Source organism: Stenella coeruleoalba (assembly GCF_951394435.1).
Source record: "Stenella coeruleoalba genome assembly, chromosome: 1".
NCBI classification, from domain to species: Eukaryota; Metazoa; Chordata; class Mammalia; order Artiodactyla; family Delphinidae; genus Stenella; species Stenella coeruleoalba.
The window spans coordinates 112,909,122-112,972,308 of record NC_137169.1 but is presented as its reverse complement, the minus strand read 5'-3'; the positions used below and the strand labels follow the sequence as shown (position 1 = coordinate 112,972,308).

Here is a 63,187-nt window from a genome sequence, read left to right as displayed (position 1 = left end):
AGGCATGAGCGGAGTGTGCATGAGTCTGTGCGAGGCCGTCTCTATGCTAACCACAACTCAGACACTATCCTGTTAGGGTCCAGGTGGGCAGCAAGGACCACGTGTCCCACCGCACGCGCCCCTGCCCTTCCCTGTCCCTGCCTGTCATTGCTGGCTAAGGCAACAGTGACCCCTAATGGTTGCTGGCGGAACCACAGCTTAGGGAAAAAAGAGTGGGGAAGGTTGTTGTCTCCTCCCTCCCTGAGTTGCTGGTGTCAGGCCACCAGCGAGTACAAGGGAGGAGAGACTCCACACATAAGCCCTGGATCTGAGACCCACACACTCGCACAGCAGACAGGCACACCTGCACTTGCACAGGCCCAGAGGGCAGCACTGGGGTCAAGTCCTCTCCCCACCACCCATGTCCCCTAACCTCCACAGGATGGGACATTGTGTGCTCAGGAAGCGCTGGGCACGTGGATGTGGAAGGGCTTAAAGAAGAGACTGGGAGTTGAAGAAAAGAGGGCTTCAGAAAAACACTGCCTGTGCTTCACCTCCAAAGATGAGCAGGTGGTGACTGGCCCAAAAGAACATTTTGGAGAAAGATGTAGGGATGCTGGAAGACAAACTCTACTGCCATCTATGTCCTAGAAAAAAAGTGGATGTACACTGTAAATCAATTATACTCCAATAAAATTAAAGGAAAAAAACTTGATGTAATAAGGTAGCAAGAAAGATGGTGGTTAGACTTCAGAAGGGACTTCCCAACTATACAGAGAAGCTTTGTGGAGGGAAGAAGTGTCCTCTCTCAGAGACAGCTAAATACAGACAATAGGTTGGCCCGGGGAAGGAGAGTGATGGACACCTACCACAGAGGCAGAAGGATGAGGGCAGTGACTAAAATAGTCCAGAAACAACTTTCTTGATTTCCTCCTCCCCCACCACCACCCCGATTCAGACAGAAGTCCAGAAAAAATAACCTGCAGCTGGCTAGGAAGGGTAGAAAATGGTGTGGAGACAGATTAGCATAAAAGAATTACATGTTTATCATCTACCCCCTTGGAACTGTTCTTGTGCCTTCTCGTCAAGTCCCCCACCTGGGCAAAGGGATGCTGGAGGCTCTAGGTCTCATGTCCCACCCCCTCCCAGCTCAGGAGCAACTGATGCGTCTTTGTGGGGAAGAGATTGGCGTCCTCCATAGTGAGAGGCCCAAAGGCCTGGGGCAGGAGGCTTCGAGGTCAAGTGGTCCGGGGTCAGGTGAGCTGTGCCACTGGACCAGGCCTTGGTTGAGGCAGGACAAATAGGGGTGTTCACAGTTCCTCTTCCTCTAGGCTCGGGGTACAGAACAGAAGGCTGCAGCCAGGGTGGTTCCTGGCTATCATCACGTAGGAGGAAGAGCCAGGTACGAAGACAGGAGAGGTCAGCGTGCTGCTCCTGGGTCAGCCCCACAGCCTCATACTCCCTCCGAGTCCCAGGGAGCTTGGATGGCAGGGCACCAGGTCTTAGATGCCCAGCCAGGGGGCAAACCTGGAGTAGAAACTTGGACCTTCCCCTTGGCCTAGTGTCAACAATGCTGTGGAAGCCCCTCCCCTGGTCCAGGAGTTGTTTGTCATCTTCTCCAACCTTAGCTGAGGTGAAGGACAAGGGAGATGTTAGTCACAGCCATTACCCCACAGCAAGGGTCTTCCTCCTTCCAGCAAGAGGCTTCAATGCCCAACTCCTCAGGCTACCAGTGCCCGCCCCCAGGGGCACAAAGGAGAGTTTGGGGGTCCTCTCATCCCTGTGAGGCCGATGGGCAGTGTGCTGGCCCCTCCTACCCACTCCTGACCTTTGCCCAGGAGTCAGAGGGCCTGAACACCTGGGGCTTCTTCCGGCTGCTTTCCATGAACAGGAGCTCCTCTGGGTCACTCATCTAAAGGCACGACTAGTGAGTGGACACTAGGGTGATACTGAATGTGCCAACTCAGGAATCCAGGCTGTTGGGGTTGGGTTGGAGCCAGAAGGGAGGGCATTTGGTGAGCCCCTGGGCACGTGATCAGGAGCTTGCGATCAAGTGCTCAGATACCCCTGACGCCTGGCTGAAGGAAGGGTCTCAAAGGGGCCACACAGCTAAGAGTTTTGATGTCCTCGCTGTGGAAAGGAGGCCTAAGGGCCATGGGGCAGGCGTTCAGGGTGGGTGTGGTGAGGGGTGGAGTGCCCCCTGGGCCCGAATATCTGGATTACCCAAACTCAGGGGCACTTGCCCTTCTCCAAAGCCAGGAGAGGTAGCCCCCTGCCCAGGATGGTAGCTGGCTGAGTAGATACTCTGGTCCCTGGGAAGGCAGAACATCTGAAGAGTTTGGCGTCTTGGACTGAGCAGGCCAGGAGCTCCTCTTCCCATCTTCCCTTCCACCACAGAGGGGAGATAGGAGAGATGGGGCTGCCGGTCAGGGTGGGGGTGGGCAGAGGGAGGCACTCCCAGGATAAAGATGTCAACTGAAATCCTAGGACAAAGAAGGAGGGGCACAAGATATTCCCTCCTGTCTCTCTCCCCGGCCCCAGTGGCTGCAGCTCTCAAGCACCAGGGACATTGTCAGATGTCAGGCAGAGGGAAGACAGGAAAGGATGGGGATGCTGGGGAGGTAGTGAGGAGGGAGAAACAGGCAGAGGAAGGGGGTGTGGGAGAGGAGACCCAGAGAGGCAGGGAGACAGGAGTTCAGAACCCCTCTTCACACATGCACTGGAGGCTCTGAGGACACCCCAGCCTGCCCCTTGGCTCTCTGTGGGTCTGGCCCCCACCCATCCCCACTCATGAGCAACAACAGGGAAACTCTGTGCTTGGTTGTATCTGGAGAGGAAGAGGGGTCACATCCTGAGGGAGTAGAGGGTCACGCAGGTTCCCACTCTCTCAGGTTGTGTCAAGCTGGTCCTCAAGCAGAATTGGACAGGAGAGGGGAAGTGGGCAGAGGTGCAGGGGGAGAGAGGGGAAGGATGGCTAGGGTGGCAGTTGGGACAACATTATGAGACTATGCAGAAGGATTTTTAAGCAAATGAGACAGAGGCCCCTTCCTCTCTAGGAGGCAGAGAAAGGAGAGCATGTGGACAAAAGGACAGAGGTTGACAGCTGGGTCAGGCAGGAAGAAGTAGAGATGAAGGAGAGGGGTCTAGCCAGCATGCATCTCTCCAAACGGCAATTGGAGTAGAAACTGCTGCTGAAGCAGGAAGAATGGAGGTGGAGCTATATAAAGACTTCCGGGGGGCTTTCCTGGTGGCGCAGTGGTTGAGAGTCCGCCTGCCGATGCAGGGGACACGGGTTCGTGCCCCGGTCCGGGAGGATCCCACATGCCGCGGAGCGGCTGGGCCCGTGAGCTATGGCCGCAGAGCCTGCGCGTCCGGAGCCTGTGCTCCGCGACGGGAGAGGCCACAGCAGTGAGAGGCTCGCGTACCGCAAAAAAAAAAAATTGTTTAAGACTTCCGGGGAACAGGGTCGGGGGGCAGGGGGCAAAGGAGGCAGGGGCGGCCTCTTTTGGCAGCAGAATTACCTAAGGGAGAGACCTCCATGAGAGAAGGCCAAGGGCTGAAATAAGATAATGGACACCAAGTGCTTGGTAAGCTATAGAGCACTACACAAATTATAGTTGTTGTTATGTAATTGTGATATCATTTAAAAAGATGCTGCAGAAGTACATTCAGTGCCATGGAAAGATGGCCATGATGACCTGCAGAGTGAAAAGAGCAGGTTGCAATTAATATAAATGCCATTTTTTGCATTCACATGTACAAACCCAGAGAAGTATCTGAAAGTGTAAATATACATCTGGGAGATGGGGTTGTGGAGGATTTATATCTTCTTTTTGCTTATCTGTATTTTCTCTTTATGTTTTTAAAGAACATACATTATTTATGTTGTGAAAAACAAGCAGTTTGCTTTGAAAGGAATGAGACTTCCTCCCAGTTGGTCGAGGTTCTGGGCTCAGAAAGGGTGAGGTCAGAGTCGGCCGGGGCCCTGGCTCCGCCCTCTCTCTGCCTGGTGGTTTACCTTGGGGTCTGACAAATACATATCCTCCATGAACATTTTTTTCCTCTGTGCTCTAGGCTGGGCCAAAGTTGATTTGCGTGAATTTAGAATTGGCAGCATGTTTTTGTAACCCCACGACGTTTCTGGCTGGGAAGATATAAAACAGGAGGGAGGTAGAGAAAAGCAGACAGAGATCCCCAGCAACTCTGAGACCACCCACAGGGAGGCCCACAGCCCTCTGCTTGCAGTGTCCTTGGGACCACCTTCCCCAACCAGCCCTGCAGGATCAGCTTCCACCTATAGTGGCTTCCAGGGCCTGTGGCAACCTAGGTTCCCACCCCTGCTCATTCCTCAGCCTTACCCACGTACCACGCCAACACCCAAACGTGGCTTCCTTTTTTATCCCTTCCCCCACCCTCTGCCTCCCAATCTGAGTGTGGACCACCACACCCTTGGAGGCCTCCCCCAACATTCTTCCCCACTGGGCTCCCACCTTGTCTCTTTCCCAGCCTGAAAACACCCTCCTCCCTCCTATGAGCCCCTCCCCCAGAGCTACTTAGAATAGTACCTAATATCGATAATTCCTTATGCTGACAAAGAGCTTTCTGTTTCCAAAGTGTATGGCAAATCCACTTAGAGAGGATGGCATCAGTGATCTGAGAGGCCAGATGACTTGCCTACGGTCCCATAGCCAGTTCCTGGAGGTCCAGCCCCTTCTACCATGAACCCAGCCTCAAGGGCTGAGAGTAAACTGATTTGTCCTCTCTGTCCTTCAGTCCCTCCTTTATCTCTAAATTGCATCTTCCCTGGCATGTAAGCCTTCCACTTCTAGCTGCAACTTGCCTTTCCAGCATCATGATCTGCCCCACCCTAAAACAAACCTCATGTTCTAATCAGTCGAGACTCTTCCCTATCCACCAGCTTGCACCATGCTGCCCATCACATGACCTGTGCTCTGTGGGAATTGCCTCCACATCTGCCCCACCCCCTGCCCCATCTTTGGTCTCTGAGGCTGTTTCTGAACTCTGCACCATCACAGGGCACTGAGTACCTGCTGCCTTATATAGCCATGATGTTAGTGTCAGGACTCCCCTTAGGAAAATAGAAACCACGCTAGGTATTTCCACAGAGGGTATTGAATATAAGGGGTTGGCTTTACTGGTGTGGGAGGGCTGAAAAGCAAAGAGGGAACACTAAGTACCACAGAGAAAACCACAAGAGGAAGCTCCCACCCCTAGGCTGGGAGAACAAGCAGGTAAGGTTGAGGTTGTCAGAGTATAGAACCTCAGGGAAGGAATACCCCAGAGGTGGGATCCAGATCTTGGAGGAGGTAGTGCTGCCCAGCTGGTGCTGGAGCAACGTTGAAAGGAAGCAACCGGAAGAAGCAAGTCCTCCCCTCTCTCCCTGTAGGCAACCTCCCTGTTGGCAGAACTTAATAAGAGCCCACTGGCAAAATACGCTCTGCAAAATATGGTTTGCAGAGTCAGCCCCAGCCTCACAGAGCAGAGTATAGAAGGGAGGGGTTAGAGCTGAGAGACAATAGGTAAGTGACCAGCACCCATGAGGGTCATTATTTATTATGATTATTAGACCTAAAATGTACTGAGCACCTTCTACATATCTACACTTGACATACACTCGAACATAAAGAATAAAGTGGGGACTTCCCTGGTGGTCCAGTGAGTAAGACTCCTTGCTTCCAGTGCAGGGGGCTGGGTTCAATCCCTGGTCGGGGAGCTAGATCCCGCATGCATGCCACAACTAAGAGTCTGCATGTCGCAACGGAGACGTCCGAATGCCGCAACAAAGACGTCCGAATACCACAACTAAGACCTGGCACAGCCTAAATAAATTTTTTTTTTTTTAAAGAATAATCTGGGGCGTCCCTGGTGGTGCAGTGGTTGAGAGTCCGCCTGCCGATGCAGGGGACACGGGTTCGTGCCCCGGTCCGGGAAGATCCCACATGCCGCGGAGCGGATAGGCCCGTGAGCCATGGCCGCTGAGCCTGCGCATCCGGAGCCTGTGCTCCGCAACGGGAGAGGCCACAACAGTGAGAGGCCCACGTACCGCAAAAAAAAAAAAAAAAAGAATAATCTGGTGAGCTTCATTATATCACTGACATCGTACAGATGAGGGAACCGTGCCTTCAGGAAGTGAAATAACTTGCCCAAAGTCCTGCAACTAATATATGGCAAAACTGGGATTGAAAGTCCACGATTTTTCCACTCTATCCTGTTGTCTACAAGGTGCCCCACACCGGGCTAAGAGGGCTCCGGAGAGGGGTGGGCATAAGTCCTTATGGGCAGGGATGGCAGACTGTACAATGGTCTGACTGCAGCGCCAAACCTCCTTGAGCATGTTGCATGTGCTAAACCGCTGCTTACAGTAGTTCCTGCCATGGGTGAAGGAGCCACAAAGATGGACAAAAGCCAGGCCCTACCCTTGCAGAGCGCACTGTCTCCTGGGCAAGAAGGCATGCAGACAGATCACTGCAGTGCACCATGGAGCCGTGCAAGAACCAGGGCTCTGAGAGCACTGTAACTGAAACTCAGATCTCATCACTTCCCTGCTGAAAGCCCCTCCATAGCTCCCCGGTGCCAACCAGCAAAGGCAAAGCTCCCAAGCAGGCTGACCTCAAGCTCTCTGCCCCTCACACCCGTGCCACCCCCAGATGGCACTGCAGCTCTAAGCCTCCACACCTGCACTCATTTTGCTCCTTCAACCCAGAACGTCCTCCACTCTCTCCACCCTCCCCTTCCCGTGCGTCCTGAGGATCATCTGCTCACCCTTTAAACCAGCTCTCTCCACTACCACCTCCTCTCGGAAGACTTCACTGCCCCTTCACAACATTATCCTGGGCAGCATGGACCACTCCTTCCTACACGCCCCCTGAACCACAGGCTTCTAGTTTAGCGCCTATCACTCTGAATTATCTGGGTTTGTTTACCTGTGTATCTTCCCTGCCCTCGAGTCTTATTTATCTTTGTAGCCCTCGAAACTATCACACACTCCAGTACATAATAGGTTTTTAATAGATGCTCCATGAATTCATGATAACAAACCAGCCAAGGGCAGGGAGTGCAGAGAGGAAAAAAAATACTGCCTTTGGAGCCAGACCTGAACTGAATCTTAGTTAAACATACTTACTAGTTTGCTTGAGCAAGTTGTTGGTAATTTAGTGCTCCCGGCCTCTGTCAAACGGAAAGTCCACTGCACTCCTCACAGCACAATGCCTGAGCCCAGACATCTGCAGGGCTACCTGCGTTCTCCTTCAGGTGGTCGTGGGTGAGGGCCAGGCCACATATGAGGGCCTCAGCCCCAAGGGCTGCACCAGGGAGTCTGCAGGCCTGACTGCCATGACTCCTTCCCAGCCACAAAGTCTACACGCTGGACATGCTAGAGGAGAGAGAGTGGGAACCCTAAATCTCCCCAGCCGCCCTACACCTCAAGTTCCACCCCCCAGAGTCTACGAGATCCCAAACTCCCTTGAACATCTTCCTGTGCTGACCCACAATGCCCTTGGTGCCTTTGGTGCCCCCAGCTTCACAGGCACCTCAGCACATCTGGACCTTCCTCTGGTAGTCTGGAGTCCCTAGAGATCACCAGGATCCTCTACACTTCTCCACAGCTCTCCCTTCCCCAGTACCTCCAAGCAGTCCTGGAACCTGACTCTCAGTCACCAAGAACCCTCTCCGCAGCCTCTCCAGACTCCCAGGGTCCCGCGGTCCTTGCAATCCCTCTCCGCCCCCTCCAGGCGCTGCCAGCTCTAACCCTGCACCATCTGGACGAGCGGCCAGCCAGCTGGCGCAGGGGCTCAGGCTGCTGCAGGATTCCTTCCGCTGCACTCCTGTCACTGCCGCCCAGCCAGCCCTTTCCTTTGCCATGTTGCAATTCACTCTAACAGCAAATTCAGCCTGAGGAAACTTCTGGCAGTACACACATTCCCAAAGTACCCACAGCAGGGGAGAGAAGCAGAAGAGAAGGGGGGACGGCAAACTGATCTGACCCGGCGTGCTCTTCACATGGCCCCAAGTATTTGCCCAGACTTCCCCTGGGCCTGGGACTACCCCTCTGCCCACAACTTCTTATCAAGGCCCAGCCCAGATGCCCCTACATTGCACTCTCCTCTGAGACTCCTTCTTCCATCACCCCAGCCAGCAGAGAGCTCTCTCCTCTCAAGTCCTGGAGGATGCACATGGCTCTGGGCATGACCACTTCTCCACTGTGGTCCTAGCTACCTTAGAACTTGAACTCCTTGAGGGAAGAGGACAGGATTGACATTTGGTGTATGGACTGAATTGTGCCCCCTCAAAATTCGTATGTTGAAGCCCTATCCCCAATGTGACTATATTTGAAGATAGGGCCATGAAAGAAGTCATTAAGGTCAAAAGAGGTCGTTAGGGTGAGGCCCTAATCCGATAGGACTAGTGTCCTTATAAGAAGAGGAAGACACACCAGAGATATCCCCCTCTTCCCGACATGAGCACAGAGGAGAGGCCATGTGAGGACACGGTGAGAAGGCAGCCACCTGCAAGCCAGGAAGAGAGGCCCCACCAGAAACCAACCCTGCTGGCACCTTGATCTTGGACTTCCAGCCTCCAGAACTATGAGATAATAAATTTCTGTAGTTTATGCCACCCAATCTGTGGGTTTTGTTATGGCAGCTTGAGCATACTAATACATTCAGGAACTCAGGGAAAGCGTTCTGGGAAGGGAACACCAGCAGACAAGCCATCTCACATGTGCTCTTGAGCCCTTCCCGTTATCAGCCCCAGCAGCTCACAGGACAGAGGGGAGGGACCAGACCCAGCTGCTACAAGCCCAGCCAGAGGGAAGACCTGAGGTCTAACCCTCTGCCCCGGCCCTGAGGAGACAGTGGTTAAATGTTCCCATCACATTGCTAGGAACTTATAGGAAAGAAGGGAAAAAAATTCCTGAGCTCCTCCTGCAGATCAGACAGACCCTCTGCTGGACTCAGCACCCATTTGCTGATGGAATCCCACAACTGCCATTCCAGAGAGGTGTTCTCCCACGTTCCAGACCAGGCAACCAAAGCTTGGAGAGATCAAGCAACTTGCCCAGGTTGACCTTGGCACAAGGGTGGAGGGGGATGAAAATACAAATAAGGGTGAGAGATAGTCACAGCCTCAAGGTGCTAGAGCTCTTCCAAGCGCACCTACCTGACAACATGCTGAGGCACACGCAAGATTTCGGCAGCAGGCCCGGAACCCGGTCTGCATTTATGGACGGGATCCGCTGTACCTGGGTCTAAGAGAGTTCATTCCTTGCCAGGGCTGCTGGCCTGGGCCCAGGCCTCCAGACAAAGAGAGTGAGTAATTCCATTTTAAAGGTGAAAAGTACTTCCGTTGCAATTATCACACAGTGTATCAAAGCAGTGGGCACGGTTTCCAGAAGCGGGGGGGGGGTGGGGGGGGGAGGTGGGGTGTGGTGGTTGCTGTGCACACAGAGCAGCCGGAGCAGAGTCATGGCATTTGGTGGAGCTGCACCAAGCCTGCCACCTCCCCGCCCACACCCCCAACTTGGTGATCAATTAAACGGCACGTTTGGAGAAGATGGCAATCAGGTGTTTGACTACTGATCATCAGACTTGAGGCTCTCCTGTTCGATTCTTCTCTCTCTTGAAAAGGAGACAACGGGGCTTCCCTGGTGGCGCAGTGGTTGAGAGTCCTCCTGCCGATGCAAGGGACGCGGTTTCATGCCCCGGCCCGGGAGGATCCCACATGCCGCGGAGCGGCTGGGCCCACGAGCCATGGCCGCTGAGCCTGCGCGTCCGGAGCCTGTGCTCCGCAACGGGAGAGGCCACAACAGTGAGAGGCTCGCGTACCGCAGAAAAAAAAAAAAAAAAAAGAAAAGGAGACAATTGATGGGAGGGGAGGGTGGCGGGTAGATACTTAATACCAAGCAGTTCTCATCCTCATGGTGTCCTCCTACTCAGCGGGGTGGAGAGAGAGAGTCTATCCTCAGGGTCCTCCCTGTCCAAAAGGCAGAATCCCAAGATGGGGGTGACCAGGATTCTGGAATTCTCTGCAGAATCTGGGATGGGTAGACAGACTTCTGGGCTGGAGAGACCATTGCAGCACCTCCACACCCCTCCTTTCTGCCTCCTTTCTTTGTTTCCATCTTCCCCAACACCTTTCAGGCCCTCTCTGCCCTGCCCCAGGCCTGGGCCAGCCCTCCCTACTTCCCAAGGAAAGACTATTACGGGAGGTTGTAACTGAGCCAGTGCTGGTGTGGCTGCTGTGGCTGGCGTGGCTGGCGTGGGAAAGGCCTGCGAGGGAGCCACACTGGCCCCAGCTGCGGGCGGCTCTCAGGAAACGTCAGCAGCCCACAGGCAGGCAGCTGCTTTGGGTGCCTGGCCCTGTGACTGTCACAGTGCTCTGGGTCTTTGTACTCTTGTTCCCCCTGTTTGGGACACTTTCCCCAGACCCTGAAGGGCTGGCTCCTTCTCACCTGGTCAGTGGCTTACAATGTCTGTCACCTCCTCAGGAGCGACCTCCCAAAGCAGCATCTACTCTACGTCTAACATCCTGCAGTATCATCTTATTACTCGTATCACGATCTGAAATTATCTTTCTGATTTGTTACCTGCTTCTTTTCCTCTCCCCTCACCAGAATGCAGGCTCCCAGAGGGCAAGGGCCATGCACATCTTTGCTGCTGCATTCCCAATGCCTAGGCTGCCTGACACATCCTGGGAGGGCTCAACTCTGTTGAACTGGCCAGCTGGATGGATCTCCATTTCTATTTTTCTTTTTTGCGGTACGTGGGCCTCTCACTGTTCTGGCCTCTCCCGTTGCGGAGCACAGGCTCCGGACGTGCAGGCTCAGCGGCCATGGCTCATGGGCCCAGCCACTCCGCGGCATGTGGGATCCTCCCGGACCGGGGCACGAACCCACGTCCCCTGCATCGGCAGGCAGACCACCAACCACTGCGCCACCAGGGAAGCCCCAACTTGAGGTTTCTTAATGAACATGAGTTTAAGTTTCCAGAATAACTTAGTCAATTGTCTCAAAAACTAAAAGCCACCTCTGAGGTCTAACCAGTCAACTAACCAACCAAACATATCCCCTTAACTTTTTTTTCAAGCAAATGTCTTTTATTAAAAATTTTTTTAGAGGTAACAAATTTTATCTCTCTATATAATATGTATGTGTGAATAATTTTTTTTTTTTTTTTTTTTTGTGCTGTACGCGGGCCTCTCACTGTTGTGGCCTCTCCCGTTGTGGAGCACAGGCTCCGGACACGCAGGCTCAGCGGCCATAGCTCACGGGTCCAGCCGCTCCGCGGCATGTGGGATCCTCCTGGACCGGGGCACAAACCCGCGTCCCCTGCATTGGCAGGCGGACTCTCAACCACTGCGCCACCAAGGAAGCCCCTCCATTTCTTATTATTGCTCTATTGATATAATAAATAAAATAATGATACAGAAACACAGCAGACTTTTCCAGTTGACGAAGCATTGCATGAGTCACAGCATATTTCCTACATACAACAGCTTAGTCTGGGTTATCCCCATTTTACATGTGAGGCAACTGAGGCTCAGGGGGACTGCAGGATTTGCCCCAGGTCACAGGGCCGGTAGGCGGTAGAGCAGGAGCTCAAACAGACCCAACTTCTATTCTCTTTCCACAGCCCTAGAGTCTTCTCTTCCTCTGACATTCTCATCCACGCAGGTGCCCACAGCAGGCACAAGTGTGCATAGGGAAGAAGAAGTCTGCACCGTGACAGAGGCTGTCCTGCAACTGTGTACAAGGAGACATATGGAACTGCAGGACAGTGGCCTGTGGAGGGGACTGTTGCACAGCATGAGGAGATGGGGAGGCGCCAACATGGAGCCACCTCTGCCTGTAGGGGCTTTTTTTTAAATTGAAGTAGAGTTGATTTACAATGTTGTGTTAGTTTCTGGTGTACAGCAAAGTGATTCATTAATATATATATATATACACATATATATTCATTATACATATATATACACATATATATTCATTATAGATACACATATACACACATATATTCATTATACATATATATACATAAATATATACACATATATATTCATTATACATATATATACACATGTATGGTCATTATACATATATATACACTTATATATACACATATATATTCATAAGAATATATATACACATATATATTCTTTTTCATATTATTTTCCATTATAGTTTATTAGAGTATATTGAATACAGTTCTCTGTGCTATACTGTAGGACCTTGTTATTTATCTATTTTATATGTAGTAGTGTGTATATGTTAATCCTAAACCCCTAATTTATCCCTCCCCCACCCTTTCCCCTTCGGTAACCATAAGTTTGTTTTCTATGTCTATGAGTCTGTTTCTGTATTGTCAACATGTTCATTTGTATAATATTTTATTTTATTTTTTATAAACTTATTTATTTATTTTTGGCTGCATTGGGTCTTCGTTGTAGTGCGCGGACTTTCTCTAGTTGCAGCGAGCAGGGGCTACCCTTCATTGCGGTGCGCGGGCTTCTCATTGTTGTGGCTTCTCTTATTGCGGCACGTGGGCTCTAGGCGCCCGGGCTTCGGTAATTGTGGCATGTGGGCTCAGTAGTTGTGGCACACAGGCTTAGTTGCTACGTGGCATGTGGGATCTTCCCAGACCAGGGCTTGAACCTGTGTCCCCTGCATTGGCAGGTGGATTCTTAACCACTACGCCACCAGGGAATCCCCTGTATCATATTTTAGATTCCACATATAAGTGATATCATATGGTATTTGTCTTTGTCTTTCTGACTTACTTCAATTAGTATCTCTAGGTCCATCCATGTTGCTGCAAATGGCATTCTTTCATTCTTTTTATGGCTGAGTAATATTCCATTGTATATAGGGCATTCTTTCATTCTTTTTATGGCTGAGTAATATTCCATTGTATATATGTACCACATCTTTATCTATTCATCCGTCAATGGACATTTAGGTTGCTTCCATGTCTTGGCTATTGTAAATAATGCTACCATGAACATTGGGGTGCATGTATCTTTTCACATTCTTCAGGTATATACCCAGGAGTGGAATTGCTGGATCATATGGTAACTCAATTTTTAGTTTTTTAAGGAACCTCCATACTGTTTTCCATAGTGGCTGCACCAATATACATTCCCACCAACAGTATAGGACGCTTCTCTTTCCTCCACACCTCTTCCAGCATTTGTTATTTGTAGACTTTTTTTTAAATTTTATTTATTTTATTTATTTATTCTTGGCTGTGTTGGGTGTTCGTTGCTGCATGCGGGCTTTCTCTAGTTGTGGAGAGCGGGGGCTACTCTTTGTTGCAGTGCGCAGGCTTCTCATTGCAGTAGCTTCTCTTGTTGTGGAGCACGGGCTGTAGGCGCGTGGGCTTCCGTAGTTGCAGCACATGGGCTCAGTAGTTGTGGCGCACGGCCTTAGTTGCTCCGTGGCATGTGGGATCTTCCCAGACCAGGGCTCGAACCCGTGTCCCCCGCATTGGCAGGCGAATTCTCAACCACTGCGCCACCAGGGAAGTCCATTTGTAGACTTTTTAATGATGGCCATTCTGAGCGGTGTAAGGTGGTACCTCACTGAAGTTTTGATTTGTATTTCTCTAATAATTAGCAATGTTGGGCATCTTTTCATGTGCAGAAGGGCTGTTTTTAATTCTCTAAAAGCTTTATTTTCTCCGTTTAAAAATGTTCTCAACATGTTAATATATGTTGACTATCTCTGACATGCCAGCATTTTTCCAGGCACTGGGAATTCAACATAAATAAGAGAAGATTTTCACCTTGGAGTGGAAAAGAATGAAAAGAAACTCAGAAACCTATCTCTTCTGCCATTGATTCATTGCTTCCTTTTTTTATTTTTTTTTTTTCCCCTTTCCTCCTACTCAGTTACATGGCGATCTTTCTTGTGGCTCTAGTTGTATAAGAGATCTTCTGCCAGCTTTCAGCTGGTATTCTGTTCCACATGAAGATGTAGTTTGGATGTGTTTGTAGGGGGAGGTGAGTTCCATGTCCTCTACTTGACCGTCTTGATCTTCTCTATCTGATTCATTGTTGACTCGAGGAAATCGGATGCTCTTTGAGCTCTTTTACTATTAAAAAGTAAGAAATTGATCTAATTTATCAGTGTTAATACTAATATTACATTTGCAAAAGGCCTTATAATTTTCCAAAAAATTGTAAATATAGTTATTATGTATATTACTTTATAGAGGAAGTTTTTTTCATATCTTCATAAGAACAAGGAACAACTTTACTAGGCCTGGCTCATTAAAAATTCATGTACTAATTCTATAATAAAGCTATGATCTAGGGCTTCCCTAGTGGCGCAGTGGTTGAGAGTCCGCCTGCCGATGAAGGGGATACGGGTTTGTGCCCCGGTCCGGGAAGATCCCGCATGCTGTGGAGCGGCTAGGACCGTGAGCCATGGCCGCTGAGCCTGCACATCCGGAGCCTGTGCTCCGCAACGGGAGAGGCCACAACAGTGAGAGGCCCGCGTACCGCAAAAAAAAAAAAAAAAAAAAAAGCTATGATTTAGAAACGCAACCAGACACATGCAGACCCACGGGGAAAAGGGTCTGTTGAGGGGAGGGCTAAGGGTGAACATTTCAGTTCACAGTCCCTCACTTATAGCGTGCTTCTTTTGTTACCTACTGGTTTTCAATAAGAAGTAAGAGGCACTAAAAGGTTAACATGCCGTGGGCACTTCTCTTCACCCAGATGTGAACTCCAAAAGAACAGGTTGTTGAGTTTTTATTTACTTTTGCATGCCTAGCCCCTAGCATGTTTGGTATTCCGTAGGTAGAGAATACTTGTTGACTAAATAGATAGAGCAAGAGTAACTATAAAGTAATGCCTTTGGTCCTGTAAATGCCTAGAGCTGTTCAGAGAAAAGGCATTATGTGAAATCTGAAATATCACTGCTCCTTTCCATAGCGTTGTGGGAGTGTGTCATGATCGCTTGTGATGTCAGCAAAGCACATTCTGCTGGATGAAAATCTACATTCAAAGATACTATGGCTTTGCAAATGAGTCCATGTTGTGAGTTGAAATTGCAGCAAAGCATAGGTTACCAAAAGGGTACAGTTATGACCTGTGGTTAGAAAAGTTTCCTGGACTCTGATTTTTTAGTTTGAACATTTTGGTCTTCACAGGCAAATTCCTCAGAGGGCTTTTTGTTCTAGAGATAGTTAAAGTCTTGGAAAGTCTGCACCTTTTCTGCTCTTCTCAGGTATCTTTAACATAAAATCATTCAGTGGGAAAGCAGTGAAGCAGGGCCCACCCATCCGTATGGGGTTATGTCCCTAACTTCTTGCCATCTGTATTGGTTAGCAGTTAATCAGATCTGATCCCAAGATCTGAAGCCAGACCACCTGGTTCTAATGCCCACTTCCTGACCGTGTGACCTTGGGCAAGTCCCTTGACCTTCTTAAGTCTAGATTCCCTGTCTGTGAAGTGGGGATGATAATCAGAGCATCTCCTTCATGGGTCTGTATAAGGGTATAAGAGTCCATGCCTGTAACGCACTTAGCACGGTGCTTGCTAATGGCAAACACTCAAGACTTGGTGGCTCTAATCTCCCTCCCCACCCCCATACCTAGAGGTCCCAAGTTGGAAGCTCCAGGTTAAGACTAATGTTCTCATTGTGTGACTGAAGCTAAGTCTCTTGACCTTGATCTCAGCTTTCTCACCTGTAAAATGATGCCAGGTAGCCCTCAAATAAGGCAAAGCCTGCCCTTGACAGTTATTTATCAAGTAATAACGGATTATACAAGGTAATGGTGGGCCGTTGGTAAAGTCTGAACACAGGGTAGGATGGTACACACACACACACACACACACACACACACACACACCAGTTTTGTTCCCTGAATGCAAATGTTAGGAACGAAAAAGTAAAGAAAGATATTTGTGTATATTATCCTTGTTATGCTAGACGCAGATCTCCTCAGATTCCCTCCATTGCCGCCTCCTTTCCAAAAGCCCTGGTCTGGAACTTGCTATAAAGGACAAGAGGTTGCTCCTTATACTTTCCAGCACTAAGACAGAGACACAGCATTTATTTGGACTCTAGATTTGGAGGCTAGGTGTGCTGCACTTGAGAATATCACCTCAAGCTAGTTGTGAGGTGATTCAGAAGGCTGGCAGTTTTAAGTGAGTCCCAGAGCAAGACAGTCCCCTGCAGCAGGTCCAGGCTGCAAACAAGCTGCCCCGCCTCTCGGGCCTTGTGAGCCAGCACGTTCAGTGGTGCTGGAAATCCCTGTTGTGACGGATAAGGATGCTGTGTGGAGTCTGGCAAGCTCTGATGGGGAACTGCAGCACATACCCTGGGATTCTGGAACAAGGTTATGCCCTCTCTGACAAAGAATTACATCTGAAAAACAGCTCCTGGTTCGATAGTGGGCCCTAATAGAGACTGAGTGCCTGACCAATGGGCGCCAAGTGACCATTCAACATGAGCTGCCCATCATAACACTGAATGTTATCTGATCCACGAGTCCTAAAGTTGGACAGGCAAAGCAAGTAATTTCATTCTGTGGTGGGCGTGATACATCTGTACCAGTCTTGAACTGATGCAGAATTCAAAAGTAAATTGCATGAGCAGGCGGCCCAGACTGCCAATCTCCTGCCTCTATTGCTACTGCTGCTTCTTCAACCACACTTGTAACCTCATAGGGATTCCCTATAACCAACTGATAGATGTGCCAGGATGACATGTGGGCACTAGCAGCAGTATGGCCTCACTCAGAGTGTCCCTGAAAGACAGTGCTAAAGGGAAATCCTCCCAGAGCTGCAGCATACGTCCGTCATCCTCTTTGCACATAGGGAAAGATGGTCCAGAGTAAGGATGGGCATGGACTACTAGGGAGTGGCAAACAGCTTGGCCAGTTGGTCAGAGAATGTCTGGGACACCTCTTAGTACTTCCTTGCCTGGCGATGACTGTTAATGGGTAGCTACAACCACCAACAGGGGCAGGGCAACTAGGGGTCTATACCTTGGGGGAATGAAGTTCTGGATCACCCCACCAGAAAAACAACCCAGACCAGATGAAATGCTGACTAAAGGTGGGGGCATCTAGAATGAGTGGCGGAGGAGGGGGATGATGACTATCAATCAGAGCCTCTGGATCAGTTACAACTACAAGGATTGTAGCTTTTCTCACTTATCCTCTCACCTCAGTCTTTGAGAAAGACACCCTTGACCTCCACCTTGAAGGGGGTTGTGTGACTGAGTGTAGCTCCCTTCTCGGAGAGTAAGGATGTTTCTGTTTGTACAGAACAAATGTAAGCCCTGTCTTGTAGTATAAGATCTGTGTATGACGGGAAGGCACAAGGGGTAGACTGTGTTGGACACAAAACTTGTACACCTCCTTACATTCTTTTCATTGACTCCTTGGCTGGCTGCCTCCCAAACCACTTCCGCTTTTATCAGAGCCCTTTTTCGGGACCTGAGCTGGCTAGAGTCCACGCTGAATCCTAGGAATGCACAGTCTTCACACCTCACCTGTTGAACCTCTCTCTCTGAGTCACCTCTCCATTTCTGATTAACATCAGACACCACACCAAGGACCATGAGATCTGGCTTCCTGAGCGGATATCAAGGTACAGGGGATGCAATCTCTAAGTCGGTTCCTGTGGGACCATCTTGATCAATGGGAAGTGGGAAGTACGAGGGAGCTGGGAAGATAAGTTCTTCCTCCTTTCTCCCCTCTGTGGGTTATTCCAAGTTGTGGTTTCAGCTTGCACCCTGTCTGGAGAAAGTCCTCAAGTGAAAATACCTGTCAAGAAACTGGATGTTTCTCTTTTCAGCTCATTTTGAAGTGATAACCAATGCAGTAATATTATTCTACTTTTTTTTTTGCTTCACTTCTCTTCTCCTTATCCTCACCACCCTGAGCTTGTACCTCCCAAATAAAGTGTCAAACTTTGAGTCTTGCATTGAGCTCTACTAAGACACTTGCTAAGCTTGTTTGTCCTCAAGACTAAATCCTGAGCTGGGATGCTTCCTCGCTACAGGAGACATGATTGGGTTCATCAGCGTAGCCTTTGCTCCTCCCCATCTGGGCATGTGGAAGAATACACATCCCTGGGAGTTCCCTGGTGGCCTAGTGATTAGGATTCTTGGCTTTCACTGCTGTGGCTTGGGTTCAATCCCTGGTGAGGGAACTGAGATCTTGCAAGCCACCTGCTTTGGCTAATAATGTGTTAGCGGAAGGAGCATGTTTCACTCCCAGAGATGGGGAGAGCATTTAGGAAAGAGTGGCTAACTCTCCATACTCCTCTTCCCGTGCCACAGTGACTGTGGGAGGGTGTGTAGCTATGGAAGCACCGTAATGTTTAGGCAACCTGGGAGGCTGAGCCACCACCTGGGCAACAGCTGCCCTGAAGAGATGCCCAGCTCTTCAGTGTAACTTGCATAGGTAAGAAACGAACTTTTGTTGTGTTAAGCTGCTGAGATTTTGGTGTTCTTTGTCACCTCAGCATAACCTAGCCTATACTAACTGATGTTCCACTTCCAAACCATATGAAGGAGAGGTGTTCAAGAGAATCACACACCATCATGGGAGGAGGGCTTCAAGAAGAGGACAGGGGCATCTTGCTCCCTAGTTGGCGTCTGCTGAGCCCACTCTGCTTTCGGTGCAGAGCGTAGTGAGGGAGATCATTCATCATGCCTTAGTCTCGATCCCATCCCTGGGGGCTGGGATCAAGGCTAAGGCAACAGTTTTTAAGGAAGGGAAGAGGGCTCAGGCAGCTCAGGGGGAGGCAAGGCTTTGGGGTATGGGTGTGGCTGGGCCAGCCGTGACTCCTGGGGGAAGTCTTTCCCTCTCAGAGCTGCTGGGGAAGTAGCTCTCCAGGCTGTCGGGACTCCAAAGTCCTTCCTGGGTGCAAGGCAGTGTGTACTCTGGCCCTGGCCCCTCCAGCTGCATAATTCACTGCTGGCAGCCCCCAAGCCAGCTTCTGCTCCAGTCATTTCCTTTTTCCATGCAGTTGCATACGCTCATTCCTCTTCTGGAAACACCTTTCCCCACCTTCCTCAACCCTGCTCATCCTCCACAGCTCAGCTCAATCCCCTCTTCTGACATCCCAACCCCCTGTACACGCAGGCATGCACCGCACACATGGCTAGATTAGGAGCCTCTGAGGTGGGCTCCCGTAGCACCAGCCCACACCACTAACTCACCACAACCTTCTGTAAGTACCTGTTGGCAAGTCGTTTCCCCCTCTTGACATCTTGAGACAAGATCCTTTTTCTCTCTGGGCTCTCAGCACCAAGAACAGTGCCTGGCACATAGCCATGGACTGTTGGCCTAAATCACAGTGAAATTTGTAAAAGAAGATCTAGTTTCTAGTCCCAGCTCTGCCGTGAACATCTGAGACACTGACAGCCCTGGACCAAGGCACTCAACTTCTCTAAGCTTCAGTTTACCCGTCTGGAAAATGGGGATAATGTTCCCTGACTCCTTCTCATTTGTGAGGATCACACAAGAGAGAAATGGGATTGGTCCTCTAGGGTGGCAGCAGATGTAAGCACACTGCAGGTTTAGGACATCAGCTCTGAAGTTATTAATAACAGCTGCTAATAACGACCTGCTTACTTGAAGGAAATTTCCCCTCCCTTTCTGTGGGATGGCCTGGTTTTGTCCTAACCCAGCTCCATTCTCTGCTTGACGATGAAGCCAGGTTCCCTCTTCCCTATCCCCCTTGTCTCACAGGTTTCATATGACCTCAGAAAATCCTTCAAAAGTCTGACCCACATTCTTTCTGTTGCAGCTCTGCCCCCCACCTCGTGTGTCCTAAGAGCACAGTCCTGTCTGTGAATCTCCGATGACCCCGAAGCCCCATCACCTTATAAGGCTTATCCTTCTGAGGTTGATGTCCCCACTGCCACTGCTCAGACAGAGGGAGAGAGATGGAGAGAGAGACAAAGAGAGAGGGAGAGAAAGGGAAGCCCCAGTCTGGAGTGAGGGCGTGGAGAGAGAATCACCGGAGAGATGGAGATAAGACAGCAACAAGGACTCCCCAACACCCAGACACACAATGACACAAATACTCACCACACCACCACCACCTTCAGCTGCCTGGCTTCCGGGGGAGGGACAATTGTCTTACGGCTTTCCATGACGTGAGTCCTCCGCGAGGGCTAGGGCTGTGGGTGAGGCGACATTTCCTGCCCCCGGGGGCTGGGGTGAAAGGAGAGATGAGTCGCTGAGTGTGCACACCTTTTGAGAGCCCAGACACACACCCTGCTCCAGGGGCTCCTTTCCTAGGCTGCCCCCATGGAGTTCCCCCTGGCCCAGATATGCCCTCAAGGTAAGTGTGAAGTTGGGGAATGTGGGTGGGAGGGAACATCAAGACCCCCATGATGCCTGCTCTCCTCCCTCTGGGCCTGAGCTCCCACTTCAGGGGTGACGGGCCACACCTCAAGCCAGAGCTGGCGGGCAGGCGGCCCACAACCCCTGCTCCCCTTCGGGGGCTCCAGGTCCACGCATCCCTGAGGATAAGGGTGAAAGGGTCTTCTGAGGGCTTCTTCGAGTGGAGAGAGGAGGCAGCAGGAGGATGAAGGGGGCTGGGAGGTCGAGGATCCTGGGCCAGCAGAGGGACCTGCCCTGAAGAGATCTGCCTCCTTTCCCGGATTTCAGGACTTCCGGACCAGCCGAAGGCCAGCTGGCTTACCAGCGCTCCTTCCTGGGGCCCAGTTTCCCTGAGAAGCCCCTCTGCGCCTCCTTGGCCCCTTACTCCTCCTCCCTGAGAAATCGTGTTTGCCATCCCTCCTGCATTTCTCCTGCTGTCACAACTGTCCCTGTCCTCCAGGTCCCCAGGGAGAGGCCTATGGGGCGCCTCTGAGCCTGGGGGAGGGGTGGGCGGCAGAGGGAGAGGCAGGCCCTCACTGAGAAACTTCTCTGTGCTAACAGGGAGTCAAGAAGCCCCCACCATAACCTTCAGCACCTGCCAGCCCATAGACTTGAACCGCAGGAGCTGCCAGAGCCTGGGCTTGCTGCCGGGACCCAGACTCCAGGCCCTGAAGGCCCAGGAAGCCCAGCCCAGCCCCAGGGCCTCCGCTGTGCACCCTGCGGTGAGTGGGAACCTGGGGGGTGTTGCTCCCTCCTCTGCTCCCACCGTCCCACGGGTGAGGGCTTGCAGGGGGACAGAGGCCAAGGCAGGAATGAGCTGGAGGCTGCCGACAAAGCCAGCGGCCCAGAGGGAGGGTCTGCATCTCTGTCCGTGGCCTTCATTTGCCCAGTGCATCCTCATCTCAGGCCTTCTCACTCACCCAGTCATTAGGAAATCCTCCCTGTGAACCAGCTCGGTCCCTCTTACTGTAGGGTGAGCCCTCCCTCATTCTGGCCTCTGGCGTTCCCTTCATCCCTCAGGCCAGGGAATGCCTTTCTGTCCATCTGGAAGGCCTCACTCCCATTTAAGCACAGTTTAACAGTTCACTGCTACTGGATCAAAGGCCCACGGACCCAGACGGAAGTGGAAGGAAATTCCCTGGAAACAAAAACAGTTTGACCTAAAGAAGAGATTTAAGTTACACTTTGGGAGGGACTTTCTGAGCAATTATACCCTAAAATAGGCAACAGGGATGGGGGACGGGGAGCTTCCTCCACATGTCCAGGAGGGGCTAGGTATGAGGATGAGAAGGGAGTAGCTGGCTTGAAGTCAGAAGAAGGACCACTAATCATGGCTACTTCCCCCTCCTTGAACTCTTCCCCTATCCAGGCACCTCCCCAGGCCCCAGGGGCTGCCTGCAGCCCAAAGGATATTGGGAAGGAAGAGGTGCCTAGGGAAGGAGGTATGTCCCTGCAGGCTGAGACTCAGGCTTGGTTCCAGAACACCCAGGCCCATGAGCTCCTGCAGCATGGGGCAGCCCCTGCTTGGTTCCACGGCTTCATCACCCGGAGGTGAGTCACAGAGGAAGAAATAGGCCCAGAGAAGGGCAGGAGCCAGTCCCGGGTCCTGCGGTCAGTCAAGAGTAGATTGAGGCTACAGGCCAGGCTATGACACCTGGAGGTTCCAAGGCTCCTCGTTAAGGCAGCTCTCCTGGGGGAGATCATTGGAGAGGCTCTAGCCCAAACCCCCTACTCCGTGCCTCAGTTTCTCCCTTCTAGGCTCAACTTTCCTCCTGTCTCTAAGGCTTCTAGTGCTCAAGTTTCCACCTCTGCCTCAGTCTCTCTCCCTCCATCTTTATTTACCTCTGGCTCTCTCCAGCCCTCTCCTCTTTCTTCCCTCCCTTGCAGTTCCTCCCTCTTCCTCCACTTCTCAGCTTCACTTCTCCCGTATCTCTCTGTTCACATCCTCTGTTCAGCTTGTGACTTCTGAAGTCTAGGAGTCTATTACCATCCCTCTTGCTGCGGCCACTGTACTGACCCCCTTAGTCCCCCACCCCAGGCTGCTTTTCCAGCCAGGATGAGGCCAGGAGGAGGATGCAGGGCTGGGAGGTCTCCTGACCATCTACGCCCAGTCCCTGCAGCAGGAGCGCAGTGCCCACATCCTCTCTCTCCCACCTCCACCCTTCTCTAGCCACTTAAGCCCTCTTGGTAGGGGGTAGGGGTCCCCCCATGAGAGCCAGGGAGACAGGGGGTGAAGCTGGAAGAGTCTGAGCATCTTCCGTGTCTTCTCCATCACCCACAGAGAGGCTGAGAGGCTGCTAGAGAGCAAGCCTCAGGGATGCTACTTGGTGCGTTTCAGTGAGAGCGCCGTGACCTTTGTGCTGACTTACAGGTGAGGGGCGGAGCGCTGCGCTGAGCGACAGGGAGGCGGGGCTTCGGGCTAATCAGAGGGCGGGGCTTGATACTGACGGACGTGTGAGGGGAAGAACTTCATGCTGACTCCCAGCGGGGGTGGAGGAGGTCTATGCTCAGCCCCCAGGCTACTAAGGGTGGGAGACCCGGGCGCGGGGCGGGTAGGGGTCACTCCTCGTGCTGGTGCCCTGGCCGGGAAGAGGGAGCAGGTCTGATCCCGACTAGTGCCTCCAGGAGCCGGACTTGCTGCCGCCACTTCCTGCTGGCCCAACTCGGGGACAGGCGCCACGTGGTGCTGGGCGAGGACAGCGCCCACGCGCGGCTGCAGGACCTGCTGCGGCACTACCAGGCGTGCCCGCTGAGCCCCTACGGGGAGACGCTCACCGAGCCCCTCGCCCGCCAGGTACGCAGCCCCCATCCCCGGCCCTGACACTGACCCTGACCCTGGGAACCCAGGCCAGCGCCCCCTCCCCACGCAGAGCCCAGGCCGCAGGACCTCGACATCAGGCACTTTCCCATTCCCACCGACGACCCAGCCAAACCTCCCTTGCCCACACATCTCCACGCAGATGCCCTTCCAGAAAGATGCGTGTGCTGGAGGAGGGGTCCTTGAGAGAAGAGCCCAGCCACACAAAGGCTGGGAGTGGCCAGCTAGGCAGACGGGTCATTTGGGGGGGGGGGTTGTTTTTTGTTTTTTGTTTTTTGCCTCGAAGCTTGTGGGATCTTAGTTCCCTGATCAGGCATTGAACTCGGCAGTGAAAGTGCCCAGTTCTAACCACTGGACGTCCAGGGAATTACTGGGTCATTTGTTCTCTAAATTAAGAGATATTTACTGAGACAAGACATATAGGTGTCAAACCCACAAAGCTACTTACCAGCGGCAAAGACATATAATAGGAATCAAGTGTGAGAGTGTGATGAGAGAGGAAATACAGAGTGGGGTGCCATTGAGCTCACGTGGTGGGGAGCCGTGTCAGAGAGTGCCTCCCTGAGGAAGTTCAGGCAGTTCTGAGGGACCGCTCTGTGCCAGGCATTGGTCCGGGCACTGGAAAAATTGCAGTAAACAAAACTGACCCAAATACCCCTACCTCCATGGAGCTTCCATTCTAGTGACAGGAGACAGACAACGAATGCTAATACAGAAAACAAACAGAGAATACAGAAACAAGGAGTGACAGGGTTGGGGCTATTTTACATAGGAACATCAGGGAAGGCTATTCTGGTAAGGGGACATTTGAACAAAGGTCTGAATAAAGTAAGGGAGAAAGTCATGCAGATAAGTAGAGGAAAAACATTCTAGGTAGATAGCACAGCAGGTGCAAAGGCCCTGAGGCAGAAGGATCCTTGATGTGTGTGAATAAGAATAAGAGCAGTAAGGAAGCTAGCATGGGTAGAGAGGTAGGAAATGAGACCACAGGGGTGAAGGAAAGGGGCCCAGTAAATTCTTGTATGATTTGGAATTTTATTCTGAGTGAGATGGGATGGCACTGGACAGTTACAAGCTAAAGAGTGACATGACCTGGCAAGTTTGAGAGGGACATGGGTGACCAGATGGAGACCACTACAATACGTCAGGAGAGAAGATGGCAGCCTGGACCCGGTTGGTAGAGGTGAAGGGGTGAGGAGGTGGAACACTGGGTCTGTTTGGAAAGTGGAGCTGACAGGGTTTTTGCAGGATTGGGTGAGGAGTGTGAAAAGATGGAGTTGTCATTGACTGAGATGAGGAAGGCTACAGGAGGAGCAAGTCTGCAGGAGGCAGGGGAGATGGCGAGTTCAGTTTTGATGCTTGCGGTTTGAGACATCCATTCAATATGCAAATGGAGATGTCAAGTACGCAGTTGGAATACAGGGATCTGGAGTTTAGGACAGAAGTCTAGGTTGGAGATCAACATTTGGGAGCCATCAGCATGTAGACGGATTGATTCTAAAGGCTTCAGGAGGGATTAAATCTCAGGAATGAGTGTAGATGGAAAAGAATACCAAGTCTCCAGCATTGAGAGTTTGCAGAAATAAGGGGGAACCTACAAAGAAAACTGAGAAGGAGCAGTCAGAGAGAGAGGGGAGAAGAACCAGGAGTGTGATGCTCTAGACGCGAAGCAAAGAAAACGCATCAGGGAAGAGCAGGTCCCAGTGCGTCCAGAATTAACCACTGGATTTGGCCAACAGAAGGTCACTGGTGACCTGGGCAAGAATAGTTTCATAGAGCTTGATTGGAGTCAGTTCAAAGAACTTGCCTTGGGCTTCCCTGGTGGCTCAGTGGTTGAGAGTCCGCCTGCCGATGCAGGGGACACGGGTTCGTGCCTCGGTCCGGGAAGATCCCACATGCCGCGGAGCGGCTGGGCCCGTGAGCCATGGCCGCTGAGCCTGTGCGTCCAGAGCCTGTGCTCCGCAACGGGAGAGGCCACAACAGTGAGAGGCCCGCGTACTGCAAAAAAAAAAAAAAAGAACTTGCCTTGAGGGACTGTGCCTAGGGGTAACTCTTGTGCAGAATTTTGTGAGGAATAAGTGGAGACCTGAAGATTCCCAAGCAGTTGGAACAGGGTGTAGGGAAGTCTGGTGGGGAGGGGAGCCAGCTGGAGCTGCGAGAGCCAAAGGCAGAGCTGTCAGAGACCAAGCTCCATGACCGGCCCTCAGAGGGTCTTGTCACTCACGTTTTCTGGAGTTTGGGCTTTATCCTGGAGCAACAGGCAGCCATGGAAGGATTGCTAAGGGAACTTCTGCAGGCTTACTCTGCTCACGGAGTGGAGAATGGGTTAGCAGGGCAAGATGATGCAGGAGGAGGACTTAGGAGGCCTGAACTGGAGTGGTAGCTGTGGGCGTGGAGAAGGTGTGCAGATGTAAAGATATTTAGGCAGTGGAAGGAGCAGGGTTTGTGCTCCGTTAGATGTGGGGAGGAAGGGAGGGAGGTGTCCAGGTTGACTCCTAAGGTGCTGCTGTTTCGGCAGCAGGGTAGAGGTGCTCTTTTTTATTCATAAAGGGAATGCTAAGAACTCTTAGGGGGTTGAGGCAAGGGAAAAGAATTCTGACTTGAATCCATGAACGGCCTATACACCTTAAGATGGAGACATACACTTGGTGGATTGCAGAAGCATGAGAAAAGGCCTATGGCCTGAGCCTTCCAAAAGTAGCGGGCATGTGGAGAACATTCAAGAACCCAGGGATAAATGCTGAGCAAAAAGCCTACCTAACATGGGAAGGAACCCTATAAGGCTCATCTCCTCATCCCTGAGGCAGTGTCTCTGTCCCGAGAATGTCTAGCTTATAGCTCCATAAAGTAGAGTCGCCTGGCACCTGCAGAAATAAACACAAGCACAGAAGTCTTGGAGATCTATCCCCATGCCGAAAAATTTTAGGCTAAAGACTTCTAAAGCCTTGTTGCAGTTTTACAACCACAGGTACAAATGGCGACTGGCCTGGCCCTATGTTCCAGATGAAGTTAAGTTTAATGCTAAATATGGCCTGTGACCAGAGCGACTGTCCCGCCTCCTGGTCTCCTTGCCGCCTCTTCCTCACCCAGAAACCCAGCGCCACCCAAATTTCTGTGTCGCACCTCCACCCCCGACATTATCCGTATGGACGAGATTATTTTGCGCCCCGCTGCATCACTTGCCGACTCCCATCCGCCCCTCGTGCACCAAGTCCCTGAGGCCTCCTTCTTTCCCCGCAGACTCCTGAGCCCGCAGGACTGTCCCTAAGGACTGAAGAATCAGACTCTGGAAGCAAAAGCCAGGTCTCACAACCTCAGTATACCTCAATCCTCAAAAAGGAGCAAAGCGCAGCCCCCATGCAGAAAGATGGGGCGGGGGGGCCAAAGCAGGTACTGGGCGGGAGGGGCTGAGAGAGGTGGTGGGGCCTGAGGGAGTGGAGGAGCCGGGAGACGAAAAGACGGAAGGCCCTGCGGTCAGGGGCGGGGCCAGTGGGGAGGGGGCGGGGCCTGCAGGGAGCGGAGGCTCGGGCTGAGCTGCAGCTTTGGCCCTGCCTGTGTTGCTCTGACCCACTCTCCTCCCCGCCTGCCTTCTCTCTTAGACGTCCCAGCCGCCCAAGCCCAAGCCTCCCATCCCCGCCAAGCCTCAGCTGCCTCCCGAAGTCTACACAAGCCCCTCTCCGAGACCCCGCCCAACCCCGCCCCGCAAGCCCTCCAACCCCATCTACCACGAACCTGATGAACCCATAGACTTCTATGCCATGGGCCGTGGCAGCCCCGGGGAAGGCCCCAGCAACATTTATGCCGAGGTGGAGGTGAAGGTGCCTGATTCAGGGTGTGAGGGCCCGCCGTGCATCCTCAGGCACGAAGTCCTGCAGAAGTGCCAGTCCAGGCCTGTCCCAGGAAGCCAGGTAAATAACGGGGGTGCAAGGAGGATTTCCTGAAAGCAGATTGTGGAGGGTGGAGAAGGTGTTCAGACAGGATGCCTGGGTCAGGGTGAATGCAGGTCAGAGGTCTGAGGTGAGATGGGAAGGACAGAGGGTCCAGGCTGCCAGCAACCCTCTTCCAGGCCCAGAGTTGCTCCCTCTCCTCTGCCTGGAGTTACTGGGACCTGCCTCCCCTTTGTCAAGTCCCCACTCCCTCCACTTCTCAGAGAAAATAGAGGCCCCGTCAGCCTTCCCCCAACTGAGCCTGTGTCCCTCTCACCTGGCTTGTCCTCTTCAGACCCACCTGAGATTGACCCCACCCTGTGCTGGCAATCTCCTCCCAAGTCTGAACTTGGGCCTCTCACTCTGGCTGCCTCCCCTCAGCCTTCAGGGACCTCCTAAAGAAGAGCACCTGGAGTCCCTTGTGTCACCTCAGATGAGCTCAGGGGAGGGGGTACCTGCACGTCCCCTCCTTCTGCACACTCCTCCTCTCCTCCATCCTCCCACCTGCCCAGTCTTCTCACTGATCAGTTCAAGTCAGTATCTTGTTTCATGGGATGTGTTAGACCCACCAGCTGCTCCCACGCAATCCCTCTGCCTCTGCCCGCCTCCTCAGGCCCTTCCCCACCCTCCCCCCCACTTCTGGCACCTCAGGCTCCTGCTCAGCCCTTGTGCCTGCTCCCACTTATCCACACCCCTGCCACCTGCTACCGTCCTAGAGCTGAGGTCACCAGTCCATGTCTCTACGCAAACTTCTCCCCAGGCTTCTGCTCAGCTCCCCAGCATCCCACAGCTTCTTGGACTCAGCACAGCCAACACTGTTCTTACCCTACTCCCTGGATGGCTCCCTCCATTGTTCCCTCTCTGATCGGGTACCTCTCCAGTCACCCAACTATTCAAGATCGTAGGACTCCCTTGACGTCTCCCCTCTCTTCACCCTCACTCCCCTATAAGCCACTGATTCCTGCTGAGTCTCTTCCTAAATATATTTTTCCTTTCCCCAGTTTCAGCCCCCATCATCTCTCATCAGGACTTATCCAAGGGCTTCTTAACTGGCCTCCTAACCACCAGTCTTACCACTTCTGACCCACTCGGCCCCAAGAAAGTCGGAATGGTCTTTCTAAAACAGCTACCTGGCCCATGAGGCCCTCTATACTTGTGTGGGCTGGGGAACCACGTCCTCAGTCTTACCATCAGCTGCTCCCACCCTCCCAGAACTGGTCACATTCCTCCAAACACACCAAGTGGTTGCAAACCTCCCAAGGTTTTGCACATGCCAGTCCCTCTGCCTATAGCTACTTCCTGCAAGTGCACCCTCTGGCTGCCCAGCAACCTTCTAATCATCCTTCAAGATCAGCTTGCCCTTCTCCTCCTCTGCAAAGACTTCCCTGACCTCACCGCAGAGGCCGTCCACACAGAGGCTTTATACACACCTGCCATGCCACTGATCATTGACACCCATCTCCCCTCTCCCCCAGCAGAGTGTGAGCTCCCTGAGGGCAGGGGCTGGGACTTGTTCATCTCTGTTTCCAGAGCACCCAGCACAGTGCCTGGCAAAGAGCAAGTGCTCAGGAAATGTTTGTTGAATGAATGAGAGAGGTTTAGACCTCCTCTCTGCAGGCCAATGTCTGTTAAGATCAGACGTCTTGGCCCTTGAGGCTGCAGGTAAGCCTAGGAGGCAGAAGGAAGAGGGTGTGACCTGGGACCATCCTTCTCTCTACAGAATCCAGGTGGCCAACAACTGCATTCTGAGAACTCTGTGGCTGAACAAGGCCCTGCTGTGCCCCACAAGCCCCTACCCCGCTGGGGGCACACCCTCCCCCACAACCTTTCTAGACAGGTGCTTCAGAACAGAGGTCAGGCGTGGCTCCCCCTGGGGCCTCCTCAGTAGCTGCTGAGTCTGAGCTGGGGTGGGGCGGGGGTGGGGGATAACTTGGAACAGCGGGTCCAGAGACCTTCACACACACCCAGGCGCCCTTCTCACAAAATGTGGATGGAACAAACTGTAGATGATCAAAGCTGGAAAGGACCTCAGCCATCATCCATTGCAAAGATGGCAAAAAGGTGTCACCTCACATGCCAACTCCAATCCATTCATTGTGGCTGCCTAGAGCGCTGCAATGGAAAGGATGTTGAGGTCATATCTGAACTCAGCAGAAAAGAACTCTGTGATTGATTAGTGATGTCTGCCACGGGTGAGAGAAGGAAGAGGAGCAGCATCTCCTTTGCTCTTACTGATCAAGTTCGACTCCCTCACTGTGCAGATAAGGAAACAAAACCAGAGGGGGATAGTGGCTTAGTCAAGGTCAAGGACTAGAACCCCAGCTTCCTGTTTAGTGCTCTGTTCCATACCCCACATCCACTAACTCTTTACCACGGGAAATGTCAAGAGATTTCCTCAGGAAATCTGGCTGCTTTCCAGAGTTCTGCCTCATGGGGGCCCGGGTGCTTGTTCCCCTCCTCCAGATCCCAGCTTACCCCTGTTCCCCTAACTGGTCTGAGGCCCCACAAAGAAGCCTGGAGGTCAGAGGAGCAAATGTGGAGTCGACTTCCTTTTAGGGACACACTCACTGGTTCCCTCCCAAGAGTCTCTAAGAGCCCAGTGGCTCAGTGCTTGCCTCTAAGGAAGTGGGCTAGGAGGGCCCTGCTGCAGCCCGCTGCCCTGGTTTCTCCTCCTGGAGTCTGATTTCCTTGGCCCTCTGAGCCTTTGAGTCCGGGCCCTGGTCCAATGCTGCTGTTGTCTGAGGAACAGTTTGGCGAGAACAGATGTTAGAACTTGTTTGTTGATTCTTGTCTGGCTAATAAATCATCGCCAACCACCTCCCCCAACAGGGATTCAAGTACTCCAGGCTCCTTCTGTCTCTCCTTCTGACTCTCTCTCTCATATTGTGGAAGGCAAGTGGTTGAACGACCATTGCAATGGTGGGAGAAGGGTCGGGGGTTGAGAGACTCCTGGGCAAGGGTCACAGATCTATGGGCTGGGGGCAGGGAGACAGCAAGGCAAGGGACACAGACCTCTCTCTGAAAAGTATTCTCTCCCTAACTGGGGTGAGCTGGGCAGCTAGCCAGGGGCAGAGGAGTGGCTACATCACCTGCGGGTTGCCAGGAAAGAAAGGGGCAGGGAGGGGAGTGGTTGAAAGGTAGCCCCTGCACCTCCTTCCCCAACCCCCTGCCAAACACAGGACTGGGAGGGGGAGGGGGCATTGTTAGCCTATGTGTGTGAGCCCCTTAGGAGGATGGGGAGCCCCCCTGCAGCAGCTCCCAGCCTCTTGGGCTTAGGCCTCCCCTGTTCCTCTTATGAGGCTTCCTCCTGTCTGCCCAGACCCACTTCAGGGCCATCTTCCTGCCTCTGTGGCCAAGCTCTGCATTCTAAGCTTCAACCACCTAGAAGAATCTGCCTTGGGTCTTATTTTTTTATCAGACTGGAGGCTCCCTGAGGCAGGGCTGTGTCTGCGCCTGGATGGCCCTGAGGGCTCAGAATAGACTGCCCCCAGGAGCCACTCAGGGGGCTTCTGGGTACTCCTGTGGTCCCAGCCTGTTCTATGAGAGTTCAGTCAAGACAATCAGAGCCCATCGAGGTCTCTCTTCCTGCCAAGGGGCTCTGGGTACTTGCCTGAATCACAGAAGCCCCCCAGACCCCCTCCCTGAAGACATATTCCCTAGGCCTAGATGCTGCCACCACCATGCCACCCCCAGCCTGGTGCAGGGCCAGCTCCAGTGACTAGTGAATTCCCCTCCTTTCCACTCAGTGCTAATCAGCTCAAGGAGAAATATGGTTGCTGAGTCAACAGAGTGGGGTTCCACTTCCTTCTGTCTGTAGGTCTAAACTCCCTCCTGAGCAAGAGACGGGGGAGGGGAGGGGAGCAGATGGCTTTGGGAGGGGAGGCTGAAAGCGCAAGAAAGGTCTTAGATTAGACTCAGGGAGTCACCTCATGGCTGGTTCCTCGTGGCAGGGGAGGAGGCAGGAAAAGGAGAGGCTTGCTGTATAGCAAGGGCTGGAAATCAGAGTCAGAAGATGGGATTTCCTTAGACTTCGGGATAGAACAGGATGGCGGGTTCGGGGAGGGGACAGAAATGCCTAGGGACCCACTTGGTGTTTCTGAAGGAGCAAAGCCTGCTAGAAAGGGGTGAGCAGGACCCAGGGAATCTCCCCCTCCCTCTTCAGCTCCTCACAGCTAGGGGTGGACTCCCCAGAGTGGGTGGGAGGATCCAGATGATGGCATTGTCAGGAGCCCTGGGTTCCTGTCACGGCTGTTTGCTAACAAGCTGCCCAGCCTTTAACAGGGGAACTTGTTTCTGCACCACTGTTCCCTACACTGCTTTGAAATGGAGAGAATGCCTTATTTGCCCACAGGGCTGCTGTCCAGAGCAGATGAGACCAGGCAGCGAGGGGCTTGGCCGAGCAGGACTGGGACAGGAAGGGACTTCCAGACCCCTTGTGACTGACTTCTTGGTTCAACCAAATCGGAAACTGAGGTCTAGAGAGGGGAGGTGACAGGGTACTGGAGATAGGACCAGATCTTGTCATCCCAGTCCAATGTTCCCCCTTATACTGTGAGGTCCCTCCCAGGCCAAAGGATAAGGCCCCGGTCCTCCTGAGGGCTCCAGCTGCAGGCCCAGCCCTGACGACCAAGGTAGTGGAACCTCCCTTCTCCCCACCATAGCCACAGGCACCCCTGCACCATCCTGCTGATTTCACTCCCACGGGGGCCTGGGGCTGCAGTGAGACCTCAGGATAGAGAAGTTGAGTAACTAGTACAGGAAAGGGAGCCTGGCGATTGTGCTGAGCAGGTTCCTCAGCCCCAGCAGAGACCCCTCGGGCGGGGAGGGGGAGGGCATTTCCCAGCTGACTCAATCTCCCATGGTTATTCCATCCCTCCAGCTTCCTCTAGGGAGGGCTCTCTCTGGCTCAGCCCCCTGTCAGAAAGAAAAGTCTCCTACCCCGAGCCCCAGATCCCCTTCAGAGCCTGCAGCAGGCCTTGCTGCAAGTGGAGGTTCCAGCTTTTTCCTCCAGTTCCAGCCCCTTTAGCACCATGGCCGACCCTGAAGTCTTTTTTTTCCTGCTCCTGTCTCCCTTAAGCTGTCCCCTTTATCCTATCAGCTCCCTCAGCTAATGCAGTAGACAGTCTCAGTAAAGTACCCTGTAACTCTGGCTCAGGGGACCAGGGCAGGGGCAGGGGGCTGAGAAGCTATTAAACCCCAACCTCAGCTGTCCCGAGTCTATAGCACATCATTCCCCATGGACCCACTTAAGGAGGACTGGGGGCCAGTCATCACTGAGGCCCCATCCCCAACTACCTCTACTGGCCTTAGAACATGTGTCCCCACCGGAAACAAAGCTGAGCAGAGGGAGAGGGGGCAAAAGAAGGTTGGGAGCAGACAGCAAAGCCTTCCAGCACCCTTGCCACCTCCCCAGGCCCCACAGAACTTCAACCATCCCCTCAACAGACTGCGGCTTCTTGGACAGCAAGCTCAGCACCCAGCTGGGGCGAAGACCTGGCCAGGTCCCTGCCCAAGGGTCAGAGCTGAAACCCCCTTTGTGACAGCTGTGCCATCTCTGGGCAGTTCCTAAGTCTGCGTCCTGAGCCTGTTCCTGTGGACCTCACCTTCCTCAGCTCCTGCCCTGGGCAATGCAGCACTGAACACTTGGGCTTTGCCCCAGCACCTCCAACACCTTCTAGGGCCATTGGGAGCCACTTCTGACCAAGGCCTTCACCTCCCGCCCCCACCAACCCCGCCCCTTGGCTGCTACCGCCATGCCAATTTGAGCCAAGTTATCATTCCTTATTCCTCCTTCCCTCTCCCTCATCCCTGTCTTCTCTTTCCTGTTTATTTATCAGAACTTGAGGTTATTACCTCAGGAAGCCCTCCCAAATAAAGTCTGTCCATTTTCTAACTTGTATTTCTCTTGGTAACCAAGAAATTCTAACCACCAAATAATAATGTCATCTTTAGTAGGAGTAAAAAGTGGCTTTAAAAAAATGGCTTAGGGCTTCCCTGGTGGCGCAATGGTTGAGTCCGCCTGTCGATGCAGGGGACACGGGTTCGTGCCCCGGTCCGGGAAGATCCCACATGCCGTGGAGTGGCTGGGCCCGTGAGCCACGGCCGCTGAGCCTGTGCATCGGAGCCTGTGCTCCGCAACGGGAGAGGCCACGACAGTGAGGCCCGCATACTGCAAAAAAAATAAAAAGGCTTAATACTACCTCCAGAGAACCAAAGGAGGTGGCAGGCAAGAGGAAGCTGAAAGATATCTGGCTTAACTATCCGTTCCCAGAAGACACCAGGACAACCCCTGACCACCACGCCTTGCCTCCCAACCCAAAGCACTTCCAGCTCCATCATGATGCAGCCCCTAAAATGAGAAAGTTGAACTGCTGAATCCCAGGAGTGTGGCAACTCAGGAGGGCAGGGCTGCGTCTATAGCGTACTGAATACAGAAACAGCACTTGACGCCATGGGACCTCAGACTTTGGGGCCCTGCTGAGCCTACCTCACCACCTCACTTCACTATGACACCCCTGAGGGGCGACCTCAGCCCTCAGTGCCTCTGTGTATGGTGGGAGTGGTGGTACGGGCTAATGCTCCTTGCTGAAGGCTGGCTGGATGCACTGACTTGGACAACTACAGCCCAAGTGTCCCTGTGGGATGCAGGAGCCCTGTCTGGCTCCAACCTGAAGTAGGTCAGATTTCAGATAAGCGGGTGGTTTTCCTGTAAGTGATGAAACCCTCCTCTGTACTTAATGAGAAACAGACTCCTCAAGTTACCCCAGCCGACAAGAGCAGAAGCATGATGAGATTCCTCACTTCTTCTAGTCTCCAAGTCCCCACCACACACTTCTTCAAACTGCCCCTCTGGCCTTAGCCTTCCTGTCACCAGGACTGTCAAACACCAGTTCCCCCTAGTGTTTTCCCCATTCAGAACCTGCAACGACTAGAGTCAGGCATCTTTGTCCAGTTAACACTGCTCTGCCTAGCACCTAAGGCTTTTCTTCTTGCAGGAGTTTAACAGTCCCTTCCTGCAGGAAGCCACTGCAGTCAAGCCCTACTGGAGTCCCAGTATCCTCAGCAACAGGTTTCAGTAGTGTCTACAGTAGGATTTGCATGCTGCTTGGTGAACGATACCCGGTATCTTCCATCTCTACTTGAACCTTGCTCCGAGGAGGAATCATGCCACCTATCTTGTGGCTCCTGGGCACCACAGTGCCCTACAGCTAACTCAAGTCACAGACCCTGCCACCTCCCTTTCCCATCCATCCACCCACCCAACCTGCCCCTCCCTCTCAAGCAAAAAGCTAGGAGTCCAGAAATCTCCAAGATCTATCTAGCCCCCAAGCTCTATGCAAAGCTTCCAAACCAGCCCAGGTCGATGACAACCAGTATAAATCTGACTCATCTTGAGGGACAGGCATTTCACCACTTTTTCATGTCCAACAACTCTTTCATGTCACAGAAACAATCTCCTTGACTTCCCCCAGTCTTCAGGGATACCCGAGATCAGCAACACTTTCCATATTTGGGATCACAGGCCCCTGTCCCATACAAAATTGTTGGTACAATTCCTAGAGTCTTCAATGGCCATGACCCCAGTTTAGATGGTGAGTACTCAGAAAAGATGCAAAGTAATCATAAGGCAGCTCACGATAGTTTGGAGGTTGCTTTACACAAAGTAAATATTGAGATCCAAAGATAGGATAACAAATGAGAAGGGTCCAAAAAAAGAGACCTCACTTAAAAGTAGGAAAGGGTCAGGGCAGGCAGCATCTGTCAGACTGAATGTTTTATTTCAACAGACATCCCTGGTTTAAAAAAAAAAAAAAAAAAAAAAAGATGGAGGGGTTCAACATTTCGTCACACCCAACAGAGAGCAAAACTCCCATCCAAGAACTCAGAACCCCTTCTGAGGCATCACTTGAGTCTCTGCTAGCTCCAAGACAGAAAGGAGCTGAATTTTCTAACTTTTGTTAAGAAAAATCTATCAAATATGTTCATTCTCGCAGAGGCGAGGGCTGGGTCCTCAGGGAAGGAGATCCTGGGCTTGGAACAGCTGGGGTCCCAGAGACGAAGCTGGGGGCCCGGCCAGCTGGGCAGCAGGAGATCCAGGGGGCAGTCAGGTCCACAGCCCTAGAATCCATATTTGGCTTGGGTCTGCCGGCGGCTGAGCTTATTCTCCGACCAGGTGTTCTTCAGTTCCAGCTCCCGCTCCTTAGCCTATGCGAGGGAGAAGGGGCAGGGGAGAGTCACACTAAGGTTCTGAGAAATATTTTTCTTTTGCCTCTGTGCACTTCCCAATTTAAGTCTTTCTCCCGGGCTTCCCTGGTGGCGCAGTGGTTGAGAATCTTCCTGCTAATGCAGGGGACACAGGTTCAAGCCCTGGTCTGCGAGGATCCCACATGCCGCGGAGCAACTAGGCCCATGAGCCACAACTACTGAGGCTGCGCGTCTGGAGCCTGTGCTCTGCAACAAGAGAGGCCGCAATAGTGAGAGGCCCACACACCGTGATGAAGAGTGGCCCCCGCTTGCCACAACTAGAGAAAGCCCTCGCAAAAAAACGAAGACCCAACACAGCAAAAATAAATTTAAAAAAAAAAATTAATAAACTCCTACCCCCAACATCTTTTTTTTCACTTATTTCATTTAATAATATTGGTATGTATATTTAGAATAGTGTTACATAAAATATTTTAAAAAATAAAAAATAGAGCCTTTCTCCCATCAAAACAATTAGGTGGAAAAAGCAAATTCCTTGAAAGATTTAATTTTCCCTTATTCAAGCAGAAGGGGAAGACCCTGAGAAAGCAAAGAAAAACCATCTCTTTGGGGAGCTAATAGGGTTTAAGCAGAATAAAGACTCAAGAATCCTGGTCCTTCATCAGCTAGAATTAAAACTGAGATGCTCAAGTGGGAAATGGACAAATGAGAAACTGAATCTGGCATCTGAAAGAAAGACAACTGGCTACCTTGGATACCTAACTAGCCAAGTGGGAGAGGACAGCCTCAAAGACTTGGACAGGTCAAAACAGGACACCAGCCAATAATAACTTAGGCTGGAGCCACAGTTTGCTGTTGTGTTGAATACAGTGTATATGGTACCCTAGAAATTCACACCACTTTCAAGTATAAACTGAAGCTGTGAAAAATTGACTGGAAGGAACTAGAATTAATGCTTTCTCCTTCTGACTGCAACAACTCCTGGCTCTACATTGCATTCTGGGAAGGTACAAGCGCCACCCTAGAAATGGGGCTCCTCAACCCCACTCCCACAAGCTAGCTGATACCTGCTCATTTCCCCTGGAATGGGGTGGGGTGCTAAGGGTTTGGGTTTAAAAAAAGACCCTACAGGGGAGCAGCTAGCAAAAACAAATAATTAAAAAATAAATTTAAAACAATTTTGAAAGACCCTACCCTCAAATTCTTTCCCTACAAACAATAAGACAGGGTAAGGGTACAAAGGAGTCTCTGAAAAGGAATGTGAAAATATGATAAGAACAACGAAAGCAAGTTTTGCCACGGAAATCACCAACCAGCATATACACTCCCCAGGGAAATGGCCAGGAAAGAGTCTTATTCCTGTCTGTACCCTTGACAGCATTTAGTACAGTAGGTCTCGAAAAGATATTCAGTGATTCAGTGAATATTTGAAAGCTGCCAGGTCCTATCAAATAAATACCAAGACATATTCTAATTCCAGAAGATATTCTGGATTATCTGTAATTTTGAATTATTTGCACTGATGTTTCCTGCCACAGAAATGGAGAACATAAATAAAACCAACCTCCTCACGAGGTGGATGTTTTGCTAAAAGTTGGTGAACCAATTTTTCTTTAAAGTTTTTTTTTAATTTTTAAAATTTATTTATTGGCTGCATTGGGTTTTCATTGCGGTGGGCGGGCTTCTCACTGCAGTGGCTTCTCTTGTTGCAGAGTGCGGGCTCTAGGCGCACGGGCTTCGGTAGTTGTGGCATGTGGGCTCAGAAGTTGTGGCTCGCGGGCTCTAGAGTGCAGGCTCAGTAGTTGTGGCGCACGGGCTTAGTTGCTCCGCAGCATGTGGGATCTTCCCAGACCAGGGCTCGAACCCGTGTCCCCTGCATTGGCAGGTGGATTCTTAACCACTGCACAACCAGGTAAGTCCCTAAAGTTTTTAAAATTATCAGATAAACTTGCTATTTGAAAGAACCCTGTGATAAACCATTTTACTCCCCTCTTACCTTTATGCTTTGAATATCTGAATTTTCACTTACAGAGTTTATTCCAAGCACCTGTACTTGAGTCTTATCTAAAGTGAGACTGATGCAGAGTAGGAGAATTCTGAAGGACACATCCCCACCTAGTGGCCATATGGAGAACTGGGGAGGGTGCCTGCTGGAAGCTTCTTAGCCTAGATCTCAGCCTTCAAATCCCCAGGTTTACAGGGATCCTGCCTAGCAGGCCAGGGCCCTCAGCCCTCTCACCTGATGAATCAGATACGTGATCTGGTGTTTCCGCCGCTGCTGGCCTGTTGGCTGCTCACCTTTCTTCTGCAAGGGAAGAAAACAATCATTAACCCACTGAAAGAAAAGTGGAACTTTCTCACGTGCCCCAATGAGGCAAGGTTGGGCATTAAGAAACCAACTATACACAGCCCAAATCCTAGGGGGAAAAAGTCAGCTTGGAGCTGTTTTTATGTCTGTATACTTACAGTTATTTTTATTAAAGCCATTATGCAAAACTCCCAAGCTCAGACTACTTGCCTAAAATAGCCAGCTAACATCCCCATTAGACTGGAAATCCTATGGGGTCAGGACTGTCTACTACACGTCTTTGGTAAGTAACCCCACCCCGCCCCCAGCACCAAGCATGGTGTTCTGCCCACAGTGGGCACTTGATACCAGCTTTACTGCCTGCAGTCAGTCTAAAACAGCTGAAGTGCCAGGGTCCAGGAGACCTTCCTCCCTCCTTTCCTCCTGCCCTCCAGACTCTCTCACCACCCACTCTGCCCATCTCCCCTTTAGGCCCTCTTCATCTCTGTTCACCTCTCCCCAGTCAGGCCAGATGTCTAGCCTATCTCCTACCTACTGCTTACCAAGCTCTCTCCCATCAATCACCTCTGGCTGAAACCCCAGTCCCTCATTCTAGTAACTGCCAACAAACAACTTCCCTGGAATTAGATTTTCGCCATCACCCCACCTCTCTCCAGTCTTCCAGCCTCCACCCGTAACTGCACTGAACCCCTAACCAAACTTTGATGCAAATGATTTACTGTCAAAGTCTATATTGGTCTGGGCTTTCATTCTGCGGTTTTTCTGTCCTCTGCCAGTCTTGTCTCAGACTAGAAGCTTCCTAATCAGCCCCACCCAACTCCCAAAACTCCTCTCTGGAGTCTCCTCAGCACTTATGTAATCAATTTGCACCATAATCATTTACACTCAAGTGTCCTTAAATCTCTTTTTCTCAACTACACTGTAAACCCCTCAAGGACAGGAGCTGTATCTTTCCTTTTTTTTCAATCTGGCTCAATACAATGAGATGATGGAAAAAAACCTTAGACCTGGGAAAACAGCAAACTCCAATTCCTTGATGCTATTTAATATCATTTAATATGACAGTTAAAGATGACAAACATAAAACATCCAGCTCCATTCCTGGCCCACAGTGAGCACTGACAACAGTAGCTATTACTATGTGATGATGCTTCTCGACCCACAGTTAGTAGAGCATGCTCTCCTAAGTGGTTTTTCCAGTAAACAATGATGGATCTATGCTGATCTAACCACAATCCTTTGCTCTGTCCTGTATGGCCGCCAACATTCAGTTAAAACAAATGGCTGGGGCTCAGATGGCCATCTGTGGCCACAGAACAAAGCAAAGAAAATGGATAGAGAAGGGAGTAAAATGCCCGACCTTGGCCTTACTGGTGCTCGGCTAGAATCCAGGGTTCCCCACATTTTCCCCCCCTGTGGCAGGCTCATAAATGTCCACATTTGCTGTACTCAGCTACTAGGTGAAGAGATGTTCATCATACTGACGGAAGAAAACTAGCAGAGAGAAGGTAGGAGTGTGGTGTGGGAAATGTGAGGAATAAAGCATCTGAAAAGACTACAGCTGGCTACAATAAATAATGGAAAGAAAGGAGAGAGAAGGACATGTACACTCAGCACCTAGGACCCCAGGGCTTCTGAGGCTCTGCTGTGCCCACACCTCACAGATGTCTGTGCCGGGTCCCAACTTAACAGAATGGAGAGAGGGATATGACTGCAGAGAGAAGGAAGAGCAGCTATGGATCCCGTCCAGCCAGGGAAGGAGCCACACATATCAGAGATCTTCCCAACTGCAGGTTAGGAAACTGTTTCAACCATCCAATCTCAGTAACCAGACTCCACCACCCAGATGGAGAGCAAAGTGCTGCAAATTCTGAAAGGCAGGAGCTCTATCTGGGAGGCTTGGTGTACACCCCAGTACCAAGGGGAACAGGTGTTTGCTAAAGGTGCTGGGACAGTAACAATGGGGTTTGGGGGTCAGATTTTGCTTTGGCCACCCACTAGACCTTTCCCACTTACTTTGCTGAATGACTTCATGGTTTTCTCTTCTGTCAATGACTTGGTCATCCACTGCTGGGCCCCACTGAGCTGGTCATCACCTTTGATCTCCACAAAGTTGATCTCCTCCCTCCCTCGGTTCCTTTTGCCCTGCAGCCGCTTAAACTGGAAAAGGGGGAAAAAATTCAGGAGTGGGGGGTCTGGGTAGGGGGTCAGGAGATGTCACCAAGGATCCAGAGTTTATGGAATGGTTTTGGGCCTCCCCAATTCCATTGCACCCTTAATTCTCTCTATGCAGTATGTCCTTTCACTGTGCCACCTACCAAGTGGCCTTGAAGCCAGGTGAAAGGCTACTTCTCAGAGGTTCTCCTGGCCTCAGGGAAAGGAAGGCCAAAATGTATTCCCAAACATAAGTGAGTGCAGAGAATCATTGATATGAATTTGTATTCAAATTATTTATAAATTGTATCTGCCTAAAAGGACTGCATACTATTTTCAAATTAAGGGTACAAAAAAAAAAATTTTAGGATTTCTCTTCTAAAAATTGGTTCTTTTAACATGTCTGTTCCTTCGCATTGGTTCAGTATCACCAAATCAGCAGACCGCACAACAGACCAGACATGAGAGAAGGAGAACGTAGAGATGGGGAGAGAGGAAGCCTCAAAAAAAGACCTGGCAAATTTTCTAGGAGACAGCTACTCTTTCCTCCTCAAAAAAAAAAAAACAAAAAAACATCACACCACAAGTCACCAGGAGATATGCCTAGAAGGAGTGTGAGCAAAGGGGAATTAAATTCAATAACACTCGGAAACCTGCAATGAAACCCAGGTTGTGGTCTGAGCATTAGCAAGGCCTCCTGGGGTCACTCTACCCATAAGAAGCTGACTTTTGCCACTGGATGAGCTCTCTGCTGCCTCCTAGGCTTAAAACAAAAAGGGCCTAACTACTGAACTTGTCAAGGAGGATATACACAGGGAGGTGGATGAACACAGTATTAACCACAGGCAGAAGTTTGCAAAGGGATGCACATCTTTCTGTGAAAAGGTGAGAAGAAAATTATTTTTATAAGAACTTGCATGCAAAGAGGTAGAATCCCCAATTTCTCCAACCCACTCCTAATAGGCTGTGACCTCCCTACAGATGGAATACTTTATCTCCTGAACATGACCAGATGGCCGCAGGACATGGGGTTTTCATCTTCCCTTGTGCTGAGTTGGGGAAAAGCTCAGCAGCAGGGAACACAGTGATGTGAAACACAGGGTTATTTACTGTGGCTGCCGTTCCCTCCCCAAATCCACTCGCCTTGTCTCCGTTAGTATGAATGAACCCAACGCTTCGGCTAGGCACATTACCACCCAGCGAAAAGACTCCATTTCCTTGCAACTAGATATGGCCATGTGACCAGGTTCTAGGCAGTAAGACAGAAGGGGAAGTGTTCTTAGGAACTTTCAGGAAGTCTCCTAAAAGGGGAGGTGACTTTCTTTCTCCACTCTGCTGCCTGGTATGCAGTAATGATGGCAGTGGACTTAGCTATATTCTTAATTTTTTTTTTTTTTTTTTTTTGCGGTACGCGGGCCTCTCACTGCTGTGGCCTCTCCCGTTGCGGAGCACAGGCTCCGGACACACAGGCTCAGCGGCCATGGCTCACGGGCCTAGCCTCTCCGCGGCATGTGGGATCCTCCCGGACCGGGGCACGAACCCGTGTCCCCTGCATCGGCAGGCGGACTCCCAATCACGGCGCCACCCGGGAAGCCCCATTCTTATTCTTATCACTAACCCTAAGAATAAAGGCCACAACCTAGGGATGGGCAAAGTAATGATCAGAAGGGGACTGGACCCCTGACAGCTTTGTGGAGCTGCCATACCAGCCTTCGCCTGCCTACCTCTAGCCTTCTTTTATGAAGAAAAAAGTTAACTTCCCTTACATAAGCCAGTATTACTTGAAGTTTCTCAATTATATGTTGCCAAACCTAATCCTAAGTGAATGTAGTTTAAAAAAAAAAGAAAGAATTTCCTTTAGCTTCAGATTTGAAACCTGGTGACCAGGGGTTAAAGATGGTCACTTGTGCTTTGTTAACTTACTGCTTCGTCATCGATGAAGGAGGCATCTGGGGCAATTTCCTGTGGGGGGACCAGAGTTGGGTCCTGTGCGGGATAGTAGCCACCACTGTAATAATCCTGCAGTCAAGGAGGGAAAAAAACACACCAACTGAGGGCACAGTGGAGAGGGGACAAAGAAAACCCTCATCAAAGAGGCAGTGGTGACACCCACACCCACACTACAGACCCTCAAATGGACCAGTAAAAGCACAGATCCTAAGGACCTACCCTATAACTCAAGAACCAGACTTTCTTCTCATCGGCACCATCCAGACGGATATTTTTTAGGGAAGAGAGGTAAGAAATAAAGACGTTCTCTCTGGCTTCAATTTACCCCCTGCTCCCCTGGCCACTTCCCAAGAGTGGTTCCCACTCCTGACCTCTACTGCGCCTCAGCCCTGCTCCTGCTCGTGAGACCCCAGCAGAATCCAGTGTGAGCAGAGGTGAGAGGTGTGAGGCATGCCATTCATGCTCCTCGTCCTATCTAGCACCCTGGACACAGGAGATCACCTGTAACAGGCAGGGAGGTTGCAGATCTCGGATAAAAATCAACCCCTACAAGGGTGGTATGGAATTTACAAAGCTGGGAACAAACCAGGTTTGCATTACCAGATTTTTAGTTCAGGAATTGATGATTTCCCTTTAGAGGTGAGCTGTCCAGATGTTGTTATGGACCCTAGAGGAAGAGGGGTGAAGGCAAGGGCAAGGCCCCTACTGTGGCCGAGTCAGGCAGCCACAGGGCTGAGAAACTGTTTCCTCCCTGCCTGCACATTTTCCTAATTCTTCCACCTTTGCCCAGAACTCCAAGAAATGCTCCTCTAAAAACATTCACTTTATAGTGAGCTATAACGGTTTAATTCTGAATAAAAATAATACATAAAAACCCAGAGTAATTAATTTTCATTAAAAGTATTGATAATAACATACATTTAAATTGCAGGGCCCCCTAGTGTATTTAAAGTGCTTTAATTTGCACAGATTACCTCAATACTGTTCGTAACTGCATACAGAATTCCAACTGATACTCATTTGCTGGATGTAAACTAGTGGTTTCTTAAGATTTTTTTTTTCTTTTCTCCTGCTAAAGAGATCAAAACACTCATGTTCCTCCTTCCTTCTAACAACCTTGAGGGGAGATGCATTATCCCTGATCAGCCTACAGGATACAACAAGGTTTAACGGCAAATAGTTCTCAAGGTCTTTGATCAGAACAGAGTGCCTTCAAAGCCCACTGCCTAGACTGTAGATAAGATTAACACTGACCATTCAGAGAATCACAGTGGCTGAAGAAGACTGAAGTCTTGAAACCATCGCATGCTGGCAGGAAAACTTCCTACAGCTGCCCAGCCACAGGACCGGCCAGAGGCCTCTGTTCCACCTCCACCACTGCCGTGAGTCCCCGAACTCCTGGGAGCTCTCTCCATCTCAGGAAGCTCTGACCACTGGAAAAGTCTTTCTTAAACCTATTTACAACCTGGCCTCATATATTCTCACTCTCTGAGGCCACATAGAACAATTTAAACAGCTCTTCCAAATAACATTTGAATAAAAAGTTATCATAACCATTTACTGAGCATTTGCTATGTTCCAGGCAGCACGCTAAACCAATGTAATTCTACCTAACAACCCTGAAGTTGCTAGTATTCTTCCCATTTTAGAGCTGAGAAATCTGAGACTCAGAGAGGCAGTTAAGTAATAGACTCACATAGTTTGAGATTCAAACTCCAAACCACCCTCAAACCCCATTCTCTATCTCTGCCCAAACTATGGTCCTCCAGCATCTTCTTTCCAGGGACTTGCCTCAGTCCCTTCAACTTCCTGTGACTCAGTCGAGGCCTCTCACCATTCTCCTTATTCCCTTTTGCATTCGACTCTCCAGATTCCCTCCTGTCCTCCACAGTCCCTCCTCTCCCTTGCAGTCCTCAGCACTCCCCGCCTCCAGAACTCTTCTTGGACTCACTGCTGTCTAGGAGTCTATGCCACAGTTCACTTATCCTCCTCACCCACATCTGCAGAAGCTACCTGGGATCTCTAAGACTAGAGATTGCTCCTCTTCCACTTTCTCCCTATACCTTTCATCAGCTCCTACAATGACATTTTGTTTTCAGAATAAACGGGTCAATTATGTGTTTCGACCTATCAGACTACAAGACTTAGCATAAAGGTAGTATGTTTTGAGGCCTGACAGGTACAGGAAAACCAAGGCACCAGAAGATTCATTAATTCAGCCAAAGTGATGCCACAGAGGCCGTATCACTGGCTCAAAGCTCTCCCTGACGGCCGTACTCCAACATTCCCTGGCCTGCCCTCCATGCCTCTTACCCACCTGATAGTAAGCACCAGCGGCATTGGCATCGCCATACGTGGAAAACTGATTGTAGCTGTAGTCATCCCCAGGCTTAGGCATCCAAGGGGCCCCACTTGAGCCTGCTGCCATCTTGAACTCTAAGGGGGCATTGGCTGCATCGTCCTGGAAGGCCGGCTCTGGTTCCGTGCCTGGAGGCAACTCTTCAGGGACAGTGGGAATGGGGTAAGGGTATGGCTCAACTCCAGGCGGCTCGGCCTTCTCAGGGAGGGAGAAAAAGTTCTCAGGGGCTACTTCCTCATCACTATCGTCCTCTTCCTGCGTGATCTGCTTCGTCACCTGCAGGGCAGCACTCTTGGCAGCAGCCTTGATAGCAGAGGGCGATGGAGTGGTGGTTGTGGTGCCCACAAGAGGGGCGAGAGAAGAGGGCTTGGTCTTAGAAGCTTGTCTGGAGGGCTTAGTGTCAGAGGAGCCATCCGAGGGTTTCCGGGAGAAGGCATGGGGCAGGAGCAACCTGTTAGTCTCTTTCACAGTCAGGTTTTTAGGTTGGGGAAGCAAGGCGGACAAACCAGTCCCCTCACTGGATCCCTGGTAAGCCCAGGTTTGGGTAAGGAGGGAAGAAAGATGACAAGTGAGATGTTATGATACATACTACTGACATTAAGAACAAGCATTACAGATATGTGCTCTAGCCTAAAATCTTACCAGCCCTGTTTCTGTCTAACCTCGGACCACTAACGTCATCCAAACTGGACTTGACTCCTCCTACCTCAGGCCATTCTGCTGTCCGCTTCTCCCAAGGTAAGATGTCATCCCTGTTTTCCTCATCCATCTCAACCCAGCTTCACTTCCCTCTGCCACAAAGCCTTCCCTGACTCTGATTTTTTTGCAAATATGATAAATACATTTGGCAAATACATCATCCCTCTTCGCAAAAAGCCCAGGGCTCTCTCCAGCTGATCACTGAACCTCTATGTCCTAACGGTTCCTCTTAACATGGGACTACTCCCTGCTTCCTTTGGATTGCCACTCAAAGTCAAGAGCGAGCCTATGTCCAAAAAAGATATTCATACATACCACCAGAAGTTCCCTCCCCGACCCAAGAAAAGCCCTACAGACGGGGTATATTCAGCTTGCTTACGCCAGAGTCATGCATTTAACTTATCAATTTGTAAGCTAATTGGCTCAGCCTATCCAGTGTTCCTCAGCCCAACCAGAGTTGCTATTATTCATAAGAATCTCTGGGATTCTGCTTTCCATGTGCTACAGGTCCAGCTTGGCCTAACTGCAGGGCTGAGGGAGGTGTCAGTCTGAAAAAGGAGAATGGAACAAGGTCATTGTGTCACCGTCCTGGAGTACCCATCTACCTCAGCTCTCTCAGCCAAGAAATGCCCAGAATGAGTAAAATAAGACTTCTGAGTCAAGCAGGCCAGGCAGAACTGTTCATCCAGAAAATGGGCTCTTCTCCCTGCTGTCTGTGTTCACAGATTTGGGTCATTTCAGCCTGGTAGACCCCAGAGGCTCAGGTTCATAAAAGGCAGACTGAGGTGGCAGGTGGAGCACATCCTCAGGCTACCTTCAAAGTATCTGACTTCTCAGATACATCTGGGATCATGGCTACATCCCTGGGCAGTGCTGGGTCCATACTCTGCCTTAATAGCTCAGAGTTTCTCTATGCACTCATCTCTTCCTACCATCTGGAAGACTGCTTTTTACTCCTGGGGTGCCTTCTGAGCCAGTGTCCTCTCATCTCTTCAGTTGCCAGTCCACGTCCTCCAGGAAGCCATTCTGATAACAGAGAACAACTGGCTTCATTCAGTCTCAGCAAGTCAGTATCTTCCATGATTCCTCCTCCATCACCCACTACAAATATGGACACAACATCACTCTCACTAGTTATCTTTCTAACTTTCACATGACTTTGTCCTTCTAACACCTCCCAGCCACGGAAGTGACACCTTAACAGAGTCAGGGGAAGGAGCAACTTCAGCATCATATACCTAAATCATGAGACAGCAACCTTATAAAGGCAGAACTGTTTTTGTTTTTTTAGCTGTTTTGGGTCTTCGTTGCTGCACGCCGGCTTTCTCTAGTTGCGACAAACAGGGGCTACTCTTCGTTGTGGTGCACAGGTTTCTCATTGCGGTGGCTTCTCTTGTTGCGGAGCACGGGCTCTAGGCGCGCAGGCCTCAGTAGTTGTGGCTCACAGGCCCCAGGAGTTGTGGCTCTCAGGCCCCAGGAGTTGTGGCTCACAGGCCCTAGAGTGCAGGCTCAGTAGTTGCGGTGCACGGGCTTAGCTACTCCGCGGCATGTGGGATCTTCCGGGACCAGGGATCGAACCCGTGTCCCCTGCACTGGCAGGCAGATTCTTAACCACTACACCGCCCCCAGGGAAGTCTCAAGGCAGAACTGCTTTTGCTCTTCCTGAGGCATATAATCAACATGAGGTCAGAGAGTGTATAAATCACCGAGTGTGGAGCTGAACAGGAAGAAACTTCTGGGAGCCAGAATAAAGGCACCGGGACAAGGGGAAACAGGAAACAGCAGCAAGATCATCTCCCGACACTGTCTGGTTAAGGACTTCTGGTCTTGATGACAGAGCAGCAGCCAAATGCAGCAGGTAAGAGCTTGGACTCTACAGTCAGACTGCCTCAGTCTGAACCCCAGCTCTGTCCCCACTAGTTGTCTGACCTCGGGCAAGTTCCTTAAGCTCTCGTTTTCCTTGTATGTAACACGGGGATGATAATAACGCTATGACTTAGGCACTATTAGGAGGATTAAATCAGTTAAACACTGGTACAGCACTTAGTGCCTGGTAAGTGCTATTTAAGTGTTTCTTTTCCAGGTTAAAAATGAGACAGGGAGAAGATGGATAATTTTAAAGTTCAGATGTTCCATAACAACATTTTGACCAATCCATTTACTCTACCGTTCCTAAATAATCCTTTTACCTGAAATGTAATGGATCAAATTGAGTTCCAATTCATCTCCCTACCACGCCTGTCCTCTAGGAGAGACGCCAGTGCGCTGAAGCCAGGGAACAGCCAGGAGAGGGTAGAGAAGCACGAGGTCTGATGTTATCAGGAAAACAAAACTACACCCAAACAGGCAGTCGTCCAATACTTGCATTTGCTCTACGCCTGACCTGGAAATTTCCCATCTTTCAGGAAGCAATATGGGAAGAGAAGAAATGGCTTCTATTACATCACAAAGCTTACCTGAAGGACAGTTTTCTTCTTTGTGGGTTCATCTTCCTCGGAATCTGACTAAGAGAAAAAGAAATGGAATAAGGCCTCACTGTTTAAGGACAGTGGAGAAGCACCCACATTAAATGAAGCACAAATAAAGGACTGGACAACAGGGGTCATCATCCTGTCCGAGCCCCTCCTCTGTAAGCGAGATGCACCCCCCAGAACCAGCCAAAAAGCAGAGCTTCCTTCCTGCTCTCAAACGGCTTCAGAAAACAAGGTATGCGTTGACCACCCCTGGTTACTCATTCCCATACCTCCAGACCTGTTGCACAGCCTTCTTAGCATCCATTTCTAGTCCTTTAAATTAAGACTACTTCCTCCCATTCAGTCTTTGGTGGAAAGAAAAAGCTACACCCATTCTTCTTCCTATAAATCTGTCCACTAGAAGATGAATGGGATTTGGCCCACAATCTCACCCAATCTCAGTTTCACTTCTAAAACCACTTATATAGACTACATAACCACAGGGCTGGGGAACTCCAGTGGGATTAAGTGGTATGTTAACTACTCTTCTATGAGGTATTAAAGGTCAAAGCCATTGGAGAAATCCATTCCCTCTCGAAGTATGATCTATTGTCTGCCAGACAGAGTTGTTTGTGTCCAGGAAGAAGGCGAGCAAATGATGACTGTGAGAATTTGGAGCAAGAAGGGAGCTCATCTGTGTTACTCCTCTGACTCATCAGGATTGTTTCTAATACAAGCTCTCACACTAAAAATGTCTAAACTTTTAGCTCAATACCAGTTCCTCAGCATCTCCAACTATCAGAAAGATGCAAGGCATATGAAGAGCAAGCTTTCACATTTTATTTTAAAAAATTAATATCCAAACTGAGAACCTTAAAAGTTTTCCATTTGTTCTTAGCACCTTGGTTTGGGGCATCTGTAAACAAAGGTGATTAGGCAAGAATCTAAGATCCTATTCATCTCCAAGATTCTAAAGAACTCAAATCCTCTGCCTGTCTTTCTCAACTGACCCTCATATCTCACAAGTTCCTTTTGGGGTTTTTTGGGGGGGGTTTTTTGTTTTTTTATATTTTATTTTTATTTATTTATTTTTTTGGCCACACCGCATGGCATGCGGGATCTTAGTTTCCCCACCAGGGATCGAACCTACGCCCTCTGCAGTGGAAGCACAGAGTCTTAACCACTGGACCGCAGGGAAGTCCACAGGTTCCTTTTTGGATTTGTGTGCTACAAGGACTTTTTGATCATCATTACTCAGAACCTACTGTATGCAAGACACTGTGCCAGGCACCGTAGACAGAGTTTCCCAGCTGGTGTCCTATGGCTGGGTTATAGGTACTATGATGATACTGACCCACTCAGCCCACAGGGCATCAGGCAGGGCTTGGAGCAGGTAGAGTCCTGGCCCACTGGTTTCCAGAGGCACAGCCTGTACCACTTCCCCCACTGTGCTTCAAAGATTTTCTTGTGTGCCATGACATGAAAAAAGTCCCTGCCCTCAAGAAACTTACAGTCCAGTTAAGAAGAATGACAAGTACCCAAATAACTGTAATAAAGGCAGTAAAAAGATAAGGGCATCAAGTGTGGTTCCAACATCCCCTCAAAGAATTGGCTGATCCTCCATTTGTGCTTTCTTTCACGTAAGTCCCCCACCTTATTACTCCCTCTCCCCTACCTGAGTCTCTGACACCTCTCACTCTCCTGTCAGTCTGCACTCTGTACTTCCTGACTCAAAACTCCTGAAGTCTTTCTGAAGAAGCTCACCTTGCTCTTTTTCACTCTGTGTCCCTAAGTTATTCATTTGTCTGGGGTGGCATCATGCTAACAATGATTCATTTGTGCTTGCTGTGTAAATGTTACATTTTTCACGTGCGTATTCTTCCCTTTACTCTGACAGCCAAGGCCCTATCTTACAGTTCGATATTACCTCACAGTAGTCAGTACACAATGATTTTAATTACTAACTGCTGCCAATTGTAGTATTAAAAAAACCTGTTAAGAGAAATCTGTCTTAGACTTCCCTGGTGGCACAATGGTTAAGAGTCTGCCTGCCAATGCAAGGGACATGGGTTCGAGCCCTGGTCCAGGAAGATCCCACATGCCGCAGAGCAACTAAACGCGTGCACCACAACTACTGAGCCTGCGCTCTACAGCCCGCAAGCCACAACTACTGAGCCCGTGTGCCACAACTACTGAAGCTCACGCACCTAGAGACCATGCTCCTCAACAAAGAGAAGCCACCGCAATGAGAAGCCCACGCACCGCAACGAAGAGTAGCTCCCACTCGCCGCAACTAGAGAAAGCCCGTGTGCAGCAATGAAGACCCAACACAGCCAAAGACAAATAAACAAAACAGGGCTTCCCTGGTGGCGCAGCGGTTGAGAGTCCGCCTGCCGATGCAGGGGACACAGGTTTGTGCCCTGGCCTGGGAAGATCCCACATGCCGCGGAGCGGCTGGGCCCGTGAGCCATGGCCACTGAGCCTGCACGTCCAGAGCCTGTGCTCCGCAACGGGAAAGGCCACAGCAGTGAGAGGCCCGCGTACCACACACACACACAAAAAAATTAATTAAATAATAATAATAAACAAAATAAATAAATATATATTTTTTAAAAAAAGAGAAATCTGTCTTAGTACTTAAATATGGGGGTAAGAGAAAGGGCAGTAAAGGACAGGACAGTCATTTGCTGAGTAGCTACTATGTGGCAGGCAATTTATTCACAAGTTTTTATTCAATCCTGAATAAAATTTCAAGGTAGGCATTATTATCTCAACTTTACAGGTAAAGAAAATAAGGCTCAGAGAGGTTAAATAATTGCTAGTACACGGCAGAACCGGGATCTGAATCAGTTTAGGCTCCCATGCTTTTGCAGCAACATCTGTCACGTTTTTGCAGCTGAGCTGTGCGTGTCCAGACCTGAGATCCACACTGATCAGATCCCACATGAAACAGCCGAGAGCACAAGGCACAACATCAGAAATACAGGTTTATAGCTAGTGGGAAGCAGCCACATGGCACAGGGATATCGGCTCGGTGCTTTGTGACCGCCTGGAGGGGTGGGATAGGGAGGGTGGGAGGGAGGGAGACCAAGAGGCAAGAGATATGGGAACATATGTATATGTATAACTGATTCACTTTGTTATAAAGCAGAAAGTAACACACCATTGTAAAGCAATTATAGCCCAATAAAGATGTTAAAAAAAAAAAAAGAAATACAGGTTTGAATCTCAGCTTTGCCACTCATTGGCTGGGAGGATCCCCAAAGAGCCATTTAACCCCCCAAGCCTCAGTTAGCAATAATACTTATCCATGTCACAACATTGTTCTAAAGACTGCATGAGCTACTATCCATGAAAATGTATATAAACTAAAATTCTTAACAGAGTTCAAGGATTACTATTCTCTCTGGTCTGCCAAGATGTCAAACACAACCGAAGAATAAGGCTTAAGCCCCAAACACCCAAGCATTTCTGACCTTTTCTCTCTGTTCCAAACTCCCACTGCCTCAGGGGCTACTAACCATTTCCCTTGTCTTCTGACCGTGAAGACTTTTCTCCTTTCCAGCAGACCACACAGAGCCACCTCACTATGGGGTATACAAGGTTTTCATGAAGTCCCCAGGCACATTTAAACTTTAACATCTAAGGCAATACGTCCAATGGAAACAATCTGAAAATAAAATTTTATCAAGTTTAAGATGATTACGTTTATAAAATTGTACAAGCATACTTTTATTTTTCAGATCCTGTGACAAACAGAAAGTGGCTACTTTGAAAGTGTAGGCAAACTGTCCCACGGCTAATAGAACTGAAGGCCAGATCAGCTGTGGGAAGAAAATTCAATTTTTCCTTAAATGTCAGATTGTTTCCATTACACTGTCAACCTAAGTTGTTTTATTTTTTCCAACCTAAGTTTAAAAGCACGTGTGCGCACACACGCACACGCACACACACACACACAAACTGTACAAAGACTTTAGGAACACCTTATTAATTCTGGATTTAGAGAACTGCTATGGCTACTCACAATCATCCTTCTTTGAACGTTTTGTACTAACCTAATAAACTCCATTATAAACCATCTCAAGACGGGCACAAAATATGACAGACTCCCTAAAACAGAACACTAAGACCCTCAAAAACATGTGCTGAGCCCCTAAACACTTCTTAAGTCATGACTATTCATCTTTGAGCGAGGGGTAGAAATAAATCTTTACCTCTTAAAGCTGGCAAACAGGACTCCGAGACATTCAGTAATCTACCCAGGGCCACAGAGGAAGTCCAGGGCCATTGGGAGGGTGAGGAAATAGAATGAGAACCACCTCTTGCCCCCTGAACTAACTTTAGCCAACTAAAGAGGTTGGAAACACAGGACTCACTGGTTCACTATGAAAAGAGGCCTAGATGCCACTCAAAATACTTCTGGGCATGTGGGGGCCTGAATGAAAACTAACAGGAAGCGAAAGGAAAGCTCAGCAAGGAATTATCCAAATACCTCAAACAAAAAAATAAACTTCAGTTCAGAGTACCGAAAAGGAGGAGATAAATAAGCCAAAAGCTAAGAGATGTGCCACATATCCTCCAGTCACAGGGTAGGGGTTGGAGTCGGGGGGATACAGCTGTCTTGGAGCAGTTAAAAGAAAAATTAATTCAGCTTCTATCAGGAACCAGCTAGAAGCAATGGGCTTAGCCTAAATACAGTATTTAACTAAGACACAAGAACTTCCTTGATGGTGAGAGGCACATGAGTATACTGGGTTTTTCCCCCTTATCATGGTAAAACATATATAACATAAAATTTATCATTTTAACCATTTGTAAATGTACAATTCAGTGGCAGTAAGTACATTCACAATATTGTATAACCATCACCACTATTTCCAGAGCTTTTTCATCACCCCAAATAGAAACTCTGTACCTACTGAACAATAATTCCCTATTGCCCAGCCCCCAGTAACCTCTACTCTACTTTCTATCTCTGGATTTGCCTACTCTAGGTACCTCATATAAATGGAATCATACAATAGGTGTCCTTCTGTGTCCAGCTTATTTTACTTAGCATGATGTCTGCAAAGTCCATCCATGTTGTAGCATGTACCAGATTGCATTCCTTTTTAAGGCTGAATAATATTCCATTGCATGTATATACCACACTTTTGTTTATCCACTCATCTGTTGATAAGTTGGGCTGTTGCGCTGTTGCCACCTTTTGGCTACTGGCTACTGTGAGTAGTGCTGCTGTGAACACTGGCATACAAGTATCTGTGTGAGTCCGTTTTCAATTCTTTTCACCTAGGAGTGAAAATGCTGGATCACATGCTAATTCTAATAAACTTTTTGAGGACCTGCCAAACTGTTTTCCACAGGAGTATATTAAATGGAGGCTGTGGAGTCAATTCCTAGAGAATGCTAAAGACCAGCAAATGGTGATCTGAGTGGGTCTGTTTCATTAGACCCAGAAAGAAGGGTGATGCTAGAGATACGGGAGCACCCAGGGCTGGAAGAAGTACGCTGGGCCAGAACAGGCATTCCCGGGTTTTAGAGACACAAACCGGTTGTGTCTCTTAAGAAGAAAGTATTGTATTTCTTCTTGGCCTCATTAGAGCCTGAGCCTCAATGGCCACCACTGTCCTCTCTGTTCCAGCTGCCAAGAGTGACAAGACACACACACCCAGAGACTGCTGAGCAAGAACGGAAACAGACATTTTCCATTAAGCCAGGCCCAGTGGGATCTGCTAATCTATCAGAGCCTCATTCCCCGTGGCAGCCTCCCTCTTATCTTTCCAGGCTCTGGTTCTGACAGACTCCCTCTCCAAAAAAGCAATCACTAGTTGCCAGGGCCAGGAGCCAAGAAGAAAATCAGGGCCCAAGCACAGCCTCTCCTACCCCCAGGCTCCAAACTCTAATCACTTCTACACTCCTCTCTGCTATTATCCCAATTAGCTAGATTCATCAACTTCTCTACCCTCTGGTCTCAAATATGTTCTTACATCTGCCCTTCAGTTAGGACGTCATCTTCTCTCCCACTTTTGCACTGCTCATCGTATCACTTTCATAGTTCCGGTTGCTCAAGGTGGTTCTATCTTTTTGGTAGGCACTATGATAGAAAGGAACAGAACACACCCTGGGTACGACTTCTGCTACTCCCCAACTGTGTGATTTTAGCTCTGCTCTCTAAATTCCTATCTCCTCACCTGTAAACTAGGGGTAACACTTAGCTTACAGAGTCGCTGAAGTGCCCAGCACCATGTCGGACACTATGCAAGTGCTCCACAGGTGTTAGGGCGCCCCTCCTTCCCTTTCTATCTAGGGCTAAATCTTAGCTAAATCCACCGCAGTCTACTCTTATATTACTTCGCTAACAGAAATGAGCAAAATTAGTGAACTTGCAATCTCACAGCTTCAAATCTTCCACTACCTGGGTAAACAATCTAAAAGGACGGGTAATACTGATCCAGATAACCCTAAAATTTCTATTTGTGTTGTAATGCACACTATATGACAGAAAACTCTTACAGCAAACTTATTCTTCTAATTTTGTTTTTTTTGGTATCCTAATTTTAGAAGTCTGCATCCCCTAAGCCCGCAAAATCAACAATAAACCACTGTTCAGAAAAAGAACAGTAAGAAGGGAAAAGGAAAGGATGGTTCTCCATTTTATGGGTCATTCCTAATTCCTCACAGAAGTCAAAAGCTGACTGATTTTGATTTTGCAGTGCACCTGGAGAGAGAAATTTGGTACCACCCTGTCCCCGGACTGCAGCTGACTGATGAGCTCACCCAAACCAATCATATCCTCTCCCCTGGAAAACCAGAACTGGGACTGAGATTGTAGGTCAATCTGAGCCAATCACTAAAAGGAAGAAACTAAAAACCAAGGAGGTATGGGTGGCCATCTTTCACCTGCAACAAAAGTTGAGAAGTGGAAACTGGTCTGCAGACAAGGAAGAATGAAGCAGATGTGCAGAGAAGCTGTGTGGGTCTCCGACAGATCTCCAATTCCTGATTCCAGGCCCTTTCCAAGGTACCTCAGTATACTTATGACGCATTTCCATTTAAGCCAGCTAGGAGCGGTTTCTGATACTTGTAACCAATTAAATCTAATCCCCAATCTGCTCAGCCTCTGTATTCCCTAAATGCACCACTACCCTCCCAGCTGCCTGAGCCAAAAGGCAAGGGATCAGGCGGGAATCCTCTCCTTCACCCATGACACCCAATCAATTCCCTAGTCTTAAAACGTCTACCTCAGAAAAAGACCTGGAGCCTCCAGCTCTCTCCAGCCCCCGCTACTCCCTTATCCAGGCCGCCATCATCTTTCACACTCTCTGCCAGTCTTGCTCCCTCCAGATCTTTCAGCACCCTGCGATCAGAGAATTCCTGCTCAGACTTCAAGGGCTCTTCACTACCCTAGAATTATGTACAAAGGCCTTGGCATGGTTTCCGAGGCCCATTATCATCTAGCCTCAACCTCTTTCTCTCTAGCTTCACCTCTCATCACTGCCCCGCCCACCCATGCGCTCCAGCCATGGTGCCTCACAAAAGGTTCCCCCAAAGCATTTTCATTCTCTCACCTCTGGGCTTTTGTACATTCTGTTCCCCTGCCTGATGTTCTCCTCTCCATCGCCCCTTTCTCTGGCTACCTTCTGCTCATCTGTCTTATCTCTGAAGTTTAGACATCGACTCCTCCTGGAAGCCTCCCCAACCTGTGAACTGGGTTAGTGCCCCAGAGGAGTGCTCCCATGGCACCAGCTCTATCATGGTTCTTCTCTGACTTGACCTAAAATCTATTTCCTTGTCTGTCTCCCCCACATTGACCATAAACTCCTTTTGTGACAGGATCTATCATGTTCACTACTGTACTCTTAGCTCCTGGCACAGAGAAGCAGCTCAATACTGAACGAACAAATGAATGAAAATTCAGAGTAATTATTTCTACTTCAGCACCAAACCCTAAAGGGAAATTATTTAAGGAAACCTAATTCATTCACTCAAATGTTTACTGAGAGCCCAATAAGCACAAGACACAGAGCTTGGAACCACAGGGCCTTAGAACCACAACTATTTCAAAGGCGAAAGTCACCCTCACCTAATCACCTTGGAACTCTCTTAGGCTACACTTCCCAGGAACTATATGTTCAGAAAACAAAAATACTAACTTGAACAGAACAAAAATGGGAAACTGAACCAGCTAAGGGCTAGGATTTGGCTTTATTTTAATTATCCACATCAGGATTCACCTCAGGAATTTAGTAAATTATACTCACAAAGGAGGGACAGTTAGAACTCCTCAGAGTTTTCTGCCACTTCAGCCAGCCTAAATGGAAGATTCTACAGCCTCTACCAGCACCTTTTTTTTTTTTTTTTTTTTTGTGGTACGCAAGCCTCTCACCGTTGTGGCCTGTGGTTGCGGAGCACAGGCTCCGGACGCGCATGCTCAGCGGCCATGGCTCACGGGCCCAACCGCCCCGCAGCATCTTCCCTGAATGGGGCACGAACCTGTGTCCCCTGCATCGGCAGGCGGACTCTCAACCACTGCGCCACCAGGGAAGCCCCCAGCAACTTTTCTTAATGCTACCTTTGCAGACCTAAAAATGAGCCTTTCCACCGTCACTGTGGAGGGTGGAGGGAGGCAGGTTTAAAGTGCCATCTTCCACGAGATGTAACAATTAGGCTGCGAGAAAAGTTGGTGGGAAAATTGTGAAAAGAAAACACCCCAAACAACAAACCTATTTTCCTCTGTCCTACTCAGGGACTTTCCTTTGTTCCAGGTTAAATCAAGACCAAACTAAGTTTCAGTGGAGCAATACAAGCCTTTCTGGGAACCTAAACTTAGAAATGACAAACTCAGGTGAGAAAGAAGGGCGAAACGATATGGAAAAAAGTTTGGAACAGGGCCTCTCTGGTGGCGCAGTGGTTGAGAGTCCACCTGCCGATGCAGGGGACATGGGTTCGTGCCCCGGTCCGGGAAGATCCCACATGCCGCGGAGCGGCTGGGCCCGTGAGCCATGGCCGCTGAGCCTGTGCGTCCGGAGCCGGTGCTCTGCAACGGGAGAGGCCACAACAGTGAGAGGCCCGCGTACAGAAAGAGAAAAAAAAAAAAAAAAGTTTGTAACAAGGTAGTAAAGGAGATTCTGGAAACTCCTTCTATAAAGAATCTATATTCATTTGAGTTCATTCACTCAAAATATATAGGTAGCATTTAGCTTGTGCCAGGCACTGTTTTAACCACCAGGGATATGGCAGCGAATAAAATAAACAATAAGCCTATCTTCATGGAGCTTGTATACAAGCAAAAGGAGAAAGGCAAATAAAATATACAGTATGCTAGACGGTGGTATAGTATTTTAGATGTCAGTGCTACAGAGAAAAATAAAAGAAGTGGGGTGGGGAGGAGCATGTGACAGGAAGTTGCAATTTAAATAGGTCCGCTAGGAAGTCCTCACCGAGAACGTGTCTTTTAAGCCAAGATTTGAAAGAGGTGAGGAAAAGAACATTAATACATGGGGGGGGGGGGCGGTGGGGGGGGGGAGAAATAGCCTCCAGGCAGAGTCTGAAGAAAAGAAAGGGCAAGAATCAGCTTCTCTCAGAGGGTTACCAAAGGTGAACCAGGGATTGACCTAATTAACCTTTTAGAAGAGAGAGAATGGAAAGAACTCCAAATAACTGTAAAGTATTACCTGCCCCTAGGCTGTCTCCTTTATCCCCCAAAGTGCTCACCCCAGAAAAGGCCTTCAATTTTTCTGATACAACATTCAGAAAACGACAAGAGCTTGGTTGCCTCTCTAGGACCCAAATGTCCTAATTCACCTAGGCTTGAGAAATACCTAAACCGTGAAACTGAGGCACAGGCCTGGAGTTCAGATAAACCCTTAATCTTCACTCTGCCCTTTGCCAGGTAAGATCATGCATACTGGACACCTGTTTCTCATCTGTAAAAATTAGAATGTTATCTCCCAGAGTTCTGTGACAATTGAAGGAAAGGGCCAGTGCCTGGTAAACGATCTATACTAACCAAATACTCAATTTCTTCCCTAACTCCCCTCAAACACAGAATCCAGGATTCCTATCCTTTTCGTTCCGAAGCCTGATGCTTTTAAGTTCAGAGGCAAAGGAAAAGGTTAGTCCTGAATGTTCAGCAAGGGCTCAGGAATCCTGTCTCCTGTTACCTAAGGTGCCAGATTTTATGCTGTTCTCAGTATAAGACAGAAAGAGGAAAAAAAAACAAAAACAAAACTGGGCTGCGGTGAAGATGCAACAAGGCGGAGTGGAACCAAGTGTCCCTAGGCCTGGGCCTGTCAGTGCCAGGTGATGGTATATGGCCCTTCTGCAGGCGAATCCAGCTTGAAGAAACCCGCATGGACAAATACCCTAACTCCCCGAAGCCGACAAACTTCACCTCAATTCATCGCACTGTACCAGGAATCCAGCGGTCCGGAATCAACGGATGCATTTACAGGAGAGAGTCTCGCAATCTCCACAAGTCCCTCCTACAGCTGAGCCCATGCCCAAACCCAATGGGCAGTTTGGGGGTGCCCTCCTCAGATACTCACATCCCCCTTATGCAGCTCTGGCGCCGCAATCTTCACCGGCTCTGTCCTCTTCTTTGGCTTGGGAAGCCCCAGGGGGGGCCCGGCCCCGCCGATATTGGGGGGCAGACTGAGGCCAGGGCCTCTGGGCGAGGGCAGCCCCAATCCCAGCCCCTCCCCAATTCCCGCCGCTTCAGCCGGGCTCACGCCTGGAGGTGGAGGGAAGCCTCCCAAACCGAAGGGCAAGGAGGGAGGAGGCTGGAGCCGGGGGTCTCCGGTGGGTGTGGGCAGCAACAACGGCGGGGGAAAGGCTGGGGCCAGCATCTGGGGGGAAGGAGGCAGCAAGGCCGGACCCTTGGGCGCGGGAAGAGAAGCGAACAAGCCCCCTAAAGTGGGCCCAGGTGTAGGGGCTGCCGTCTCCTCCTCCTCCTCCGCCTCCGGCTCAGCCTCATCCGGCTCACTCTCATCGCTGCTGGCGTAAGCAACCAGCGACATGGCGCCTCCCGCCTTTGGGGCGCCCTTGCCGGCAGACGAGGCCTACTTGACACCGGGGATGTCCGGAGGCCTAGTGGGCCCCGCTAGTTAGCGGGGCGGTGAACCAAAAAGCCCGCCTTCTCCGTACTCTAGGGGTAGCCCCGGTAGAGGCCCATGCCCACAGTTGATTTCCACCGAATAAGCCTTCCCTCTCCACTTAGGCTCCTAGTCCCGGGCAACTACACACAGCTAATGGCCGCCGAGTCACTCCACCTCCTCCTCGTCTCACCAATATATGAACTACAACTCCCAGAAAACACTTTGGCCACAGCACCATTCTCCGCCGCAGGGAGCTCAGCGCAAGGCACGGCGGGAGTTGGAGTCCGAGGAAGGATTAAGGGGTGCGGAGAAAGACAGGAGGTAAACCCGCCTCTGACACGAGGACTCCTGGGATGAGTAGTTTTTTTGGTCTCCTGACAATTCCTAGGTAACTACAAGCCCCATCGGTCACCGCGGTAGTCACGGAGACGGATAGGAGAGCATTTCGGTACTTGAAGTTCCCTAAAACAGCTGCCTGGGCGCTAAGATTTATGGGAGACGTAGTGCTCTTAGAAACTGCAAGTGAGGCTGGGAATGAGAGGGAGTCTGGGAAGGTGACGGATTGAGGGAAAATAGCTTAAAGGGAAAGAGGTCTGTAAATGAACTGATGAAGCTTCCGAAGCCACTGAAACCCCTAGTTGGAATAAAACATCCCAAGAAGAGCCAGGGCCCGAGACACCTGTACGGAATTGGGCTGCGAGCCAGAAAGAAGCAAGACTTCAGGCCTAATTAAAAACATCTCAGAGCTGAAATAAATGTGACGTAAGAGGGAGTAAGTGATCTCCCTCGCCTTGACCAAGGTGCATATCCAGGAGCACACCTAGCCCTTCCAGCCTGGGTCCTAACCTCTCTCTGCAGTGAGACTGAAAGATGGGCAGGGCCCTGGAAGGCAGAACCTGGTCCTTGAGGTTAATCCCTTCCCCTCAGCACAGTGGGTTAAGGGGGCCAGCCACATCTGATACCCCTTCACAGATCTGAGGCATCATCTGAGTCCATCTCTATCTGCATATGTCCTTTGTATCTGTGTGTCCGTGCTTGGTATTCGTGTGACTTTGTGTGTGACCTTGTTAATCGGTCTCTGTGAGTGCCTCTTATATCCATCCATGTTTGTGTGTCCTTTTCCAGCGCACACATGTCTGCCCGTGATTCTGCAGCTGTCCTTCCCTGTCCGCCTGTAATTTTGTGTCCTTTTCTTTATATTCATCTTTGCCCCTTCCTGTCTGCCTGTGAGTGGGTGCCCTCTACTTGTCAACTCTGTACATGTCCTATATATGCCAAACCACCTCTGTGTGGGCTCTATCTCCCTATTCCCAGAGCAGAAGGCTCTACTGAGCTCAGCCCATAAAGACTGTTGAGGTTTGGGGAGGAGGCTAAAAAGGAAGATGGAAAGGATGACAAGGGGGGCGATGATGATGGCAACAACAGAGAGGGACAGTGAAAGCCCAAGCATGAATTCTCTGTCAGACAGGCCTGCTATGGCCCCCTCCTCCCCACCTTCTCCATGTGTCTAAATCTCACCCTACCTTCACCAACAAACTCATATGCTGCCTTCTCCGTCTGTTTGCTTAAATCTGTTTGCTCCCTGCTCTGGATGCCCAGAGCATTTTTTCTGCCCACCAATTCTTAAACTTTATTGTGCCTAAGATCACTGGGAAAACTTCTTAAAAATGCAAACTTCTGAATTCCAGCCTAAGAGATTCCTCTTCAGTAAGTGTGGGGTGGGGCCCAGAAGTCTAAATTTTTATTTTTATTTATTTATTTTTTTCCAGTACGCGGGCCTCTCACTGTTGTGGCCTCTCCTGTTGCGGAGCACAGGCTCCGGACACACAGGCTCAGCCGCCATGGCTCACGGGCCCAGCCACTCCGCAGCATGTGGGATCTTCGCGGACCGGGGCACGAACCCGTGTCCTCTGCATCGGCAGGCGGACTCTCAACCACTGCGCCACCAGGGAAGTCCAGAAGTCTGACTTTTTAAGAAACTCCTCAGTTGATTGCAAAGCAGGTGCACTGAGGACCGCGTTGAGAAACTAGACCTTCCAGTCCTACCTCGCAGCTGGTATGCTTTGCACAGTACTGACTTCTAATACCACCTTTTCGAATCTAGGTTCCCCAACCTACTTTCTGGTGACTTTGGACAGTCACTTCTCTTCTCTGAGTCTCACTTTCCTCCTTTGAAAAATGGGTAGAGTATGAAGGAACCCTACCCTACTTCTGTGAGAGACATCTGATATTAACACACAGTGAAATGATTCAGAACCGTAAGAGAATGGGAAACTTTCAAAGGGAAATGACTATCCTTGTTCCTGGTCAACATATCTTGCTGCCCTGCAGTGAAGAGACACCCCAAAAGGGCAGAGATCTTTTTGACAAACATTTTCTAAGCAGGGTCCTCTTACTGTAAAGATTAATGATTTACCTTAATAGGTAGATACCCTGCCCTTGAAAGGTTGTTTTCGTGCAAGAAATTGATAATAGAAACTTGAGGACAGGGATGGGAAGGGGATTTATTTCTTACTGCTTACTCCTTTATACCTTTAGAAATTTGTAACTTGTGCATGTATTACCTATTCCAAAGTAGTAATAACAGTTATAAAGTCTTCCATTAAAGATAGTGAATAGCATAGACATATCTAATTTGGTTCCTTCCTGAAATTCTACTAAAACTTCAATTAAAGGAATTTTTTTTAAGGCATTAAAGATCATTTTGAAAAGATTTAAACCCACAAAGATGGGGACATGAGAAAAGGAGATCACAGTAAGAACATTTGGAGGGTGGAGAGCAAGATGCATCAATGGTACTGACTTGGCATATCCAAGAGAGCCGAGAAGCAAGCTGGCCTTGGGGAATGGTGAGAATGAATCTGAAGTATCTGTGGAAACCTCAAAGGGCTCAGGAGTGGTGGCATCAAGTACCTCCGGAAGTGAATGAGAAGGGAAGGAAGCAAAAGTGAGGGCTGGTTACAAGATGGTTAACAAACAGTTAGATCCCTGAATCCCCTCCCCCACTTCATGCTAGTGGAAGACTGCCTCTCCCCAATCCCAGAAAAAATAAAGGGTTTTTGTTTTTTTCCAGAGGGAACAAAACAAGAGGGTTTCTGCTATGGGGAAAACCAGGCACAGTCAAGGGCAGAGGTATTTTACAGAAATCAAAGGAATTAAAGCAATACGCACATGGAATACTGAGACCCCAGACCTAATTCTCCAGAAGACTGGCCACGGCCTTTACCCTAAAGGCTAGATGCTGGGAAAAATCTCCACAGGAAAATGTGTTCAGCCCAAGAAGAAAGATCTATGGAATCCCACATCAGAGATTCCCCCTACAAATTTCCCAGCCAGATAACCCTCACATCAAGTTCTCAGTTGAGAAGCCCCAACCACATGCCCATAGGTACAAGATGTCTTTTTAGTCCTTCACTCTTTTTTTTAAGTCCCTCACTCTTAAACATGAGCAGGCACTCTGACATGAATGATAGAGACAAAACAAACAAGTAAAAAGAGAGAAAGTGCAGGGAGAAGAAAACTTCCAAAACCTAACAATTTTCTCAAATAAGTAAGAGAAAATACTATATACATGAAACAAGAACAGAATGCCATAAAAAAGTAACAAGCAGAAAATAAAATAGAGCTCTTGAGAAATCAAAATATAAGCACAGAAATAAAATTCTCACTAGAAGAGTTGGAAGAGAAAAGTTCAGAAAATCAGAGAACCAGCCCAGAAAGTCTAATATCTGAATAATAAGAGTCCCAAAAAAAAGAGAGACAACAGAAAAAACACAGAGGGAAGGAAATCGTCAAAGGAATAATTACAGAAAACTTCCCAGAACTGAAGGACGAGCGTTTGTTTTCAGATTGAAAGGGCCTACCCACTGCTCAGCATAATGGGTAAAAATGGATCCACACCAATATGAAATTTCAGAACACTGAAGACAAAGAGAAGATCCTGAAAGTTCCCAAAGAAAAGAAACAGATCTCTTAAAATGGATCAGGACAGGGACTTCCCTGGTGGTGCAGTGGTTAAGAATCTGCCTGCCAATGCAGGGCACACAGGTTTGAGCCCTGGTCCAGGAAGATCCCACATGCCACGGAGCAACTAAGCCTGTGCACTGCAACTACTGAGCCTGTGCTCTAGAGCCCATGAGCCACAACTACTGAGCCCACATGCCACAACTACTGAAGCCTGCGCACCTAGAGCCTGTGCTCCGCAACAAGAGAAGCCACTGCAATGAGCGGCCCGCGCACCACAACGGAGAGTAGTCCCTGTTCACCACAACTAGAGAAAGCCCGCGCACAGCAGTGAGGACCCAACACAGCCAAAAATAATAAATAAATAAATATGCTGCCAAAAAAAAACAAAACAACAACAACAAAAAAAATGGGTCAGGACAGAATGTGCAAGGCCTTCAAAAATGCAGAGGAAAAATATTTCCAACCTAGAATTCAACTCCAAGCCAAGCCATCAATCAAGTGGGAGGGTAGAATAAAGACATTTTCAGACATAGAAGTTCTCCAAACTGTTCCATTCTAAGCACCTTTACTCAGGGAGCTACCAGAGGATGTGCTCTATCCAAAAAAAGGGGGGGAGGGGAGATTAACCATGAAAAAGAAACACCTAGGATTTAGAAAATACAGGAGAGGGATGAAGGGAATCCCCAGGAGGCTTGGGAAGGGAGATTCCAGGAGGAAAGCTGTAGACCAGACTACTCACTGCCAGCCACCTATTCACCTTCAGACCTACGCCTTGCCCCCAACACTCCCTCAGGGCCTGGCACAGCACCTACCAATGTGCTGTGAATATATGTGGGGGTGAATGAATGAAGCTTCAAGCCCGTGGCAATGTGGTGGCAGAAATGGTGGCCTTTCAGTACCTCCAT

General features: G+C 49.8%; 2 protein-coding genes across 4 annotated transcripts; one reads left to right on the top strand and one right to left on the bottom strand.

The window, feature by feature from the left end:
• The first annotated feature begins 20,213 nt into the window (after positions 1-20,213).
• SH2D2A (SH2 domain containing 2A) lies at positions 20,214-30,035 on the top strand. 3 transcript variants are annotated; one of them, XM_079914961.1, is made up of 8 exons: positions 20,214-20,304; positions 20,907-21,067; positions 21,727-21,896; positions 22,627-22,716; positions 22,971-23,139; positions 26,404-26,553; positions 26,763-27,071; positions 28,810-30,035. In XM_079914961.1, the coding sequence occupies exons 1-8, from the start codon at positions 20,271-20,273 to the stop codon at positions 28,975-28,977; spliced, it is 1,251 nt and encodes a 416-aa protein (XP_079771087.1). In that variant the 5' UTR covers positions 20,214-20,270; the 3' UTR covers positions 28,978-30,035. The 3 variants fall into 3 exon arrangements, with proteins under 3 accessions (XP_079771087.1, XP_079771086.1, XP_079771085.1); XM_079914960.1 differs by having other exon boundaries at positions 21,715-21,896; XM_079914959.1 differs by having other exon boundaries at positions 20,907-21,121; positions 21,715-21,896.
• A 4,530-nt stretch (positions 30,036-34,565) lies between these two features.
• Positions 34,566-58,456, bottom strand: PRCC (proline rich mitotic checkpoint control factor). The gene is made up of 7 exons (XM_079933042.1): positions 57,768-58,456; positions 47,221-47,268; positions 44,024-44,590; positions 41,680-41,775; positions 39,619-39,762; positions 37,534-37,599; positions 34,566-35,294 (listed from the first exon to the last, which is right to left on the bottom strand). The coding sequence occupies exons 1-7, from the start codon at positions 58,236-58,238 to the stop codon at positions 35,208-35,210; spliced, it is 1,479 nt and encodes a 492-aa protein (XP_079789168.1). The 5' UTR covers positions 58,239-58,456; the 3' UTR covers positions 34,566-35,207.
• Positions 58,457-63,187: the final 4,731 nt, after the last annotated feature.

Coding starts and splice junctions, on each gene's coding strand:
- PRCC (XM_079933042.1), bottom strand. CDS start 58,238: ATGTCGCTGGTTGCTTACGCCAGCAGCGATGAGAGTGAGCCGGATGAG. Junction 39,763..41,679: donor CCTTCATCGATGACGAAGCA/GTAAGTTAACAA, acceptor CCCCTTTTCCAG/TTTAAGCGGCTGCAGGGCAA. Junction 35,295..37,533: donor TCACGTATCTGATTCATCAG/GTGAGAGGGCTG, acceptor TCCCTCGCATAG/GCTAAGGAGCGGGAGCTGGA.
- SH2D2A (XM_079914959.1), top strand. CDS start 20,271: ATGGAGTTCCCCCTGGCCCAGATATGCCCTCAAG. Junction 21,122..21,714: donor CTGCTCCCACCGTCCCACGG/GTGAGGGCTTGC, acceptor TCCCCTATCCAG/GCACCTCCCCAGGCCCCAGG. Junction 26,554..26,762: donor GGGCGGGGGGGCCAAAGCAG/GTACTGGGCGGG, acceptor CTTCTCTCTTAG/ACGTCCCAGCCGCCCAAGCC.